The 72089-nt window shown below is 44.4% G+C and overlaps 1 protein-coding gene across 2 annotated transcripts; it reads right to left on the reverse strand.

Moving 5' to 3' along the window:
* Positions 1-3953: 3953 nt before the first annotated feature.
* Positions 3954-30499, reverse strand: CHMP4C (charged multivesicular body protein 4C). 2 transcript variants are annotated; one of them, XM_040433090.1, is made up of 5 exons: positions 30145-30499; positions 16948-17125; positions 8988-9102; positions 6697-6805; positions 3954-4566 (listed from the first exon to the last, which is right to left on the reverse strand). In XM_040433090.1, exons 1-5 carry the CDS (start codon positions 30338-30340, stop codon positions 4499-4501), a joined length of 666 nt encoding a protein of 221 aa, XP_040289024.1. In that variant the 5' UTR covers positions 30341-30499; the 3' UTR covers positions 3954-4498. The 2 variants fall into 2 exon arrangements, with proteins under 2 accessions (XP_040289024.1, XP_040289025.1); XM_040433091.1 differs by having other exon boundaries at positions 3954-4563; positions 30145-30497.
* Between the last annotated feature and the right edge of the window lie 41590 nt (positions 30500-72089).

The following is a 72089-nucleotide window of genomic DNA, read 5'->3' on the forward strand; positions in this document are numbered from 1 at the left end:
TTCTGCATCATTTGTACACAAACAGTCTTGCCGAAATCCTGCAGAGAATAAATTGGTTAATCTGCTCCATCTGCAGCTGGAGACTCACAGAGGGGATAAGGCTTAAAGGGATTCTCCAAAAATGAAGACAATGAAAATACATAAATATTACTTTATTATAAATATATTCCCAGATACCTTTAATTAGTTATAATGGCTCATTTTGTCTAGGGAGCAATCATTAGGAGAAATAAAATGGCCGCCATCCTATTTGTACACACAAAACCTGTCCTAATCACACAGCAGGACAAGTTGCTTCACAACACTATGGTAAGGAGCTGCCTCATCCTCCTCTCTACCTGTCAGGGAATTATGATCCTGAATACAGATGATAAGATCTTCAGCTGAATCTCTGTGGAATAGAGTTTATGAGGAGACATGAAGTACAGAGAGGAGGGTGAGGTGTGGCTGATGAGCAGCAGCTCTTGTATGCAGTCTCTATTCCCACATTCTGTCCTGCTCATCCTCTCTGTACTTCATGTCTCCTCATGAACTCGTTTCCTACAGAGATTCAGCTGAAGATCTGTATTCAGGATCATAATCTCTGACAAGCAGAGCAGAGAGGAGGATAAGGCAGCCCTTTAGCTCAGTGTTCTTAAGTTACTTGTCCTGCTGTGGGATGAGGACAGGTTTTGTACGTACTAATAGGACGGCGGCCATTTTATTTCCCCTGATGATTGCTCCCCAGACAAAACGATCCATTATAACTAATGAAAGGTATTTGGGAATATATTTATAATAAAGACAGTGTGGAAGGGGTGGCTCACCTAGTGTTGCAATATGAGAGGTGCTCTGGATCTGGTCTAACTCACCCAGTCAGAAGGAGTATAATGCAAATGAAAGTATAGACCGGCACTCAAATATTGGAAAAAGCAGGATTTATTAATACAAAAAATAGTTGATAAAAAAGACCTAGTGAGGGTCAGTCCAAAGTGTCAAATGAGAACTGAAAATCTCTCAGAATTATAGAGGTGAAGGGATAATCTAATAGAAAATGTATTATATAGTAATAAAAATTGTATTATATAATAAAAATAAAATAAGGGTAAGGTGACCCTATGTGGGTGTTCTCGGCTCTGTAGCAACCGTGATGAGTGACTCAAAATACTGATATACTGTAGATGACAGTTAATAATGTTCTTAAAGATCACAGGATAAAGCGGTTGGTGTGTAGCGCTTTCCTGGCTACTTTGTTGCAGTCACTGTTATTAGCCAGAGGCTCCTCCCAGTGGGTTCGTTCAACAGACAGCTACACAGTAAGGTGAATGGTGCTGCGGTCTAGAGCAGATAGTGCTAGCCGGTCACGGATGAAAAAAATTAACAAAATACACAGACCATCATGTTGTACAAAAAATTGGGGTATAGATGACAGGCCAGGATTGGGCGGCGTCCCACCCGAATTCGATGTACTGGCCTGTGTTACCTTTCTCGATGTCTACTCTGTGTCTTGTTTCTCACTGGTCTCCATTCTCTTTGAAGAGACTGTTGCTGATGCTGGAGTGGATGTTCCCGTGTGTTCTCCTGAGTTGGGCGGGCCTTTCTCTGGACGGCGTCCCACGTGTATGGCGCTGGATGTGTGGAAGAGCTTCCAACCAAGAAGGATCTCCCGGGAGCACCCACTCTACCGCGAACGCCACAAGCCCGCGCAATACCGGTGCACATCCAGCACCATATACGTGGGACGCCATCCAGAGAAAGGCCCGCCCGACTCAGGAGAACACATGGGAACATCCACTCCAGCATCAACCTGTCATCTATACCCCAATTTTTTGTACAACACGATGGTCTGTCTTGATCTTTAAGAACATTATTAACTGTCATCTACAGTATATCAGTATTTTGAGCCACTCCTCACGGTTGCTACAGAGCCGAGAACACCCACATAGGGTCACCTTACCCTTATTTTATTTTTATTATATAATACAATTTTTATTACTATATAATACATTTTCTATTATATTATCCCTTCACCTCTATCATTCTGTGAGATTTTCAGTTCCCATTGGACACTTTGGACTGACCCTCACTAGGTCTTTTTTATCAACTATTTTTAGTATTAATAAATCCTGCTTTTTCCTATATTTGAGTGCCGGTCTATACTTTCATTTATATTTATAATAAAGTAATATTTACGGTAAGTATTTTCATTTTCTTAATTCCCGGAGAACCCCTTTAACAGTCTTCTCTTGTACTGCAGACAGTAGGGAGGCTCCTGCTGCAACCACCCTGTCTTACAGCTCCTCACAGGACTGTGAGGAGGAGGGAGGACGTGTCTGATATTCTGGGAAACAGAAAATATTTATTTATAATACATATTTGTCTCAGTTTTAGGCCTCATGCACACGACTGTGGTTTGGCTTCGCTTCCGAGCCCCATTTTTTGCATATATGAAAACATCATTATTCTCAGCAATGTGGGCACATATGAACATGGGACCAACACAGATGCCTTCAGCTGCCAAGCGCACATGTAACAGGTCAGCCAGTGTCATAGGGACAAATCTACTGACAGATGCCCTTTAATACATATATATTTATTGGAATAATTTCCTTTACAACTGCGAATGTGGGGGGAAAAAGTAGTAAACTCACTCTAGTATTAAAAAAATCTGAGAAGCAAAACTGTTAGGCCCCTTTCACACGAGCGAGTATTCCGCGCGGATGCGATGCGGGAGGTGAACGCATTGCACCCGCACTGAATACTGACCCATTCATTTCTATGGGGCTGTGCACACGAGCGGTGATTTTCACGCATCACTTTTGCGTTGCGTGAAAATCGCAGCATGCTCCTCTTTGTGCGTTTTTCACGTAACGCAGGAGCCATAGAAATGAATGGCGTTGCGTGAAAATCGCAAGCATCCGCAAGCAAGTGCGGATGCGGTGCGATTTTCACGCACGGTTGCTAGGAGACGATCGGGATGGAGACCCGAACCTTATTATTTTCCCTTATAACATGGTTATAAGGGAAAATAATAGCATTCTGAATACAGAATGCATAGTAAAACAGGGCTGGAGGGGTTAAAAAAAAAATAAAAAGTCATTTAACTCAACTTTATCCACTTGCTCGCGTAGCCGGCATCTCCGTCTGACTCTTTTACTGTCTAGGACCTGTGGAGAGCATTAACTATAGTTTAAGGACCTGGGATGACGTCACTCCGGTCATCACATGGTACGTCACATGATCTTTTACCATGGTGATTCACCATGGTAAAAGATCATGTGACGTACCATGTGATGACCAGAGTGACGTCATCCCAGGTCCTTAAACTATAGTTAGCATATGCCAGAGACTTTTGTAAATCTTTAGCTGACACTCTAGGATTTTTCTTCACCTCATTGAGCAGTCTGCGCTGTGCTCCTGCAGTCCTCTTTACAGGACGGCCACTCCTAGGGAGAGTAGCAGCAGTGCTGAACTTTCTCCATTTATAGACAATTTGTCTTACCGTGGACTGATGAACAGCAAGGCTTTTGGAAATACTTTTATAACCCTTTCCATCTTTATGCAAGTCAACAATTCTTAATCGTAGGTCTTCTGAGAGCTCTTTTGTGCGAGGCATCATTCACATCAGGCAATGCTTCTTGTGAAAAGCAAACCCAGAACTGGTGTGTGTTTTTTATAGGGCAGGGCAGCTGTAACCAACACCTCCAATCTCATCTCATGGATTGGACTCCAGTTGGCTCTTGAAGATGTCATTAGTCTAGGGGTTCACATACTTTTTCCACCTGCACTGTGAATGTTTACATGGTGTTCAATAAAAACATGGTAACATTTAATTCTTTGTGTGTTATTAGTTTAAGCAGACTGTGATTGTCTATTGTTGTGACTTAGATGAAGATCAGATCACATTTTATGACCAATTTGTGCAGAAATCCATATCATTCCAAAGGGTTCACATACTTTTTCTTGCAACTGTACAACGATATATGAGTGTATTTCAGGACAGATCTCACATTTGCTATCCCTGATCTGCAGTACAAGAGCACACGTATGGATATAGGCAATATAAATCATACAATTTACACATCTGTACAAATCTGTATAGAGCAGAGGTCCCCATCCTGTACTATCATGAGAGCCGCCGTCCAAACATTGAGCTGTATTTGACTCAGGTCAAACACATGTAAAAAAAAAAAAAAGGTGACATTTGAATAATGAAGGAGAACTTGTCGCTGCGAAAAATGCCACATGGCAGTGATGCTTTGTTAATGTTCAGTTTGTCAGTCCACATTATAGTGCCAGATGTCTCCATAATATCATCCTGACCCAGAAGCCAAGTGACAATGATGAGGTCCTTAGCCTGGTACCACGTTTCATCATTGCTGTGACATCCCATGTGTCATTGATCCACAAAAAGCATCTGCAGCTGTCACCTGTTGGAAAGTCAAATGCGGGGGGGGGGGGGGGGGGGGGTGGCACATATAGGCACTGGTTGGGGAATGCCGGCTGATATAGTTCCTGATTAGGTAGCCCAGGCCGCCAGCATCTGCATGTCATCATCATCTTCCACCCTCTTCCTTGTCGACACTGCTGACACAAAAGGAGTATATTATTAACAGAGGAATTCTTTGGGTACATCCACATGGTCAGGTTTCCGCATGCAGTTTTGGAAGCCAAAGCCGGAAGTAAATTGAAAAAAGAGAAGTTGTATCTGTCCACTTCTGATGCTGACTTCCAAAACTGCATGCAGAAACCTGCCTGTGTGGCCGTACCCTTACCATCTGCTTTGTAGTGCTTCTTAAAAGAGGTTGTCCCATGTGACGCCTTCCACGGCGCTCCTTAGCCCCAGTGCACTGCAATGGGAGTTACGGAAACATAGGAGCGACGTTCTCATCTTGCCGTGGAACTGGTGAGATAGGACTAACCCTTTATGATAAATTAATCTGGTCCTTGTCAAGGAGACTATGTTTGCACTAAAATGTAATGGCAGTGGTCACGCATGCACACAGGGGACTCATAATCACTGGGAGTCCTAGCAGTTGCACCCCCCCCATGATCATACACTTATCACCTATCCACAGGATCGGTGATAAATGTAGTTTGGACAATCTCTTTAACCCTTTCCAACTACTTAGGGTAAATATACGTTGGGAGTCAGGTATTTAAAGATGGTGCCCAATCGTGAGCGCAACTATTGCCCATTGTTTGTCACTTTGCCTCCCCCAAAAAATGGAATAAAAAGTGATTAAAAAGTCTTACACACTCCAAACTGGTATTAATAAAAACATTAATTGTCCTGCAAAAAATGAGCCCTTACATAGCTCCAAATTTGCGGAACGGATGCGTATCCATTTAAACGGTCGTGTGAATGCACCCTTAAAACGCTAGAAAAACTTTATTGAAGTGGTATCATTGTAATTGTACTGACCTGGAGAATGAAAGTAACAGGTCAATTTTACCACATAGAAACCGCTGTAAAAACCAAACCCATAAAACTGTGGAGTAATTGTGTTTTTATTTTATAATTCCACCCCAATAGTGCCATTAGAAAGTACAACTTGTCCTGCAAAACACAATCGGTTATATGAATGGAAAAATAAAGTTATGGCCCTGGGAAGGCTAGGAGTAGAAAATGAAAAAAAAAAACGGAAAATGGCCCTGTCCTGCAGGGGTTAAGGCCCCTCTCACACACATACATTTTTGTGTTCTAAATCACTGCAGGTTTGTGACTCTTTGAACGTCATTGCGTCTAAATTTAGGCACAAGTGACGTTTCTACTCCGCCCTTGCCATTTTCTGAAAAGGGAGCCTGGCGATGATATTGTGTGGGCTGGGCTATCGGTCCTGGCACATTCACCATCATTTCTGCCAGTTTTCTGTCCCCGACACTGCTCACCCCCACAACGCTGCGTATGTACTTTCCAATATTTGGCTATTCTAAAGTTACATTTGGCCAAAGCGTTTTTTAACTAAAAATTGTGCGAATCAGTGAAAAATGCCACTGAAAATACCACAAAAAGAAAGTGACAGGGCCTGATCTCTATCCTCCAGGCGGTCTGATGATGTGCCACCGGTGCTTCCTGACGTTTGGCTCCTGAGGAGGTAGAGGGCCTTTGTCCCCTAGCACCAGACCAATAACCAGAAAATATAGGGGAGATTTAGCAAAAACGATGTAAAGGAAAACAGATTCCAGCTTTCAATTTTCAAGGCTCCTATGGTACGGACGACTAAGCCAGTTTTCCTTTGCAACCGTTTAGATAAATCTCCACAATCGATCCTAAGTGCAATTTTTGGGGGGTTTCAACTCGAGCCCATGATACAATTCAGCAAAATCCAGTGAAATGAGAAGAGTTACTCACGCTCTTTGTGCCTCCACTTTTCCCACTCCTTTCTATGTCTGGGAAATGGAGTAACATTTCATCTAGATGACCAGAAAGAGCCCCAGGAGGACATACCGTATAACACAGGTCAATATAATACTGTACCATTGTGTAGATTGTGGCACATGGAGCAGCTCCATGGGAACACCACATTAACTCATGTGCCAGTCTAAAACAATACAAAGTGGTACCCGACTAAAGATGGATGGAGGTAAAGACTGGTGGGGACACCACTCACAGGTGGGTATTTAGGGAGATTTGTTGGTGCCAATACCTTGCTCATACATCTACGTAAATTCCTTCTTTACTAATTCCATCTCGGGCATTAAAGAGCTGCTTACCTGGTCTGGATGGTAGTTTTGAGGATGGCACGCTTGGTAACCTGACATTGGCCATATGTTTGTTGAGATCTTCTTGTTCTAGTTCTTCTAATTCTGCCAGTAACTCATCCTGCAAAAAAAATCTAAGTCTTTACTGGCATAGTGCGAACTCACTTGCATACAGTTTTTGGACCTGCAGACAGCGCAATAAAATGTACCATTTGTGAACTGTTTTTGAGGTCTACAATGTGATTTGAGCAGTTTTACATGAGTAAAATAGATGAAACACTCCCTATAACATATAATTATATATCAAAAAAATGGGCAGCACTCCATGAAATAAAAAAGTACAAAAAAATCTTTATTTACCCAAGCAGGACATGCATGTCCTGCTTGGGTAAATAAAGATTTTTTGTACTTTTTTATTTCATGGAGTGCTGCCCATTTTTTTGATCTCTATCCATTGGATTTGCTTATATCCACATTGGGCCAGCTGCACCCTCTTGTCTGCATCAGATACAGTGGCGGAAATAATTATTTGACCCCTCACTGATTTTGTAAGTTTGTCCAATGACAAAGAAATGAAAAGTCTCAGAACAGTATCATTTCAATGGTAGGTTTATTGTAACAGTGGCAGATAGCACATCAAAAGGAAAATAACTTTAAATAAAAGATAGCAACTGATTTGCATTTCATTGAGTGAAATAAGTATTTGAACCAATACCAACCATTAAGAGTTCTGGCTCCCACAGAGTGGTTAGACACTTCTACTCAATTAGTCACCCTCATTAAGGACACCTGTCTTAACTAGTCACCTGTATAAAAGACACCTGTCCACAGAATCAATCAATCAAGCAGACTCCAAACTCTCCAACATGGGAAAGACCAAAGAGCTGTCCAAGGATGTCAGAGACAAAATTGTAGACCTGCACAAGGCTGGAATGGGCTACAAAACCATTAGCAAGAAGCTGGGAGAGAAGGTGACAACTGTTGGTGCGATTGTTCGAAAATGGAAGGAGCACAAAATGACCATCAATCGACCTCGCTCTGGGGCTCCACGCAAGATCTCACCTCGTGGGGTGTCAATGGTTCTGAGAAAGGTGAAAAAGCATCCTAGAACTACACGGGAGGAGTTAGTTAATGACCTCAAATTAGCAGGGACCACAGTCACCAAGAAAACCATTGGAAACACATTACACCGCAATGGATTAAAATCCTGCAGGGCTCGCAAGGTCCCCCTGCTCAGGAAGGCACATGTGCAGGCCCGTCTGAAGTTTGCCAATGAACACCTGAATGATTCAGAGAGTGACTGGGAGAAGGTGCTGTGGTCTGATGAGACCAAAATAGAGCTCTTTGGCATTAACTCAACTCGCTGTGTTTGGAGGAAGAAAAATGCTGCCTATGACCCCCAAAACACCGTCCCCACCGTCAAGCATGGGGGTGGAAACATTTTGCTTTGGGGGTGTTTTTCTGCTAAGGGCACAGGACAACTTATTCGCATAAACGGGAAAATGGACGGAGCCATGTATCGTGAAATCCTGAGCGACAACCTCCTTCCCTCTGCCAGGAAACTGAAAATGGGTCGTGGATGGGTGTTCCAGCACGACAATGACCCAAAACATACAGCAAAGGCAACAAAGGAGTGGCTCAAGAAGAAGCACATTAAGGTCATGGAGTGGCCTAGTCAGTCTCCGGACCTTAATCCAATCGAAAACCTATGGAGGGAGCTCAAGCTCAGAGTTGCACAGAGACAGCCTCGAAACCTTAGGGATTTAGAGATGATCTGCAAAGAGGAGTGGACCAACATTCCTCCTAAAATGTGCGCAAACTTGGTCATCAATTACAAGAAACGTTTGACCTCTGTGCTTGCAAACAAGGGTTTTTCCACCAAGTATTAAGTCTTTTTTTGTTAGAGGGTTCAAATACTTATTTCACTCAATGAAATGCAAATCAGTTGCTATCTTTTATTTAAAGTTATTTTTTCGATTTTCCTTTTGATGTGCTATCTGCCACTGTTACAATAAACCTACCATTGAAATGATACTGTTCTGAGACTTTTCATTTCTTTGTCATTGGACAAACTTACAAAATCAGTGAGGGGTCAAATAATTATTTCCGCCACTGTATATATATATATATATATATATATATATATATATATATATCACCAATGATAACCCAATTGCATGGAGGTAATGATCTGACTGTGTGGTTTACTCCACCTGCTGGGACACAGTTGTATGGAGGAATCTAGAAAGGGAATATTTCTGATAGCAGACAGTTACATATCTCAGAACATCACCAGCCTTTACCTCATCAAACTCCTCACCAAAACCAGAGGGGCGAGAAATGGCTTCAGAAATTTCTTGTGCTACGTCCTGCTGTTCGTTGATGTCCTGCATCAATTCATCGATCTTATCCAGATCCCTGCAGGTAACAACATTTCACGTATTATAAAGAAATATCATGCTATAAAATGTATAAAAAGAGAAAACTTCAAGTCACAGTTAGAGCCTCCATTGAGAATGGACATGTCCTTAATTAAACCGCGAAATCTGTCGTCGGCCGGTTCGGTGAATGATATCCTCTTTACGGGTAAGAGCACAAGAGAGAGCTTTTACTTCTCACACATGAATCATTATTTTACGCTCGCCGTGAGTTCTGTGTTATCTGTATTCTGCAGAACGATCAAGAAGAACAATGAACGAGCAAGTTGAGAGATATTTTATTGGATGACTCCGAGTACATACCGGATATCACTATGCGGCGTACAGTTCATAGCGTACACAAAGCAAATACATCACAATTGCAGCCCTAGTCTGGGATGATTGAAAGCGCAGCTAACAGGCGAGAATTTCCACAAAATGCTGAAGAATTGCCACAGTTGCTCTGGCGGGGTTATTGAATATCAGGGTCACAAAAGCAATTATGATACTTTTATGTCAAGGTTGCTGTAAATGAGCTAAAAAGTCAGGATACAAATAAATTCCTTTGGTAAACGACTTACCTTGTGAACTGCTGGATGTTAAATCTTTGGGGAAAACACAAATCGGACCCCCCCTCCCCCTCTCCTCTATTGTGTGCTTTTGAAAGGGTGGTCGGCCGGACACCAGTTTGGGGGGTACTTTTGGTTGGCTCTGTTCACATTTAGCTCCGTTCAAGGCATTGCGCTCTGCCAGCCAGCATCCTTTTCTATACTGATGAGAGGCAAACACCCCAAGATAGCTTTTTACGGATGGATATTTCATTTGGCTGTTTTCCATTGTCAAGTTCCAAGGGTTGTTAAAAAGTTGGACTCTGACTGCAATTGCTGTAATGTTATATATTTTCATGTGTTTGGGCCATTTATTCCAGCTAGAGAATGTATGGTTGGCAATGGTTGGCAGGAACAAGGCTAGCCACCCTGTTCCTCTCATCTTGGTAGGAGTGGGCTCAGGGCTGTAGCTATAGGGGGTGCAAAGGTATCAGTCGCTACAAGGCTTAGGAGCCTGAGGGGGCCCAAAGACCCTTGTGCCTCATAAGAAGACACCGGTATTATAGAAATTGCACGCTGGGAGGGCTGTTATAGATTTTGCACTAGAACTCAGAATCTTCAAATTACATATCTGGCTGGAGGAAAGGGGTTAGGTCAAGAATCTGGCAATGGGGGGGGGGGTTTACATTTTTGCCTCAGACAGCAGGAGGGCTATGTGCTTTATGTTCCTTGCCACAAATCATTGAGGGAAGGGGGGCCCAAGCTGAAGTCTTGCAACAGGGCCCATGTGTCACGGCTGTATGTGAGCAACAATAGTTATACACAGTACAGAGCAACTGACTGGACCCAGAACTAGGGAGGATGAAGGGTGACCCCTGTCCGACCCTCAACGCTTTCCCTATTCTGCTAAAGCACATGCCCGGATCCAAATGGCGGAACGAGGCATGCCCACGTGCCTAAGACTAATGACCACTGTAACCCCTACAATAGTGGAAGGGGCACGGCCACCAGTGCCCTACTCAGTATATGGAGGGAACCGTGGCCACCTCAGATCCAGTCAGAAAACAAACAGGAATACAACAATGTCTGCAGACTTAGCTGAAGGTGTTGCAGCCGCAGAGAAGACGGATCCAAGGACAGGCTGGCAATATCCGGAGTGCTAGCTGCAGCAGAACACAGGTCCAGTGAACTGATAGCTACAAGTGAAGAAACTAAAGCAAGAGCTACAACTGAAGTGAGAACTATAATCCACATCCTATCATAGGAGGAGGGGTGATATAAAGAGAGGGAAATCAAACACATGAAGAACAACTGTGGTGAAAGAAACCAAAAGTAAACAGAGTAGTGAGAACTCCTCCCAGCTCTAGTAGTGACATCATCACAGGGGTGGAGAAACAGAGCTGTGAGAACGTCCTAAAGCTCTGGTAGTGACACCATGAGCCTTTAGCTACAACCCCGAGTGGGCTGGTACTGCTTCCTGCTGGGAAGGGGAAATAGGAAGCACATGCTAGAGCTCCTACTCCTAGGGACCGTATCCATTCTCTTGTAAGACCATCACTCCAGAGAGATCATCAGAATCAAGAACACCTCATCCGAGAAGCTTCAGTGTGCCTAAATAGCAGGGTGATCAGCAAAAACACAGCTTCACAGACCCGGTGAGGGAAAACAGGTCACGCACCCATTGCCTAGAACCACCAGGCCAGACAAACATCAAGCCTATATCATACAGTGGACACATATATCCACAAGTGCCTTCTAGTGCCAATCTAGTGCCAACCACCCACCCACCATATCTTCTCATCTGGTGCCAGAAACTGCACGTTGTACTTAATACTGCTGGAGGGGCCACAAGTTTTATTTTGCACTAAGTAAAGAAAGACATTTATATGTTTACTTCTGGCCTGATTCTTCAAACCACCAACGGGAGTACACGGTGAGACAACACCTCCTCAGGGCCACTCCCATCCTCTGCACTAGTGTAGTGTACGGGAACTGTAATACCCGTCACTACCAAAGTGTCACTTGGTGTGCTGTCGTCCCTCCTAATTATGGGGAAGTTGTTATATGTCAGTTTTATAAAATGTCATGTAATGTATGTATTTTTCTGTTACTGAAACTTGCATGTACAGGCCTGCTAGGGGTGTCATTCCAGCTTCTAGTCAATAGAGGGAGCTAGGGAGCCCTAGTTTATATAAGACCCAGTCAGGGAAGTGCAAGGGAGACGGAGTCTAGTGTCTGTAATCGACAGTTGGAGATTAGACAATGTCTGAGACAAGTCCAGGCCTGAAGCCTGCTGTCCAGGAGAAGATTCCCTCCTGAATTCCCATATGCAGAAACAGGAATATGTTAGATCAAGAACCTGAGGAAGTGTCCAGAAGCTGAGAGAGACAGAGGCAAAGATCAGGAAAGCCAGAGGTACTCAGAAAGACAGAGGAGGTACTTATAAAAGCCATAGCCAAGGATATAAAGCCAGAATTAGGTTAATGGGCCTTGGTGAAGAATTGCTGTATTCCAGGATCAGACAGAATTAGAGTGCAAGCTCCTGTGCTGCAAGTCCTGTGTTCAACACTCTGTAATTACCCTGCTTTAACTGAATTGCCTGCATCGACCGAATTGCAAAATCGACTGTATGCTTAGGAACTGCATTTCCAATATTGTCTCTGCTTGCAAAACTACTAAAGTTGGAGTTCTGTTTTAAGACCACGTTTCCTCGATTTATTCCTGTATCCGCAAACGGCGTGCCACCGTTTACTTGGCACTGGCGTCACGAACTATCTTTACCTATACCTGCCCTTGCAGAGAGTCAGCTGTACCAGGTTAGTGTCTATTGCACTACATCACCCAGAAACACCTACTACACACAACTTGAGTACGCTGCACCTCTCTTTTGGCGTCACGAACAGGATACGCACGCTTTATAGTGCAAGAAGCGTGAACTTTGTGCCTTATACAGTTGCCCTGTGACCAAAGTGACAAATTACCTGTTTATTGAAAGTGGACTTTGTGGACTGAAAATCATACCCAAAGTGTACCAAAAAACTCTAAAAAGCGCTGTGCAGTGTTGCGCTACCAAGAGGAAGAAAATCGCCGCATTGGAGTGTGGTTTTGTGGACTTTTTGCAATCCTGCTTGCTGTCAGTGAATAGACAGCGTTTATACCCAAAGATGGCTGCCGGGCTTGCTGAATTTACTGCTGCGTCACCTTCATCCCGAAAAGGCGGGAAAAACTGGCGCCTTTCTGAGGAAAAAGCGGGAAGAAGGTCAAGGGCAGGCGCCACGGCTTATCTGGACATTTGCATGTCTGCCAGCATGGACACCGCCTTCCATATACTGGAATACCTGGGGGGCGGCTCCCCAGTGCAGTGGGAGGAGCTGGCTACTCTGATTGACGCGACCCTATCGCTCTCCTCAGAAGGATCGAGCATGTTGGAAAGTGAACAGAGCGTTGCTGCAATGTCCGCACCTGAAATTGCAAAGATGTCCAGTGTTGGTGTAGAGCCAGAGGAGGCTCCACCGGCCTACGCTCCGGGACCGGAGCAACCCGCCTGCCGCCCAAGGGAGAAAGAACCCGAGCCCTACTATGGCTCGTGGAGGGACTTTTTCCAACCATCTTTCAAATGGTCCTCCCTGATGGCGGAGATCCGAAAGGCCGCTATCAAGCGGAATACAAAGACCAAAATCATCTATGAGGAACTAACCAAGACCATACATGAGAAGCATACGCACACCCAACCCCGCCTGGAAAGGAGAAAGGGAGTGGTGCTGTCATTTGACAAACCCCGTGGCTACGGGTTTATTCAGGACTATCTAACTGGCAGAGACCTCTATGTTAATCGAAGGTCTGTCAAAAGAGACTACCTCCCTTCGTACCAGCACAGCCTCCGCGAGGGAGAGGAAGTGGAGTACACCCCTGCCGAGAGCCTACGAGGCCCTTATGCAACTGCCGTGACCCGTCCCAAGCGAGCTCCTGAGGACTGGGAGGCAGAAGAAGGAGAAGACTACTCTGGCTGCGAGCGGGAACCTGAACGCTCTCCAGAGCCGGCCCATCACGCCTTTCAGGAGCGGAGCTCCTTCATTGGGCCTAATGTCTTCTGGCAGCCAACCGTGTTGGAGAAATGGGTGAGCCCCTATCCTTCCCCCGAGCTGCCTCGTCGGGAGAAGACAATATCGGAGCTGGAGCAGTTAAAAGGACTTAGTGCTACCTTTCAGAACATCCGGATGGGACGGAGACCAGACGCATCGCCAGAACCTGCAGAGGCCGAGTCCGCACCATCGGTGACTGTACCTGCGCCGGCGGCGCCAGCAGAGGACAGCGACTCCGACACAGAGAGCATCGGTGAGCAGATCGTCCGGCTGGAGGAGAAGTTGCGGGAGTTGCGCAAGACATACACCGCCAGGATCGAGACACCGCCGAGGAAGGATGAGGTAAGGGTGCCTGTCACCACCCGTAGACCACCTTCTGTTGCCACCGCTCCGTCAGTGCCCCAGACCGGACCCGCGATTGCCGTAAACTGCTGCACCCAGAGCACCGGACCGCTTGCTGCGGCGGTGCCAAGCACGTTACACCCTGCAGTGATCATGCAAGGACCGGCACGGTCCACCAGAGGGTTCACCCCTAGGCCTAACGGGCCAATACCTATTAGGGGCCCCTTTACTCTACAGCTGCCCCCTGACACTGTTATGTGGGCCCATCTTCCTGTAGAGGACTACTACAGACGATACTTGCCAGCGGAGCCGGGTGGTTATGAGATGCCACTGTAATCAGCCTGCTAGGCCTTTGATTTATGTTATTGCAGAAGTTTGATAATAACCCTTCCAGGACAGGAGTCCTACGTTTCTGGTCCTTTGTTGCGGCTGCCAGTTTGTCCACGGCTCAGTGGTAGGTGTTGACCACTGAAATCACAAAGTCAGCAAGGCCACGTTTGTTTCCAGGACCTCCTGCCTGCTTTTGTACCCCACACCAAGTTGTGCCTGTTCCTTTAGTTGCACCTTTTACCCTTCACCCCCTTTTCAGGTTGATCAGGGGTATTACAGCACTTGTCTTTGCTGTCTTTTTATTGTGCAACTTTATACTAAGGAACCGTGCCCGGAGACAGACTCAAAAGTACCTGAGCCTCTGAGATTCTTATTCTTTTAAAAGTAATGTGCCCAGAGATGGACTCCACCGCATGAGAGCCTCTGTGATTTAATAAGAAATAACCTGGGTACGGACTCATGTTTGTTCTTTGAGCCTCCAAGAACTTTTATACTGTTTTATCCATTTTGCTGTTCTATCATGGACTTATTCATTGTCATGGACTATCCTGGTTATAATGTTACACTGTGCCAGGTCAGCGCCCCCGTTCCATTCACTATCCTGAGAGAAGAGAACGACGCCCCTTGTCACTACCCTTCACTTTTGCCAATTGGACCTGATGTAAATGTAAATGCAGATGAATTACATGTATGTATGCCTGCATGTCTCTATTTTCTATTTCAGGTAGAGATTCCAGTTGGGCGACCCATGATAGAGTACGAGGTCGTACTCAGCTTAAAGCAGTGGGGTATGTAGTGTACGGGAACTGTAATACCCGTCACTACCAAAGTGTCACTTGGTGTGCTGTCGTCCCTCCTAATTATGGGGAAGTTGTTATATGTCAGTTTTATAAAATGTCATGTAATGTATGTATTTTTCTGTTACTGAAACTTGCATGTACAGGCCTGCTAGGGGTGTCATTCCAGCTTCTAGTCAATAGAGGGAGCTAGGGAGCCCTAGTTTATATAAGACCCAGTCAGGGAAGTGCAAGGGAGACGGAGTCTAGTGTCTGTAATCTACAGTTGGAGATTAGACAATGTCTGAGACAAGTCCAGGCCTGAAGCCTGCTGTCCAGGAGAAGATTCCCTCCTGAATTCCCATATGCAGAAACAGGAATATGTTAGATCAAGAACCTGAGGAAGTGTCCAGAAGCTGAGAGAGACAGAGGCAAAGATCAGGAAAGCCAGAGGTACTCAGAAAGACAGAGGAGGTACTTATAAAAGCCATAGCCAAGGATATAAAGCCAGAATTAGGTTAATGGGCCTTGGTGAAGAATTGCTGTATTCCAGGATCAGACAGAATTAGAGTGCAAGCTCCTGTGCTGCAAGTCCTGTGTTCAACACTCTGTAATTACCCTGCTTTAACTGAATTGCCTGCATCGACCGAATTGCAAAATCGACTGTATGCTTAGGAACTGCATTTCCAATATTGTCTCTGCTTGCAAAACTACTAAAGTTGGAGTTCTGTTTTAAGACCACGTTTCCTCGATTTATTCCTGTATCCGCAAACGGCGTGCCACCGTTTACTTGGCACTGGCGTCACGAACTATCTTTACCTATACCTGCCCTTGCAGATAGTCAGCTGTACCAGGTTAGTGTCTATTGCACTACATCACCCAGAAACACCTACTACACACAACTTGAGTACGCTGCACTAGCTCCTTAGGGCCTCACTGCTGATGGTTCACTTTTCCAGGGAGACATCTCTTTGCATATTTCTTTCTCCCATGGAGCATTGCCAATAAGTCTCCATACACAGCTGGTCTCTTTAAGGAGAGCCAGTAGCATGGGTTAAAATATACAGAGTTTTTTTTCTGGTTGTTTTTCGCTTTGTCTTCTGTACATATTCTGCCAGTTTTATTACTGATATGTGACACTTTTTTGGTGCACAGTACTGATCTTAATTATACCACCCAAGAGGTAAGAAAAAGTAGGGAATGTGTATGTTTTTCCGCCAAAGATGTGCCAAATCTGTCAAACAGCTTGCTCCACAGTGGTAGATTTGGCATATCTTCTGACTGCTCCTTTTATGCTTAATACATGATTAACAACATTAGTACATCTGCCCCATTGTACCAAAAAACTAAAAAAAAAACACTTATAGCAAAACACAGATCAACAATACTGCCATGTAAACAAAGAATGTACTGTATGTGTGCACTTGTAGAGGTCTTGGCTGAATGTGACATGAAACCCTAATCAGTGGATTATTTGGAGAGCATGCTTCCTATAACATTATGATATTTCAGGCTGTTTCCTCTAATATGGGACAATTGGCGACCACCTCATATGGGTTTTTACTTGTGATTGGCACATTCGGATTATAGGTTGGACTGGTGTCTTTTTTTTCAACCTGTTGTACCTACAATCTGCTTTTGATCCTAAAAATACAAAGAAATACCTAGCATTCATCTTAATGTCCATATAGTCCTTTCTCTTATGTTGGAATTGGATGAACTGGCATGTTTCCGGATCATACATGATTAAGGGTAGTGATGTACTTACATGTTTTGGTGGACTGTTTTCATAGCTTTGGCAGCATAACCCATGTTTTTCAAAACCTCTGTGTTGGTGTGGGAATTCTCAAGAGCTTCTCTCTGGAACTCAATGGTGGACAGTGTCCCATCTATCTGTGTTAACTGCTTCTCCAGTCTCTTCTTTTTTTTCAGTGCTTGTAATGCAGCTGAAGAGAGAAATACATTGACATATCGGATAAGGCTTGACAAATATGCAGTAAGACATGTGGACATTAGGAACAGGGCAAATACATGGTATATGACTTTGTAATCTGGTTATCATCCAGATGACATTTTTTCACAATGCATCCTGCCCTTGCAGTGTTCCACTACAGAGTACAGGCACACTGCAAAGGGCAACAGACTGTATTTCCATGTAAAATATTCCATTACTGTAAATAAATGCACATGGTATTAAAAGGCCATATTCACCCCCCCCCCCCCAGCCCACTAGATGGAGCTGATGTCTCTCTCTCTCTCTCTATATATATATATATATATATATATATATATATATATAAAGCAAGATCCTAGACTGGACACTGAGTTTGTGTAGTCTAGTCTGAGACACAAGATAGAGCAGATGCAAAAATGTAGAGCTAACAGTTTAGCCTGTCCTGGAACAGGTACCAGCAAAGGCAAGGCCAGCAAGAACATAAAACCTACAAAAGCAGGCCAAATGAAAAGAGAGGTGTAGTGAAAGTCCAGTAGAGATAAACTGTCTGTAAAGGATGTATTGGCCTTACAGCACGTGTTCAGGAGTTTTCCTCCAGTACCTGAAGACATATTTAAGCAGCCTGATCACCTGTGTGAGAAGTACCCACATCTTACAGAAAATTGCAGACGTGTACTGTAAGTACAGCAACGTGTTCGCAAAAGGGGCAGAACTTAGCCTGCCTTTAAGTGTCCGTCCTGTTGGTTGCATGAAAAAAGCAGTGTGACATTCCATGCTTGGATTCTTATACTAAAGTCAACTAGAGAAGACTGCTAACAAACACTTTGACCTAATAAATTACCTGTGCAGCCATGTTTTCTGTGAAATTTGTGTGAAGTGCATTTTGCGTACCAACTGCCAGTCCACTGCATGCCAAGAACTGTCCCGAGGTGTTTGCATTTGAATTATTCAGTAAAGAACTGTTCTGCTGCACAAGTACCTCAACTGCTACACCGCACAATTTTGGCATCACGAACCAGGACTCTCATTTGCACCTAAAAACCATCAACATCAAGGGCACCTCAATCATCATCAGGAAGGAGAACCCCAGAATCAGAGCATGCCCAAAGGGAAACATCACTGCATGAACCAAATGAGCATTAGAACCATGAGTACTGCCACTTCCATCTGGCCACACACTCACTCATACCCCTGCGGTATGGCAGGTGGACAGAATTTTGGCATGTATAAAGTCCATGTACTTTCACTACCTCCAGTTGATGTAAGGGTGGAGAAAAAACACTCATGCATGGCACCAGTATTAGCTGAATGGACAGAGCAGACAGACTGTCATGATGTGTCGATGGACATCAAGAACATAAATCACAGCAATGGTTTCTTTCAAGGGTGTTTATTTTTCAATGGGTATGCGGCAGAAGATTTTTATATTGTGCAAACGTTTTCGGCCGTATCTGGCCTTCGTCAGGCACTGTGCCGCTGGAGGTAAACAGGGGAAGATGCTGTTATATGAGGAGCCTATGGCCGCCGAAATGTGCATATAGACGCATGCATATAGACCCATGCGTCTATATGCACATTTCGGCGGCCATAGGCTCCTCATATAACAGCATCTTCCCCTGTTTACCTCCAGCGGCACAGTGCCTGACGAAGGCCAGATACGGCCGAAAACGTTTGCACAATATAAAAATCTTCTGCCGCATACCCATTGAAAAATAAACACCCTTGAAAGAAACCATTGCTGTGATTTATGTTCTTGATGACTACGGGGTTGGGAACCCTATCTACAGCAGCAATTAGCAGAATAGCCACAAAGTTTGGTACAAAAGTGTCGATGGACATGACACCTCCTCTTGCTGATGATCCTTACTACCTATCTCATATTTTATTCTAAGAAAAAAGATATGGCAAATGTTAGCAATTTGCATATTGAGAATGAATAGTATGGATTACCATGGGTGCCTATACCATTTTTAAAACATGCAGAAAGACTTTGGTTCTCTGGTTACAAGCAGCTGATCAGCTTCTGGCCCACAGCTTCCTACAGTTTTAAATTGAAAAAGACAACAAAGTACACTCCAATGTTACTGCAACCAACAGTAGAAGTCTTTTTATTATCCATATATAAAACATGACTTTTGTACTCGGATACAAAACAGTCATTTTCCTTTAACTAATCTTGGACGTGTGTTTTTTTTTTCTTTTTTTAAAGTAGACCGACTGGTTGTGCCCATGATTTACTGACTCAGGGTGTGACTGCTGAGCTATAATATCTCAGGCCTTCTGCAAGGAGGTTAAGGCCAAGTCTCTGAGCAACATTCCAGGTTGTTGTCTTTTAAAATAGAAAAAAAGAAATGCATTTTCAGTTCTCAATCAATTCTTGTCTCAAAGGTTGTGCGAAGTATATTAGGGATGAGCTCTATGGTCCATTTCTCTGACTGCCACCAAAATTTGACTTCAAGAAGTGCAGCTCTTTCTAGTTGACTAATTACTTTTTGATCTGTGGCCACATAGTATAGCTTGAAGATAGCTAACATCTTTTCACAGAAGTCTCCTAGGGTATGGGGTTCCACATGTACCGTGGGAGCCATGGTGCCACAAAATAGTACAACATAGTAAGTGCCATTATGCATGGAGTTGCAGCAGTTGTTGCAGGATTGTTGCAGCTTGGCTTAACGATGTTCTCGCTGTCAGACTTGGTTAGGGATGTGCTCTGGATTATTCAGGTCAGTGGGAGGTAAATTGTGCAATGTTGTGGCAAGTTGCTAGAAGCAACAGGAGCATATTTGGTGTGTAACCCCTTTAAGAGTTGCAGCTACAGCACAATTGATATAGTAGAAGTATGTAGCAATTTTAGCAACATCCCCTAGACACAGTTTTTTATGGTTACTAGTGCCAGTGGTACTGACTCAAATCAGTTGGCACTCAGTTTTTGGCTCCTGTACTGCAGTATCTGTGCAGTGGCTCCATGTGCCTGTTTCCAAGATGGCGGCGGCCTTGAACTTCCAGCAGGGCAAGTTGCTTTCTCTGTCCCCCAGGAATTAGTTGTGCCTCTTTAGTTCCGCTTGTTGGGCTGTAGTTTCCTTTGGGTAGGTGGGCCATTGCTTTTCCCGTTCCTTGCAAGGTGCACTCTCTCCCGTTCCCTGCGCTTGAGTAAGTGGAGTTTCAGCGCTGATGGCACGGATCTATAATGGGCCAATTAACTCCTTGTGGGCTGGCGTGCAGTGACGTGATTCCTTGACAGCAAGCAGGGTAAGTAATAACACCCAGGATGAGTCTTTGCAGCACAGTGTGGCTGTAATATTCACAAGACACAAATATTCTTTAGGGCTTCCAACCCAGTAGTAATGCCACTTGCTTGATAGGACACAGAGATTTGTATCCTGTTTATGACACCAGAATATAATATGCAAGTCCAGGAAAATTGGAACAGAGGATGGGAGTAGGAGTAGTAGTGTCTCTGATAGGGCAGTGATAGGAGGGTGCACTCTTTCATCCCTTGAGGCACAACCTGATGTTGGGGCTCCTGCCTAATGGTAGTTGAGGTGCTCTTGGTGTTGTGGGTTTGGCGCGGGTATAAGGCAGGCGATGTAGGTGCAGTGGCCGCCGTATGGAGTCAGTAACCAGGTCAGTTTTAGAAAATAGATAAGTCTTTCTTTACTAAAGTGCACCAATGGTTGTTGTAGTACAAACCGGATTCCAAAAAAGTTGGGACACTAAACAAATTGTGAATAAAAACTTAATGCAATGATGTGGAGATGGCAAATGTCAATATTTTATTTGTAATAGAATGTAGATGACAGATCAAACGTTTAATCCGAGTAAATGTATCATTTTAAAGGAAAAATACGTTGATTCCAATTTTCACGGTGTCAACAAATCCCAAAAAGTTGGGACAAGTAGCAATAAGAGGCTGGAAAAAGTAAATTTGAGCATAACGAAGAGCTGGAAGACCAATTAACACTAATTAGGTCAATTGGCAACATTATTGGGTATAAAAAGAGCTTCTCAGAGTGGCAGTGTCTCTCAGAAGCCAAGATGGGTAGAGGATCACCAATTCCCACAATGTTGCGCAGAAAGATAGTGGAGCAATATCAGAAAGGTGTTACCCAGTGAAAAATTGCAAAGACTTTGCATCTATCAACATCAACTGTGCATAACATCATCCGAAGATTCAAAGAATCTGGAACAATCTCTGTGCGTAAGGGTCAAGGCCGTAAAACCATACTGGATGCCCGTGATCTCCGGGCTCTTAAACGACACTGCATCACAAACAGGAATGCTACTGTAAAGGAAATCACAGAATGGGCTCAGGAATACTTCCAAAAACCATTGTCAGTGAACACAATCCACCGTGCCATCCGCCGTTGCCAGCTGAAACTCTACAGTGCAAAGAAGAAGCCATTTCTAAGCAAGATCCACAAGCTCAGGCGTTTTCACTGGGCCAGGGATCATTTAAAATGCAGTGTGGCAAAATGGAAGACTGTTCTGTGGTCAGACGAGTCACGATTCGAAGTTCTTTTTGGAAATCTGGGACGCCATGTCATCCGGACCAAAGAGGACAAGGACAACCCAAGTTGTTATCAATGCTCAGTTCAGAAGCCTGCATCTCTGATGGTATGGGGTTGCATGAGTGCGTGTGGCATGGGCAGCTTGCATGTCTGGAAAGGCACCATCAATGCAGAAAAATATATTCAGGTTCTAGAACAACATATGCTCCCATCCAGACGTCATCTCTTTCAGGGAAGACCCTGCATTTTTCAACAAGATAATGCCAGACCACATTCTGCATTAATCACAACATCATGGCTGCGTAAGAGAAGCATCCGGGTACTGAAATGGCCAGTCTGCAGTCCAGATCTTTCACCTATAGAGAACATTTGGCGCATCATAAAGAGGAAGGTGCAACAAAGAAGGCCCAAGACGATTGAACAGTTAGAGGCCTGTATTAGACAAGAATGGGAGAGCATTCCTATTTCTAAACTTGAGAAACTGTTCTCCTCGGTCCCCAGACGTCTGTTGAGTGTTGTAAGAAGAAGGGGAGATGCCACACAGTGGTGAAAATGGCCTTGTCCCAACTTTTTGGGGATTTGTTGACACCATGAAATTCTGATTCAACATATTTTTCCCTTAAAATGGTACATTTTCTCAGTTTAAACTTTTGTTCCATGATTTATGTTCTATTCTGAATAAAATATTAGAAGTTGGCACCTCCACATCATTGCATTCAGTTTTTATTCACGATTTGTATAGTGTCCCAACTTTTTTGGAATCCGGTTTGTACATCCAACGGTGTTAAAACACAGTTCCAAACAATTCTCAGTACAAATCTTACCAGTTGACAATGTGTGGATATAGGCCAGAATGGGGATTGTACTACTCCTTCCCTTTTGCTCTCCAAAGTCTCTTACTGCAGAATCTAAGGTTGGCAGTAAGGTTCTTGCAAACTGAACTGTAATTTCCAGATTAAGATACGGTTGGCCAGTCCTGTTTGCAAGTGTGAAGGGTGTCTTAGCAATGTCTCTTTCACTGCAGTAAAGTGCCATTAGCTTTAAACAGCAAATACCTTATTGACTGACTACAATGCTTGGCCATGCAGATTCTGGACCTTCTTGCTTCTTACTTTCTCTTCCTCTGTAAAGAGATGGGCTTCATTCTGTGGATCTCACAGCGATAGTAATTTCTCGTAAATTCAGGCCTAGTACACTGGAAATGAGAACATGTATCTTCCTATCACTTCCTCAGCTCACACTACTCATGGAGCTAGGGACAGATCTAAGTCTCTCCTCTAACTTTCTAAAGGGGCACAGTCAGGATTATTAACCCTGACTGATCCATACAGAGATATGCTGTCTCCCATTGACTTCCATTGTACAAAATAAACATTTGGTCACACACATGCCTTGCCAGAATAGAAAAATGTAGTCAACTATGCTTTAAATACAGTAAAAAATAGAAAGTGCACACTCTTTTGCATACATGAGGGACATAGAAATCTAGGTATATGCTTGATAAATACCTTACATCAGAAGAATTTCCAGAGGTACACACTAAGAGCGTATTGCTGACACACCGTTCACAGATCCTAAATATGATGAATAAATTATCCAAAAAAGTCTTTTAAATTTAGTGATGTTAGCCTTTTTGGAGAGTTTAGTTGTTTTAGAGAGCCTTAAACAACAATACTGGATATTATCTACCGTAAGACAAGTGTTAAGCAAATTATCTGGGAGCTGGGAGTAAATAATTTTATAACATAGGCGAAGAGGAAATTAGAAGGCAGCAGTGAAAACACTTGTAACGGATCTCCTGGCACCCCGACTGGGTACCTCCGTTGATGTATGCTCCTAGTGCTTCCCGAGAACTCCAAGCACTCAACTTGACACTATAACCACCACAGACCCCACGAACTGCCGCAGCTTGGTTGGGGTCTCACCGTCCTCCACTCACGCTGGACCCAAGACCGGGCTTCAGTTTCCAGTGGGTGAACCTCTCCTAAATCCAGAGAGCAGGAACCATGAACAAGCTCTTACAAGAGCTTATACTCAGGGGAGTATTGTGATATAGCAATCCCCAAGAGTGTAGTTATCCCATCCCCCAAACATGAGCCAAAACTTCTTGAAGTGGTAAAGCAGGTCTCTTTATTGAACACACAAGCATTGACTTATATACACATTTTCCAACAAGGGTACCACCCCCGTGGACCTGGTTGGGAACTGAGGACATAAAATAGCAGCCAATCCTTTACAGTTTAAACACAAAAACTATACATTCAACAAACACAATGGCATTGTCTGTGACGCAATTAACAAACACAATGGCATTGCCTGTGACGCACTCAATAACAGAATAGGCATTGTCTTTGACGCAATCAACAAAATACAATTACCAAAACACAATGGGCTCTGCCTGTGATACAATTGCCAAACATAATGGGCTAACTTAATCACTCAAAGGCAGAAAACACACATTTTTCCCCAAAACACAGAAAACACCTCAAAACCCCATATATCCCCATAATTTATACATCCATGGATAGCTCTGATCTGGGTGAACAACATATCCAAAAATCACCCACATCCGATCAGGGGTTCCCGAACTCCATGGATGTCACATTTGGCCGACTGCAAGCATGGCTTTCATGCCCAAAACAGTTCCACAGATTTAGGCTTTATGGCCGGTCTACCTTCTCCTTCAAAGTTAGCATATGGGCCATAATCCTGAGGCAAGAGGCTGGCAAACAGGCCCCTCCAAAACCCAGTGGAGAGGTTATTTTCGCCACACATCTCCCCCTCCCAGGGAAGACTAACCAGATACCTGACCTCACGCCGGTCGGTACCTGAGTTAGTCTGGCAGCCCACACCACAACCAAATACTGGACCTGTTGAATTTGGTAGCCTGTCTCTGTCCAGTGAGTCCACTAAGGTTGTGTTGGTAACTGGTACTCCCGGTCTCTGTGTTTCTCCCTGGCTTGGAGTGGAGGTTGCTTTGTGGGCAGGGATCAGCGATACTCTGCCCTGGTGCCAGTGCATCAGCTAAGCTAGTCTGTGGGGAGTCAGCCTCTGGACAAGAGGATAGGCGAGGGCAGAGGCCAACTGTGCTCTGCCCAGATGCCAGCTCTTCCGCTGGGGTAGCCTGTGGGGAGTCAGCCTCTGGACAGGAGGATAGAGGAGGGCAGAGGCCAACTGCACTCTGCCCAGATGCCAGCTCTTCTGCTGGGATGGGGTCAGGCAATCCTACCCCCAGGACCTTGTTGCGGATCGGCTGTGGAGAGGCGGGATTGCTTAAATCCTCCTCCTGGCATTCCTGCGGGGTTGGTGGGAGATCTGTACCGGCTGTCCAGCATCCCTGTAGGTCTGTTGCACAGACTGCGGTCCCATCTGCACCATCGGAGCTAGGGGTGCTGTCCCCCTGTGGTTGGGGAGAGAGAGACGATGCTCTCCTCTCCCTGCAAAACATACTGCCGCTGGGGAGCAGGACCGACCGCCCAGCATCCCTGTAGGGCCGGTGGAGAGATCTCAGGCAGAAAACACACATTTTTCCCCAAAACACAGAAAACACCAAAAAAAACCACATATCCTCATAATTTATACATCCATGGATAGCTCTGATCTGGGTGAACAACATATCCAAAAATCACCCAGATCCGAGCAGGGGTTACCGAATTTCATGGAAGTCACATTTGGCCAACCGCAAGCATGGCTTTTCTGCCCAAAACAGTTCCACAGATTTAGGCTGTGCGCCTGGACTTCTCCTTCAAAGTTAGTATATGGGCCATAATCCTGAGGCAAGAGGCTGGCAAACAGGCCCCTCCAAAACCCAGTGGTTGTTCTGGTGGTTATTATTATATGGCTATGGTCGGAAAAATAAACAGTCACAAGAATTTTAGAGAATGTCTGGAGCAGTGGGAGAGGTGACGGAAATAAAGGGTTGCTGCAATAATGATTCCAAGTTGCTGCACTTCAGGTTTGCCCATTTAAAAAGAGGCAGTGAAAAATGAGAACTGGGAGCTGAATGGTTTTCCTTTGCACCAGTCATAATCAATTGGCAGCATTATTGAAGTAAGACTGGAATCTGCATGGATTTATAGTCATTTGTGATCACTCAAATCTTATTGAAGTGATATTTGATATTCTAAACATAAGAAATAGATAGATAGATAGATAGATAGATAGATAGATAGATAGATAGAGTAAAAGAAGGCAGCACTCCAAAAATTCAGTGAGAAAAGTGAATGGTTTATTAACCCATTTAGCAGCAATGCTTCAGCTCTACTCAATGGAGCCCTGTCACGCTGTAATGACATGTGCAAAGTGCAATACATACCGTATATAGCCAACCTAATTACAACATTGTGATTACATCATTGATCCAAAAATTAATGATTATACAAAGAATCTTCAAATATAAAAGTGCACAATTTCATTGCATAAGTCATCATCTTGATTCCAGGATTTATAAAAATGTCTGTGATAAAAAAAATCCTCATAAAATCCATATTGTGTCCATAATTTGTGAAAGGGTGTGATAATGATATAAAAAAAGCAATCAGGTGTACATGATGTGTAAATTAAAAACGTATTAAAAACGTTGAGCAGTCTCACATGGTGCCGGAGATACACAGGACCCAGTCGGCGTCAGGAAATGCAGTCTGCGCAACGGCCGCGAAGTCCGTCCTCTCGCAAGAGACGGGATTAGCAATATGAGCATAGGAGACCACAACAAAGATGGCCGCGGCTTCAGGAAAACCCAACGCGCATCCACCTGCCTAAACCGTGTAGGTACGCCCACTGGAAAAACCTAAAGCCATGAATATATATATTAATAAATCAAATCAGCCCAAAATTGTCAATGCCTGAATATATATTACACAGAGGCTCAGTTGAAGGAAATAAGGTAAACTTATGGGCCACCATAGTCTCCTATATTCCAGGTTCAGGAAGGAATCGCCGTCCACATGGTTATGCCAGCGGCGACAACACCGTCACCATGACAACCATAAAAAGCCTAAAAAAATAAACGTCCTGTATTGAAGCAGGGGGTGGAGTGTCCTCTCAGGGGTAAACCCCAAAGTAAGGGCACACCACCCAATTAGGAGAGGGAATCTGGTGTCACATTACAGACCCTAAAACCTAGAGGTCTGAATGTGGAATTCAAAGCTTTCTAATTGAGAATTTTTTTGTCACATCTTCCTACATTTCTGATTCTTTCTGATTTCCATTTGTCTAGTTTCAGACATGTGCTGTACTCTAATTTGTAGTTTGTTGTTCCCATATAGGAATTTATTGAAGAGATGAATTTGATGGACAGTCACACTGGAGTTTTCTATGTTTATATATATAGGAGACCACAGGAATTGTGTCTTATTGCTTAATAGTTGCTGGACACAGTGTCCCGACTTGGTCCCTCACATGCCCCCTATGGGACATGGGAGGTTCCGACTCACGATACGATGATCCAGTAGTTAGATACTCTTCATTCTATGCCCAATATCTGCCTTAGGTAATCAATCACATGTGATTCTTACAGGACTTGGATTAGGGTCTGTAATGTGACACCAGATTCCCTCTCCTAATTGGGTGGTGTGCCTTTCCTTTGGGGTTACCCCTGATAGGACACTCCACACCCTGGCTTCAATATAGGACGTTTTCTTTAAGGTTTGTCATGGTGACGGTGGTGTCGCCGCTGGTATAACCATGTGGACGGCGATTCCTTCCTGAACCTGGAATATAGAGACTATGGTGGCCCATAAGTTTACCTTATTTCCTTCAACTGAGCCTCTGTGTAATATATATTCAGGCATTGACAATTTTGGGCTGATTTGATTTATTAATATATATTCATGGCTTTAGGTTTTTCCAGTGGGCGTACCTACACGGTTTGGGCAGGTGCATGCGCTGTTGTAAAACTACAACTCCCAGCATACTCAGACAGCCTACAGCTATCATCCTACAGTAGGGAATTGTGGGAGTTGTAGTTTTACAACAGCTGGAGGGCCGCAGGTTGAGCATGCCTGCTCTAGGTGTAACGTCAGGAGGTGGAAAATGCAAAGACATAAATGTATAAATTACAGGTTTTACTGGGGGGTAATATTTTCCTACAAAACTATACATCAATCTGCTCAGATCCTCCTGCTCTATAACATGGTGCTCTAAGATTGCATTGCATTTTGTGATGACAGGTCCTCTTTAAGATCCCTTGGACTGTCCTGCTGTCTCCGTTTATACATCATGGCCGTCTTAGGGGTGTTACAACCTGTCTGGTTGCACTGGGAACCTCATCTGTCACCATGATGTGGGCTCCAATAGCCTGGCTGATTTGAGCCCCTTGAGGTTGAGCCTACCATATTACACCTCATGCTTGAAACTTTGAAAAGGCAGCTATATTATTTCATTTTAGATTGGAAAGTGTTATTGTATGCAGAACCATCTATTTGATGCACTATAAACCATAAAATGTGACATGCCAAAAAGATGGTTCTGCATATGACACCAACCTAAGGTGAACCTTTTAGACATGTCTTTATATCAGTTTCAGGACTTTTAGTTAAATAAGGGCTCATGCACATGGCACCACACAACCTTGTACAGGACTATGATATGGCACCAAAAACTTCTATGGGTCTGTACGGTACCTCATTCTGTATGTATCCAACAGATAGATGTGTGACCTTCTCCATCAGAAGCCACAGTACAGATATATTCTCTCCTAGAACCACTTTTGTCATATACTATGGTATGTGTTACGGAGCCGCATAGAGTACATGTGCCCCCCCCCCCCCTCTGCTTTCTGTACATAGCCTTGTCATGTGGGTAAAACTAATGAACCCCCTTTTGAAACTCTTGCAGAAAACCAGCCAACAGATGTTTCTTCAAAAGTAGTTGCTTAACGGGGTTGTCCACTTTCTAGTAATTGCTGATCAATGTGTTCGTGAGATGAATATATCGCACTTACCAATATAGTCCTTGTTGAAATTCTGCACCATTTTCTATATTTTAGCAGGTATGCTCCCTTGTTTACAAAGTCGTTTGAGCTGTCCACACAGAGGTCCTGTCCATAAGATGGCCGCTGATGGAGGGTCATGTCCAGAGAAATCACGTCCATTTGATGGCTCCTCCATTCAAACACACTGTACCTGCACTAGACTCCGAACAGAACAAGTACAGACGGCAGGTGCAGTGGCTTTGAATGGACGAGACATCAAATGGAGATGATTATCCTGGTCACATGACCCTCCATCAGTGGCCATCTTATGGACAGGACCTCTGTGTGGACAGCTTTGTAAACAAGGGAGCAAAATGGTGCAGAATTTCAACAAGGACTATATTAGTAAGTGCCATATAATCGCCTCACAAACAAATTGGTCAACAGTAGCCAGAAAGTGGACAACCCCTTTAAGGAATTGTGTAGGCCTAGACATTACTTTTCCTGGTGATAATTGTGGATTACAGGATTCCTTTTAAATAGGGATTGTTTTTGAGATATATAGAAAATGCGCTAGTGACTACCTGCAGTCCACAATATCAGTTCTCCAGACTCAAGGACGTCTTACAGAGCACTGCAGGGTGATGACCCTACATAGTGTGTAGACCACATCTGTTTCTTGGACCCATAGACACATGACTTATAGGAAGGAGGGGGCAATAGATTACACTTAATGGTAAATTTTCAGGTTTGACTGGTGGTGTACTTTACATCAGTGATAGAGATACTCTTTCCTGTATCTTTCAGTGGTATAGAGTTTCGACCAGCCAAGACAAAACATCAGTTCTCTTACTCCAAGATACTATTTCACTTCCCAATTCTCCCATTAATAATTCATTATAAGACATTCACAGACTGAACGACATTACCATGGAAGGTTTCTCCCAGCATGCACGGCAGTGTACTGTAGTATAATGTCTATAATCACATAGCTGTAATAGAAGGAAAACAAGGCACACCTTTCCTGCTGGGGCCTAAGAATAGACCCGACTGCTGTTTTCTGAGAAATCTCCTGTTTTACTTAACCCGCTGTAGTCAACACTACAATTTCTGATATTTTTTTTCTATCTGGAAATAACGTCTATTATATAAAAAGTTTAAAAATCTTATAATAAAAAAAACCTGTAAAAATACTTAAGTGACAACTACGGAGGAGTGTACCCAGCTTTCCTAGATCCCTGAGGGGTAACTGTCCATAGTTATGCAGTGATACATTTTACAGCACTTCTGCCTAACTAGCGACCATACTGGTTGTCATCAAAAACAACTGAATAGATCTCAAGCAGAAGAAAGTAGAAGACATCTCAAGAACTCATATTTAGTTGATGGGTTTTGAAGTTCAGATACTGTGTTAGTAGACACTGGTATGGACATGAGATAAAATATGGGATATTATAATGTAGAATTTGGGTTGTTGAGAAGTGGAGTTGAATTTAAGGTGAAACAAACAGCTTTATAATATAAGTGTGTAATAATTTACTAGAAGAGGAGGTCCCTCAGGCGGGTCAGGCTTCAGCCATGTCCACTTACCCCTCTTGTTCTTGGTCCCGTGCTTCCTTGCTGTAGCCAGCTCCTGTTCAATTTTCTTTTCCAAGTACTCCTGTTTTTTGGTTAACATTTCTTCTGTTTCCCGGAGTCTGAAGAGAGCTTCCTGAGCACTTGGACCCCCCTTGCGACCTCTTGAAGAGGATCCAGAGGGCTTGAAAAGCTTGGTGATCTTACTCATCGTTGTATCTGATTTACTGACCAGCCTCAGTTAACAAAATCCATCCAGTGCTAAATGATATCCTCTAGAAAGGGCTCTGAAGGCAGAGAAAAAAAACACACAGCTCTGATCCTGTAGTCAGACACCTGTCATTTCCTGTCAAGCAAAACTCGTAAGGCAACTTCCAGCAGTACAACCTGGTGTAATGGGTGGGGCGAGCAAGAACACAGTCAAGTGACTTCTTACGTAGCCGAATACCTGCAGGTAATCTCACACCTTACTAATAGCTCATAATGACTTACATATCAGAGTTTCCTTGGCTCCCTGGAACAAAGAGGGCTCTTTGTTATAGTATCGAAAGCAAAAAAATATAATATTTGACATTGGTTTCATAGTCTTCTAAAATCTGACACTGGGAAAGCTGGGTAATAACTTGCGATCTACACTGAATTATTACTAGTGTTGAGCGCGAATATTCGAATTACGAATATTTATCGTGAATATCGCAACTTTGAGAATTCGCAAATATTTCTAATATAGTCATCTTTTTTTTTCTTTACTCGAGCAACTCAAGCAACTTAAGCAGGAAGGTATCATAACTTCAGATGGAAAAAAAATGACGAAAAATAAAATAAAAAAAGAATATATAGAATTATATCGAATATAGTGCTATATATTCCTTTTTGACCCACGCCTGTATTGATCGCGTAATATTCGCATATTACGTGATGATTACATTGCTGATTTTTCAAGTAAAATAATGTAGAATATAACAAATATTCGAATTCGCGAATATTCGCTGAATATTCTACAAAATCGCGAATTCGAATATGACCCCTGCCGCTCATCTCTAGTTATTGCCCAGCTTTTCCAGTGTCAGATATTATCACTGGCTTACTACATAATTATTACATAATATTCGCTATATTGCTAGATATTCGTTTTTTTGAATATTATGAATATTCAAAAAAACAAATATAGAGCAACATAGCTAGTCTCCTAGTGCACAAGGCTGCCATTGTAAGGTATGCTGGCTGTTATCTGTCTCATGGATAGATTGATGGCTTGTACATACCTGGCTTTTGGCATATAGCTTTTGTGTGGTTGTCTATTGTATGTCATACATAATAGGAGTCTAAGACACATCCAGCTATCCTCTTAATGCTGTTGCCAAACCATTTTGATGGGGTTTCCATCAATTTCTAACCTTTTTTTTTTATGAACCAGACACCCTCTTCTCTTCCAAGCAGGGGATGCCTGGGGTTCTCCCATTGACTTCCATTGTATTAAATTGTATTCGAGCACCTGAATTATTTGGCCGAGCACTCGGATCTGCCAAGCATAGCGATGCTCGAGCTGAACAGCAGTTCAGCCGAGCATGCTCGCTCAACACTAATGCTAACCCTGCCGCTCTGTTAATTTGGAGGGGCTCTGTGGGGTAAAATAGCTCATGTTCTGTTCTCATAATTGGTGGGGATCTCAGCGGTAGGACTCCCACCAATCTAATACTTATCCCCTATCCTGTGGGCTAAGCTGTTCTCAAAGTTCAACACTTTGGGCAATTCATACTATAGTGAAATAATGCACAAGTTCCATGGGATACAGGAGGGTGGGAATGAGGGGTGGATCTGCTGAACTAGCACTACTCACTGATGTCCAGGTCAAACTGCTTAGATGTTGCCTTGATGGCTCAGGTTGCCAACCCTCAAACCCTTCTTTTTACAGGGGTCTTATAGCTGGCATGGCTACTAAGGAACTATCACAGTTATTGAGGGGTATTTAATGGCGCTCAAAAAAAAGCCAATGAAAAACTGTTGCAAGAATGTCTACCTCTGACATCAGTCATCAGAAGGACATGTGATGTGTTGGACACAGTTATTATATTTGTTTAAATCACTGAAGAGCATGAAAACCACAGATTTCTGTGCATATTTATCGCTTAAAGGGGTATTCTCATCTGAGACAATAGGGGCTTATCGTTAGGATATGTCCCCATTGTCTGATAGATGCAGGACCCGCACCTATATTGAGAAGGGAGCGGGGAAAGTGATGGCTGGAGGACCCTGGGTTTCCCTGGGTCCGGCCACAATCAAGCGCTCACCCCATAGAAGTAAATGGGAGCGCACCGCGCTTGTGCTACCACCGCTCCCATTCATCTCTATAGGGCAGACGGAAATAGCCAAGCCCCCAACGGAAATTTGGCGGCCCCATAGAAATGAATGAAGGGCAGCCGCATATGCGCGGTGCGCCCTCTGGGACTTTGTCTGCTACTTTTGCAAGATAGGTGTGGGTCCGACCTCTCGGATACCTAGCGATATATATATCCCGTATTGTCTGAGATGGGAAAACGCGTTTAATATGACCTACAAGGTTTACAGAGATGTATGTGGCCCTACTGTGCTTTTATGTGCATCTCATATGGAGGTATATGAGGGTAGAGATGAGCGAATCGAAGTTGACGAAGTGGAATTTGATCCGAATTTCGGGAAAAATTCGATTAGCACCGAATCTGAATTTCCATTTTTTCCTAAAATGGCTGCTGCACGTGTTAGGACATAGAGCAAGGAAGTCTGGGAACGAGGGATCACCCACAATGACATGCATGCAGCCAATCAGCAGCCAGCCAGCCCTGTGATGTCACAGCCCTATAAATAGCCTCAGCCATCTTGGATTCAGCCAATTTCCAGTGTACTTAGTGCAGGGAGAGACGTCAGCAGGCGCTAGGGACAGTGGTAGAAAAAACTTTAAAACATTTATTTTGCTATATAGAAGTTCAGGGAAAGGATAGGGAGGAATCATTCCACAGTATTGAAGCAGAACAGGGTTCAGTAGGGGAGTTTACAGCCTGGGTAATGGGAACAATCCTATTACACCTTGCTGCACTGACTGCAGATCCAAATTGCCATTATACAGCTCTGTAATTCCAGTAAACCGTTCTTGTTATTGGGGTGCAAGTGTTGTTTGATACAGCAATTAACAGGGTTTATTACAAGGAAATATTTCTACGTCCTCTTTACCCTTGTGCGGTGCAGTTATAGGTTCTAAAGCATTTTTTGGCTTATATTAGTGGGAAAAAAGGGCTTATTAGCCATTGTGTGGTGAAGTGAGAAAATTACAGCCCTTTTTGGCTTGTATTAGTGGCAAAAAAATATATATTATTTGCCGTTCATCGGTGCAGTTATATATTCTAAAGCCCTTTTTAGCGTTGTGAGGGGTTATGCTTGGGATCGCCTTTGCTAGGGTCAAAGGACAGTTGTCTGTTTCATCCAATTCAGATCAAACACCGGGGTATAAGTTTTAAGCTGACTTGTAGCCAGGTTTATTAATAAGGTTGCAGATAAAAATAACAAAACAGCAAAAGAAAACCTTGCCTGTCCGGCACTTACTATACATAAGACGTCCCTGTCTCCTTGCTGGAGGGCTTCTCCCTGTCAGCTCACAAAACAAGGCTTTCAGCAACCTTTTACTCACGTTTGGCTCATTCACACAGACAGACTCTGTGTCCACAGGCAGAGAGAGACTGACCTCCTGGATCTGTTATATCCCCACCCTCAGTGCTGCTTCATTAATTATCTCACAGGTGAGAGTCTTCCACCTGCTACTTCACATAGGAGAGCAATCTTGGGGAAATATACCTCCCTTCCACCTCCCTTCTCCCAATCCTGCATTGGTGTCACATATCCACCCCCCACCCCTCCTCTACTCAGGCAAGTGGGACTGAGCAACTGAAACCAACAGGTTCATCCACTTCAGAGGGGCATGATCAGTGACTAACCGATACTTCCAACCCAACAAGTAATATTTGAGTGATTCTAAAGCCCACTTGATGGCCAAACACTCAAGTTCTTTTCATGCTTATTTAGTTTCCCACTCGAGTAAAGTACGGGATGCTCCTCTCCATTAATATTCTGTGACAACACTTCCCCTATTCCTGAGTTAGAAGCATCTGTCTGTACCACAAATTCTTTTTTAAAGTCAGGGGTTATCAATACTGGTTGGGAACAAAGCCTGTTTTAGAGTCTGAAACACCTCCTTTGCTTCATAATTCCACTTTATCATCACTGACCCACTTCCCTTGGTGAGATTGGTTAAGGGAACTGCTATAGCTGCAAAATTGGGTATGAACCACCTATAATAGCCCGTAATCCCCAGGAATGCCTTCACTTGTTTCTTATTTACAGGCTGGGGCCAATTCTGTATGGCTTCAATCTTGGCAATTTGGGGCTTGACTACACCTCTCCCAATAATGTAACCCAAGTACTTAGCTTCTTCTAGACCAATGCTACATTTCTTGGGGTTTGCAGTCAACCTTGCTCTCCTCAAATCATCAATCACTTCCTGTACTTTGAGTAGGTATGTCTCCCCATCCGCACTTTGTTTTACTATGTCATCAAGATAAGCAGACGCGTACTGTCTATGTTGCCTCAAAACTATGTCCATTAGCCGCTGAAATGTTGCAGGAGCCCCATGTAGTCCAAAAGGCATAGTTACACATTGGAATAGGCCACCAGATGTGGAAAATGCTGTCTTTTCTTTTGCAGCGTCCGTCAGGGGTATTTGCCAATAACCCTTTGTCAGGTCTAAGGTCGTAATGTAACTGGCTGTACCAAGTCGGTCTAAAAGTTTGTCCACTCGTGGCATAGGGTATGCATCGAACTTACACAGCATTCAACCTCCTAAAATCATTACAGAACCTTATAGTATCATCAGGCTTTGGAATTAATACAATAGGGCTTGACCATTCAGTATGAGACTCCTCAATTACTCCCAACTCCAGCATATATTTTATTTCTTTTGAGACTGCCTCTCGTCTGGCCTCAGGAATCCAATAAGGTTTTACATGGATCCTAACCCCAGGTTCAGTTATGATATTGTGTTTTATGATTGGTGTCTGCCCTGGCTTTTCAGAAAAAAACTCTCTGTTCTGGGCAACCAACTTTCTAGCTTCCTTCTTTTGGACATAGAGTCTCGTCTATTCTGACAGCAGGCATTGCTATTAATCCCTAGGCCTTTCCCTAACTCCTGCCAGTATGAGCAGATCCTGATGGTGGAAATGCTCATACGCTGGATACCTATGCCTTGCTAAAACTGATGAGCCCTAGGATAGGTAGCAGGAGACGAGACAGCTGGTTCCTTCCTAGATGAAGAAACCCGCGTCTCCCTGAGGCCTAGAACCAAAACACACCAGAGAACAACAAACAGAACAGGCAACTAGTGCTTAGCTTAGAGATGAATGGAGAAGCAGGAGATCCAAGGCAAACAAGCTCTAGCAACTCCCAGAGGAAATATCAACCGCATGGTCAGCAGTGTGAGGCGGACCTAAATAGAGTCTCATCACAGATAAAAAGCAGAACCTGAGGAGAGGTGAGATCCTGCCAAACAACCTGTCACGAGGGTATCAAGAGCCACGTCTGACTCCGTTATACCCGGGGTCAGGAGGTCGCAGCGGGTGGCTGCGCGCTCTATATCTAAAGATCACGTTGTTTCTTAGTTATTGTTTTCTGTGTTTGCCTTGCTATCCTTTTTGTCTCAATCAGGGATCCATAGCTTCTCCTCCTCAGCTGTTTCTTGTCTGCCACTCCCAACCTCCTTATATTCTCCCCTCACTCTTCTCTAGTTGCCAGTTATAGAGCTTCCTGCCTGGACATCTATACTGACCCACTGGAGTTGTGAATCCTGGTTGTCGTTCCAGAGTGCTACCCTCCGGATCCCTGTTGGGCCTCTTGTTGTCTCCTGTTGTCGCCCACCTGGGATTATATGTAGAGTTTGTATTGTCTGTCCTTCCCTTGGTGTTTTCCTTTAGAGCTAGTGGTGCGGACTAGTGTTCCCACCGCCCTGTTCACTATCTAGGGCTCAGCTTAGGGAAAGCCAGGGCTTTAGGCACGTGATCGGCGTATGGGTGAGGAACCCGTCTAGGGACGTCAGGGCAGCCAGGTGCCAGCCGCTAGGTGAGTCAGGGGTCACCACCTTCCCTCTCACTTGGGCAGGGCCTTCCTTGTTCCCTCCCTCTGCGTCACGTATGTGATAGTCACGCCGACCGTGATATTATAACTGGCCTTTACTTTTTGAGAAAAAATATTAAAAAAAAAAATTTTTTGTTGTTTTTTTTTTTTTTTTCTCTACTTAGAATCCAATATGGATCCTATTGCTGCCTTGGCAAAACAGCTTCAAGGCCTGTCTTTGGAGGTGGCAGGATTGAAGTCGTCTGTCCTCCAACAACAGCAGCAAATGCAGCAGACCGCACCCCCAGCGGTTGCTATGGGTAACCAGGTAGTTACAGAACCCAAGGTTGTTCTTCCTGACAGATTTTCTGGGGGAAGGGACAAATTTGCGACGTTCCGTGAGGCCTGCAAATTATACTTTAAATTGCGCCCTTACTCCTCAGGTAATGAAGAACAGCGGGTAGGGATTGTCATTTCCCTGCTTCAGGGGGACCCACAATCCTGGGCGTTCTCGTTACCCCCTGGTTCCCAGGCTCTCCGGTCAGTGGAGGGATTTTTTGGGGCTTTGGGTCTCATATATGATGACCCTGACCGAGTCGCCCTGGCTGAGTCGAAGTTACGGAGACTCCTACAGGGAGATCGGTCAGCAGAGGAATATTGCTCAGAGTTCCGTAGGTGGGCTACGGATACTCAGTGGAACGACCCGGCTCTCAGGAGTCAGTTCTGCTCTGGGTTATCTGAAAGGGTTAAGGATGCACTGGCGCTGTATGAGACCCCCCTTTCCCTTGATGCTGTTATGTCCCTCTCTATCAGAATAGATAGGCGTCTTAGGGAGAGATCGAAAATTCCTGAGCAATTGGTTACCTCTCCCAAGCAACAATTAGTCTGTACTGACTTAGATGAGCCTATGCAGCTAGGCGGAACTTCTCGTCAGGTCCGTCCTCCTGAGGTTCGCCGTAGGGTGGGGGGCTTGTTTTTTCTGTGGGGGGAAGGGTCATTTCATTAATGTCTGTCCCTCCTTTCTCAAAAACAAAAGACCGTCGGAAAACTACTAACCCCAGGCTGTGCGGAGGATGTCAGCCGGGGGGTATACGTTTCCTCCATACGAACATCTCAATTTGTGTTACCAGCCGTTATTGTTTTTGGTGTTAAGACGGAGTCTATTTCTTTTTTTCTAGACAGTGGAGCAGGGGTAAATTTGATAGATGCCCATTTTGCCCGCACTATGGGTTTGTCTCTCTGTACGCTGCAGAGACCTATTCCCGTATTCGCTATAGATTCGGCTCCTCTGTCTCAGAGAAACCTCACCCACATTGTTCATAATTTACACCTTCGGGTAGGGGACCACCATAATGAGTGTCTTTCATGTTACGTTCTGGAGGGCCTTCCCTCTCCTGTGGTATTGGGTCTTCCCTGGTTGGTAGCGCACAATCCAGTGGTGGATTGGCAGGCCAGGGAGATATTGGAGTGGAGTGAGCATTGCAGAGAGAATTGCTTAAATAACAATTGCTTAATCGCCTCCATAGCTTCCCTACCTACATTTATTTCAGACTTTGAGGACGTTTTTTCTGAAAAGGGTTGTCAGAAGCTACCACCTCATCGTCCTTATGATTGCCCGGTTAACCTGATTCCCGGTGCAAAATTACCCAAGTCCAGGTTGTATAATCTTTCGGGTCCCGAGAGACAAGCTATGAAAGATTATATCTCCGAGAGTCTGGCTAAGGGACACATCAAACCCTCTTCTTCACCCGTGGCTGCAGGGTTTTTCTTTGTTAAAAAGAAAGATGGGGGCCTGCGTCCTTGCCTAGATTTCCGTGAGCTAAACCAGATAACCATCCGAGACCCATACCCTCTTCCTCTCATTCCTGACCTTTTTAATCAGATTGCGGGTGCTAGATGGTTCTCCAAACTTGATCTTAGGGGGGCCTACAATCTGATTCGTATCAGGGAAGGGGATGAGTGGAAGACAGCTTTTAACACCCCTGAGGGGCATTATGAAAATCTAGTTATGCCTTTCGGTCTGACCAATGCCCCCGCTGTCTTCCAACATTTCGTTAATGATATTTTTAGTCATCTCATCGGCAGGTTTGTAGTCATATACCTAGATGATATCTTAATTTATTCGGCTGATCTGAAAACACATGAGGTGCATGTCAGGCAAGTACTGCAGGTCCTACGGACGAATAAATTATATGCAAAAATTGAAAAATGTGTCTTCGCCGTTCAGGAAATACAGTTCCTGGGATATCTATTATCTGCTTCAGGTTTCCGTATGGATCCTGGGAAGGTCCAGGCAATTTTAGATTGGGATCTTCCTGAGAACCTTAAAGCCCTACAACGGTTTTTGGGTTTCGCAAATTTCTATAGAAAGTTCATTAAAAATTATTCAGTGATCGTTAAACCCCTTACCGACATGACTAGGAAGGGGACTGATTTTTCTAAATGGTCTGACGCCGCTAAAAATGCATTTTCCTCTCTAAAAGAGAGGTTTACCTCGGCACCTGTTCTAATTCAACCTGATGTCTCCCAGCCTTTTATTGTTGAGGTAGATGCGTCAGAGGTGGGAGTGGGGGCTGTATTGTCTCAGGGTCCGTCTCCTGGCAAATGGCGCCCTTGCGCTTTCTTTTCCAAAAAATTATCTTCTGCAGAGAAGAACTATGATGTTGGAAATAGGGAACTGTTGGCGATTAAGCTGGCGCTTGAAGAGTGGCGTCACTTCTTAGAGGGAGCAATCCACCCCGTCACGGTGATTACGGATCACAAAAACCTTCTGTACCTAGAATCGGCTAAGCGTCTCACCCCTAGACAAGCTAGGTGGTCGCTATTCTTTACCAGATTTAACTTTGTAATCACCTATCGTCCTGGGGCAAAAAATACCAAGGCAGACGCGTTATCTCGTAGTTTCCCTGGAGGGGGTAATGCTAGTGATCCGGTACCTATTTTACAAAAAGGAGTGGTTGTCTCTGCTGTACACTCTGTTATAGAGGGAAAGGTGTTAGAGGCCCAGGGGGACGCCCCGGCCTCTTGCCCCTCAGAGAAATTGTTTGTACCGTTAAACCTGCGTCTTGAATTATTAAAAGAACATCATAATTCGGCACTTGCTGGGCACCCGGGTAGTAAAGCAACCTTGGAGCTATTATCTCGTCGTTTTTGGTGGCCAAGGTTGCGTCAGGATGTAATGGATTTCGTGTCTACTTGCTCTACTTGTGCACGCGCGAAAGTCTCTCATACACGTCCAGCAGGGTCTTTATTGCCTCTTTTTATCCCCAATAGGCCATGGACACATCTGTCAATGGATTTCATCACTGACTTACCGTTGTCTGCGGGTAAAACAGTTATTCTGGTAGTAGTAGACAGGTTTAGCAAGATGGTACACTTTATTGCGCTACCCGCACTTCCTAATGCTAAAACTCTTGCTCAGGTGTTTATCAGTGAAATCGTGAAGCTTCACGGGGTCCCTTCCGATGTGGTTTCGGATCGGGGAACCCAGTTTATTTCGAAGTTTTGGAAAGCTTTTTGTTCCCGTTTGGGGGTACACTTGTCCTTTTCCTCAGCTTTCCATCCTCAGTCGAATGGACAGACTGAGCGTACCAACCAAAACCTAGAAACATATTTAAGGTGTTTTGTGTCTGAAAACCAAGAGTTGTGGTCATCATATTTACCGTTAGCTGAGTTTGCCATAAATAATCATTATCAGGAGTCCACTGGCAAGTCACCATTCCTTGGTGCATACGGTTTTCATCCCCAATTTTGTACTTTCAAAGAGGGGGGGTCTTCTGGGGTTCCCGAAGAGGAAAGGTTTTCTTCATCTCTTTCTTCGGTATGGCAGAAGGTGCAAGTTAACTTGAAAAAGATGAGTGGTAAATATAAATGCATGGCCGATAAGAAACGGTCGCCAGGTCCGGACCTAGGGGTGAATGACTATGTGTGGTTGTCTACTAGGAATATTAAGTTGAAGGTTCCCTCTTGGAAACTGGGCCCTAGGTTCATTGGTCCTTATAAAATAGTAGCCGTCATTAACCCTGTGGCTTTTCGCCTGGAGCTACCTCAGACTTTTAAGATCCATAACGTCTTCCATAAATCGTTACTCAAGAAGTATGTTCCACCTCTAGAACCATCACCGCTGCCACCTCCTCCTGTTATTGTGGATGGTAATCTGGAGTATCAAATAGCCAGAATTGTTGATTCTCGTCGGGTCCGCCGCTCTCTTCAGTATCTGGTGCATTGGAGGGGTTACGGTCCCGAGGAAAGAATGTGGGTTCCAGCGTCAGAGGTAAACGCCAACAGGTTAATTCAGGCTTTCCATGCCTCTCATCCGGAGAGACCTGGTCCTGAGTGTCTGGAGGCCCCTCGTGAAAGGGGGGGTACTGTCACGAGGGTATCAAGAGCCACGTCTGACTCCGTTATACCCGGGGTCAGGAGGTCGCAGCGGGTGGCTGCGCGCTCTATATCTAAAGATCACGTTGTTTCTTAGTGATTGTTTTCTGTGTTTGCCTTGCTATCCTTTTTGTCTCAATCAGGGATCCATAGCTTCTCCTCCTCAGCTGTTTCTTGTCTGCCACTCCCAACCTCCTTATATTCTCCCCTCACACTTCTCTAGTTGCCAGTTATAGAGCTTCCTGCCTGGACATCTATACTGACCCACTGGAGTTGTGAATCCTGGTTGTCGTTCCAGAGTGCTACCCTCCGGATCCCTGTTGGGCCTCTTGTTGTCTCCTGTTGTCGCCCACCTGGGATTATATGTAGAGTTTGTATTGTCTGTCCTTCCCTTGGTGTTTTCCTTTAGAGCTAGCGGTGCGGACTAGTGTTCCCACTGCCCTGTTCACTATCTAGGGCTCAGCTTAGGGAAAGCCAGGGCTTTAGGCACGTGATCGGCGTACGGGTGAGGAACCCGTCTAGGGACGTCAGGGCAGCCAGGTGCCAGCCGCTAGGTGAGTCAGGGGTCACCACCTTCCCTCTCACTTGGGCAGGGCCTTCCTTGTTCCCTCCCTCTGCGTCACGTATGTGATAGTCACGCCGACCGTGATACAACCACATACAAAGAGGAAAACAGAGAGACCTGTTAGATAGCCTCATGTTTAGCAAGTATATCTGATCTTTTCACCTCTGTCACGGGAGGGACCGTGACATCTATCCCCTGGCGCAAATGTTCAGATCTTGGCCCCCCCATCATAAATCATTTTCTGTACTCCTTGAGCCTGTTCCATATGTTCCTTAACAGTTGGCATGACTGCTGAAATCCTGTCCTGCATCTGTGACACATGCTCGATTACACTTTTGTACGGTGTGACCTGTCCTTCGCACGTTTCTTTTGCCACATCTAATAAACCACGTGGATGTATACAGTATACAAGCTCAAAAGGTAAAAACCCCAGATATGGGAGCAAAAAGTCCCAATTTTTGCCATCTTTATCTACCACCTTTTTCAGCATTTGTTTCAGAGTCTTATTAAACCTTTCAACCAATCCGTCTGTTTGGGGGTGATAGACTGATGTAGCGTAGTTGTGTAACTTTAAAAAGCCTGCAAAGTTCCTTCATGACATTAGACATGGTCTGTGAGTATTTCTTTTGGAATACCAACCCGACTAAACACATGGACCAGTTCTTTTGCGATGGTCTTTGATGAGGTATTGCGCAAAGGTATGGCTTCGGGGTAACAGGTAGCATAATCCATTATGACTAAAATATGCTGGTGACCACAAGCTGACTTTATTAGAGGACCAACCAAATCCATCCCAATGCATTCAAAGGGTATTTCAATAATCGGCAAGGGCATCAAAGGGCTGCGGAAATGGGGCATAGCGATATAATCTGACACTGAGGGCAGGATTCGCAATATGCTTTAATATCTCCATGCATTCTAGGCCAGAAAAATCTTTCAGTAGTTTTCTGAATCCCTAAATGGCCACCCATAATGTGCCCATGTGCCTGTTCCAGAACGGCTCTCCTGTAGGGCTTTGGAACCACTAACTAGTGTACCACCTCCTCTCCCTTCTTGTCTATCTGATACAACAATTCATTCTCTAGAGGCATGCAGGGAAAAGCCAGCCTAGCACCGGACTCCACAGGATTCCCATTTACCACTTTTTTATTCTCTCTGGCTTGCGTAAGGGTAAGGTTGCTCACTTTGAAAGTCGTCTCTCCTAACGTCTATGTCAGGCATACCCTGAAGTGTTACCCCTTCAGTCTCAGTCTCTGATGTGGACTCATCTAGGTCCCCTGCTATAACAGAGAATGGGAAAGGGGTGGAGCCATCTGCCGATACCTCAACTACATTCCCTAGTGGGGAATCCTCTAATGGTTCTGGGCCTATATCAGATGCTGTTAATATCTGCGGTGCACCTCTTTTTGTTTCCAACTTGGACTCCCATAATTTCCAAAAATTTGGAAAATCTCTCCCAATAATAACCTCATGCAGTAGTGCGCGGACTAATTCAACTTTATGACACACAGACCCATAGGGAGTTGTAACATAAGCAAGGGTTGTCTGGCATTCACATGTATCCCCATGCACACAAGTCACAGTGAACGTGTCTGATTGACTGTCAGGGGGACCCATAAGGCCTGCTTTCACCAGAGTTACTACACTCCCTGAGTCTAGAAGCGCAGTCACACTTTGAACATTCACTTTCAATTCACACAAATGTTTTTCTGCGCTGTCTGAACCTGCAGCAGTACACACCACTTGGGCAGACATAGACATGCGTTTTTTCATAAAGGCAACATCACATTGCAAAGGTTCAGTAGTCATAGGACAGTTCACTGCAATGTGTCCCAATCCATTACACCGAAAGCATCTTATGGGCCCTCTGTTTATACACCTTGGGCTTTCCTGAGCCCACAGTCTCATTATCTTCGTCACTGAGAAGTCTTCACATTTCTTCCAGCTCCCTTAAACCCCAAAACAGTCTTACCAGGGGTTGAGGGCTAAAAGTTGTTTAGAAGATCCTCAGCCGCAGAGTATCGTTCCACCAGGTCAACCAATTGGTCTGCTGTCTTGGAGTCCCTATGGCTCACCCAATTCTTTAGGGCTGGGGTTAGCGATCTCAGGAACTTGTCGAGGACCATGTGCTGCACTTCGTCAGGTGCTGATAACATCTCTGGTTGTAGCCATTTCTTGGTCAAATGGATAAGATCGAACATCTGCGAACATGGTGGTTTATCCATTTTATATGTCCACTGATATACTCTCTGTGCTCTGACTGCTAGGGTAACACCTAACCGAGCCAAGATCTCTGACTTAAGTTTATCAAAGTCCTGGGCAGCCTCAGGTTCCAGGTCATAATAAGCCTTTTGCGCTTTGCCTGCAAGAATCGGGGCGAGCAGTCCTGCCCACCGTGCCTTTGGCCATGCTTCCTGCACTGCAGTCCTCTCAAATGTTGCCAGGTAAGCTTCCACATCATCCTCTACTGTTATCTTTTGCAAAAAATGATCCACATGGATAGTTGTCTGCTCATTTCCTGGCTGTATCACTGGAAGACTTACCACACGCTGCACCACTTCCTGCAAGACTTGGCGGTCTTTATTTGCGGCCTCTATCAGGGTGGTTAACTGTGCAGACAGTAAGCAGTTTGCTTCTTGCTGAGTTGCATTTGTGCGCTGTTGTTCTCTGGTTGCCTCCTGCTGGGCTGCTGCAGACTGTATCAGGGCCTTTACCACGCCATCCATTTTCAGACTTTTAATGTGTTGGCCTCATCCTCCTCCACTTGTGAGGGGTTATGCTCAGGATCGCCTTTGCTGGTGTCAAAGGATACTTGTCTGTTTCATCCAATTCAGATCAAACACCGGGGTATAAGTTTTAAGCCGACTTGTAGCCAGGTTTATTAACCCATAGAGGACCAGCGCCGTACATGTACAGCGCTACCGGACGTGACTTAAGGACTTAAGGCTCTGGGTGAAAATCGTGGGGGGACCGGAGTGCGATGGCTGCTCTTACCGATAGGCAGCCATGCCGGGTAAGGGCAGCATCTGCTATTTCAGCCCCCCTGCAGCTCTGTGTACTGCGATTGGCCGATCAGTGAAGACGGCACATCGCAAGGCTGTAAGCTGTAAGCTGCTGGGCGGGTCGGGGGGAGGTGGCCGGTGCTGAACTGGTCCGCACGGGTCACCTCTGAGGTGAGGCAGGGGACACCAGTGTTTTGGGTCCCCTGGCAACGCTTCGATTGGCTGGAACAACGCAGTGTTATAGCTGCACAGTAAAAGGGCAGAACCTCCCTGCATGCAGCCATTCTAGCTGGTGACTGCATGCTGAGAGGTTCTGTGCTTCTCTGTACTAGATCTGCTGGAATTTGTGGTTCTACCACAGCTTTCACTGCCTTTACTGCTCCTGTATAGAAGAAGAAGATCTGGCACATCTGCTGCAGTGATTTTATTTTTTTTCTGCAGCAGAAGTTCCAGATCACTAATCCACCCCCCTTCCCAATCTCTGTCCCTCTCCCTCCTACCCCCTCTTCCCCCCTCTTCCCTCCCACCCCTCCCGTTTGATTTTGCCTATGGCGAAGAAATTTTGAATTTGTCACTTTTATAAAAAAAAAAATCTTGCTCTGCACCACTTTTTCTGTGTGCGAGCTATGAACGCCAAGTGCTGATCAGTCCATACTTCACTGCTCAGCACCTGGGCTCTTTTTTTTGGCACAGATATATATTTTTTTCACGTGTCTATCTGATACAACAATTCATTCTCTTTTTTTCTTAAGAAGTAATAGTTAGAATCATACATATATAAGTTCATTTTAGCTAGTGTTCTTTTTTTGTATTTGCAGTAAATTTGCGTGCGTTCTGCAGCCCTGAGCACCAATAAGTACCATTTTTTTTACTGGTCGCTTTTGTGCTCAGTTTTTCATTATTTTTTTTGAGTAAAAAGTACTTTTAGTGTTATATAGAAATCAATTTTAGTTAGGTAGTGTTAGTGTAGATTTTTGCACGCACATAATATCTGTGTACGTGCGTTCTGCACCTGCTGAGCGCTGATCAGAAACATACATTTTTCTGACCGGTCTGCTCAGTTTACTGTGCATATTATCTATATATATATAAATATACATATACAGTACAGACCAAAAGTTTGGACACACCTTCTCATTCAAAGAGTTTTCTTTATTTTCATGACTATGAAAATTGTAGATTCACACTGAAGGCATCAAAACTATGAATTAACACATGTGGAATTATATACATAACAAACAAGTGTGAAACAACTGAAAATATGTCATATTCTAGGTTCTTCAAAGTAGCCACCTTTTGCTTTGATTACTGCTTTGCACACTCTTGGCATTCTCTTGATGAGCTTTAAGAGGTAGTCCCCTGAAATGGTTTTCACTTCACAGGTGTGCCCTGTCAGGTTTAATAAGTGGGATTTCTTGCCTTATAAATGGGGTTGGGACCATCAGTTGCGTTGAGGAGAAGTCAGGTGGATACACAGCTGATAGTCCTACTGAATAGACTATTAGAATTTGTATTATGGCAAGAAAAAAGCACCTAAGTAAAGAAAAACGAGTGGCCATCATTACTTTAAGAAATGAAGGTCAGTCAGTCAGCTGAAAAATTGGGAAAACTTTGAAAGTAAGGGCTATTTGACAATGAAGGAGAGTGATGAGGTGCTGCGCCAGATGACCTGGCCTCCACAGTCACCGGACCTGAACCCAATCGAGATGGTTTGGGGTGAGCTGGACCGCAGAGTGAAGGCAAAAGGGCCAACAAGTGCTAAGCATCTTTGGGAACTCCTTCAAGACTGTTGGAAGACCATTTCAGGGGACTACCTCTTGAAGCTCATCAAGAGAATGCCAAGAGTGTGCAAAGCAGTAATCAAAGCAAAAGGTGGCTACTTTGAAGAACCTAGAATATGACATATTTTCAGTTGTTTCACACTTGTTTGTTATGTATATAATTCCACATGTGTTAATTCATAGTTTTGATGCCTTCATAGTCATGAAAATAAAGAAAACTCTTTGAATGAGAAGGTGTGTCCAAAATTTAGGTCTGTACTGTACGTTTAAAACTATAAGAAAAAGTTCATTTTGTATACGGTCCCTTTAAATGCGGAGCGCTAGCATAAAAATAAAAATACAAAAATAGCAGCTAGTTTATAGTCTGGGGGTGTGGTTTCAAGTACTGTTGGTTTCTCACTTATCAATATTATTCAGTGGTCTAAATGGATAATAGACTTCTAAGGGTACTTTCACACTTGTTAGCAGAGGATTCCGGCAAAACGTATGCAAACTGATTGCATTTGTCAGACGGATCCGGATTCGTCTCACAAATGCATTGAAATACTGGATCCATCGCTCCGGTGTCATCCGGGAAAAAAAATACATTTTTTCGGTCTGCGCAGAGCGGAATGCCGGATCCGTTTTGCCAGAACACTTAATGACGGATCCGGCACTAATACACTTCAATGTAAATTAATGCCGGATCTGGAATTCCGGCAAGTGTTCAGTCTTTTTGGCCGGAGAGAAAACTGCAGCATGCTGCAGTATTATCTCCATCCTGAAATGGCAAAAAGACTGAACTGAAGACCTCTTGATGCATCCTGAACGGATTGCTCTCCATTCAGAATGCATTAGGATAAAACTGATCAGTTCTTTTCCAGTATTGAGCCCCTAGGACGGAACTCAATGCCGGAAAAGAATAACGCTAGTGTGAAAGTACCCTTATACACTGTTAGCTGTTTAAATGTATCCACCTTCATAGACAGCTACAGCAATCTAGATATATTGTTGCTACATATGCACATGCTTTGTTAGACAGTTAGTGCTTTGTTAGTTAAACAGTCATTCCGCGACTGATTTAGCCACTGTTACTCACGTTCGCAACCAGTATGCTCGCTCTCTCCGTGGCTCGTCTCCCGAGTTGTTACTTTAGTTGTGCCGATCTTTCTTGCGCGTCTCTCAGCGCATGTGCACTCAAACGGTCGGGATGCCAGCAGCTTGTTGAAGTCATTTTTTTTTTGCCTTGGTACTATATGTCTCTATCCACATCGCCCGTTCGATAGCTGCCAAACCAGACGCGTTTCGGAGCTTTACAGTTCCTTCCTCACTGGTATAGAAAAAATGCATGAATTCTAGGACCCAACCTTCAGTTTTTTATACTCATTTCAGTAAAAGCTAATATCTGGACTGGATCGTCGTCTTTAGAACTTTCTTATAGGTACTAATGGTATCATTTGCTAGATACATAAACCTCAATTCTCATTAGGCGTTTTCTTGCTGTGTTATAATGGACTATATCATTTTCTAGTATTCTCCTCCATATCAACATTATTGAGAAGAGAAAAACATTGATGCCAGAAGATAATCAAATTATCTCATTGTAAAAATAAATAAGAATAAAAATAAAATGAAAATAAAATGAATAAAAGTGCTAGAAGTGAGGGGAGAGGGGAAAGTCGCAGTAGACGTCGGTGCGCTGGTAAACAGCCTGCCATCGACGTCTCGTGCGTACTGTCCCCCCAACCTGACTACAAGAACCCGAAGATCTCCAGTTTAGCATTGAGTCCCCCTGGCATCAACGACCCAAATTCATATATTTTCTTTGATTCATACCTACGGTTTCAATCGCCATAAACTTCAAAGCAATTGGTTTACTGGTATAGAATGTTTTAAAATGGTTGGATAATGTATGCATTTCATACCCTTTTTTTATATTATGTTCTGAAATTCTCGTTTTAAGGGGCCCCTTTTTTCTCCCTATATACTGCTTTTGACAATGGCATTCTATAAAATAAATGACTGATTTGCTGTTACATGTAAGCATTTCCATTATTTCCCATTTGTAATTATTTACTATAGATTACACTAGTTTTTTTTTCAGAAAATGGGTTTGTTTACAATTTTGACATCGACCGCATCTGTAGAAGCCAGTCAAAGACATCCAGTTTAAAGAAATTTCTTTATTACATCTCACTGTTGGTGCCATTTTTAAACCTAGGTTGGGTGCCCGAGTGTACACTATTGGGGGTTGTATAGGGATAACGGGCCCCAATACTTTGTCTTCTTTTAACAAATGCCAGTGTTTTTGGATAACTACTCATTTATATTTTACGTTAAATGGTAATACAATCTTGCAGGACTATCATCTTTCGATTTTCCCCTCATTGTTTTGGGGTAAAGAACATTGTCCTGTCCAACCCCCTCACTTGATTGAGGGATTTGTCGAGTACTTCCAAATATTGTTTTTCAAAAAATTGAGCCTTCAGTAGCTCTGCTTCCTTTTCAAATTGTTCTGTTTGTGTACAATTTCTCTTAACCACTTAAGGACCACAGGTTTATACCCCCCTACTGACCAGGCCCTTTTTTCCAAATCGGCACTCCACAACTTTAGCGGTTTATTGCTCGGTTATGCAACTTACCACCCAAATGAATTTTACCTCCTTTTCTTCTCACTAATAGAGCTTTCATTTGGTGGTATTTCATTGCTGCTAACATTTTTACTTTTTTTGTTATTAATCGAAATTTAACGATTTTTTTTAGCAAAAAAATGACATTTTTCACTTTCAGTTGTAAAATTTTGCAAAAAAAAACGACATCCATATATAAATTTTTCTCTAAATTTATTGTTCTACATGTCTTTGATAAAAAAAAAAATGTTTGGGTAAAAAAAATAATGGTTTGGGTAAAAGTTATAGCATTTACAAACTATGGTACAAAAATGTGAATTTCCGCTTTTTGAAGCAGCTCTGACTTTCTGAGCACCTGTCATGTTTCCTGAGGTTCTACAATGGCCAGACAGTACAAACACCCCCCAAATGACCCCATTTCGGAAAGTAGACACCCTAAGGTATTCGCTGATGGGCATAGACCTTTTTATTTTTTGTCACAAGTTAGCGGAAAATGATGATTTTTTTTTTTCTTACAAAGTCTCATATTCCACTAACTTGTGACAAAAAATAAAAACTTCCATGAACTCACTATGCCCATCACGAAATACCTTGTGGTGTCTTCTTTCCAAAATGGGGTCACTTGTGGGGTAGTTATACTGCCCTGGCATTTTAGGGGCCCAAATGTGTGCAAAGTAGTTTGAAATCAAAATCTGTAAAAAATGGCCGGTGAAATCCGAAAGGTGCTCTTTGGAATGTGGGCCCCTTTGCCCACCTAGGCTGCAAAAAAGTGTCACACATGTGGTATTGCCGTACTCAGAAGAAGTTGGGCAATGTGTTTTCGGGTGTCATATTACATATACCCATGCTGGGTGAGAGAAATATCTTGGCAAAAGACAACTTTTCCCATTTTTTTATACAAAGTTGGCATTTGACCAAGATATTTATCTCACCCAGCATGGGTATATGTAAAATGACACCCCAAAACACATTGCCCAACTTCTCCTGAGTACGGCGATACCACATGTGTGACACTTTTTTGCAGCCTAGGTGGGCAAAGGGGCCCACATTCCAAAGAGCACCTTTAGGATTTCACCGGCCATTTTTTACAGATTCTGATTTCAAACTACTTACCACACATTAGGGCCCCTAGAATGCCAGGGCAGTATAACTACCCCACAAGTGACCCCATTTTGGAAAGAAGACACCCCAAGGTATTCCGTTAAGGGGCATGGCAAGTTCCTAGAATTTTTATTTTTTGTCACAAGTTAGCGGAAAATGATGATTTTTTTTTTTTTTTTTCTTACAAAGTCTCATATTCCACTAACTTGTGACAAAATATAAAAACTTCCATGAACTCACTATGCCCATCACGAAATACCTGGGGGTGTCTTCTTTCCAAAATGGGGTCACTTGTGGGGTAGTTATGCTGCCCTGGCATTTTAGGGGCCCGAATGCGTGAGAAGTAGTTTGAAATCAAAATCTGTAAAAAATGGCCGGTGAAATCTGAAAGGTGCTCTTTGGAATGTGGGCCCCTTTGCCCACCTAGGCTGCAAAAAGGTGTCACACATCTGGTATCCCCGTACTCAGGAGAAGTTGGGAAATGTGTTTTGGGGTGTCCTTTTACATATACCCATGCTGGGTGAGATAAATATCTTGGTCAAAGACAACTTTTCCCATTTTTTTTATACAAAGTTGGCATTTGACCAAGATATTTATCTCACCCAGCATGGGTATATGTAAAATGACACCCCAAAACACATTGCCCAACTTCTCCTGAGTACGGCGATACCACATGTGTGACACTTTTTTGCAGCCTAGGTGGGCAAAGGGGCCCACATTCCAAAGAGCACCTTTAGGATTTCACCGGCCATTTTTTACAGATTCTGATTTCAAACTACTTACCACACATTAGGGCCCCTAGAATGCCAGGGCAGTATAACTACCCCACAAGTGACCCCATTTTGGAAAGAAGACACCCCAAGGTATTCCGTTAAGGGGCATGGCAAGTTCCTAGAATTTTTTATTTTTTGTCACAAGTTAGCGGAAAATGATGATTTTTTTTTTTTTTTTTCTTACAAAGTCTCATATTCCACTAACTTGTGACAAAATATAAAAACTTCCATAAACTCACTATGCCCATCACGAAATACCTGGGGGTGTCTTCTTTCCAAAATGGGGTCACTTGTGGGGTAGTTATGCTGCCCTGGCATTTTAGGGGCCCGAATGCGTGAGAAGTAGTTTGAAATCAAAATCTGTAAAAAATGGCCGGTGAAATCTGAAAGGTGCTCTTTGGAATGTGGGCCCCTTTGCCCACCTAGGCTGCAAAAAATTGTCACACATCTGGTATCCCCGTACTCAGGAGAAGTTGGGAAATGTGTTTTGGGGTGTCATTTTACATATACCCATGCTGGGTGAGATAAATATCTTGGTCAAATGCCATCTCACCCAGCATGGGTATATGTAAAATGACACCCCAAAACACATTGCCCAACTTCTCCTGAGTACGGCGATACCAGATGTGTGACACTTTTTTGCAGCCTAGATGCGCAAAGGGGCCCACATTCCTTTTATGAGGGCATTTTTAGACATTTGTATCCCAGACTTCTTCTCATGCTTTAGGGCCCCTAAAATGCCAGGGCAGTATAAATACCCCACATGTGACCCCATTTTGGAAAGAAGACACCCCAAGGTATTCAATGAGGGGCATGGCGAGTTCATAGAAATTTATTTTTTTTGGCACAAGTTAGCGGAAGTCTCCCTTTCCGCTAACTTGGGACAAAAATTTCAATCTTTCATGGACTCAATATGCCCCTCACGAAATATCAATTTCCGCTAACTTGTGCCAAAAAAAAAAAAATTCTATGAACTCGCCATGCCCCTCATTGAATACCTTGGGGTGTCTTCTTTCCAAAATAGGGTCACATGTGGGGTATTTATACTGCCCTGGCATTCTAGGGGCCCTAAAGCGTGAGAAGAAGTCTGGAATATAAATGTCTAAAATTTTTTACGCATTTGGATTCCGTGAGGGGTATAGTGAGTTCATGTGAATTTTATTTTTTGACACAAGTTAGTGGAATATGAGACTTTGTAAGAAAAAAAAAAAAAATTCCGCTAACTTGGGCCAAAAAAATGTGTGAATGGAGCCTTACAGGGGGGTGATCAATGACAGGGGGGTGATCAGAGAGTCTATATGGGGTGATCACCCCCCTGTCATTGATCACCCCCCTATAAGGCTCCATTCAGATGTCCGTATGTGTTTTGCGGATCCGATCCATGTATCCGTGGATCCGTAAAAAACATACGGACATCTGAATGGAGCCTTACAGGGGGGTGATCAATGACAGGGGGGTGATCAGGGAGTCTATATGGAGTGATCACCCCCCCTGTCATTGATCACCCCCCTATAAGGCTCCATTCAGATGTCCGTATGTGTTTTGCGGATCCGATCCATGTATCCGTGGATCCGTAAAAAACATACGGACATCTGAATGCAGCCTTACAGGGGGGTGATCAATGACAGGGGGGTGATCAGGGAGTCTATATGGGGTGATCACCCCCCTGTCATTGATCACCCCCCTATAAGGCTCCATTCAGATGTCCGTATGTGTTTTGCGGATCCGATCCATGTATCCGTGGATCCGTAAAAAACATACGGACATCTGAATGGAGCCTTACAGGGGGGTGATCAATGACAGGGGGGTGATCAGGGAGTCTATATGGGGTGATCACCCCCATCATTGATCACCCCCTGTAAGGCTCCATTCAGACGTCCGTATGTGTTTTGCGGATCCAATCCATGTATCAGTGGATCCGTAAAAATCATGCGGACGTCTGAATGGAGCCTTACAGGGGGGTGATCAATGACAGGGGGGTGATTAATGACAGGGGGGTGATCAGGGAGTCTATATGGGGTGATCAGGGGTGAATAAGGGGTTAATAAGTGACAGGGGGGTGTAGTGTAGTGTGGTGTTTGGTGCTACATATTACTGAGCTACCTGTGTCCTCTGGTGGTCGATCCAAACAAAAGGGACCACCAGAGGACCAGGTAGCAGGTATATTAGAAGCTGTTATCAAAACAGCGTCTAAGATACCTGTTAGGGGTTAAAAAAAAATCGCATCTCCAGCCTGCCAGCGAACGATCGCCGCTGGCAGGCTGGAGATCCACACGCTTACCTTCCGATCCTGTGATCCACCATTTTAAAACTGATATTGGGGGTAAACCTTAAATGGAGTTTGTTAGTATTAATCAAATCAACAAATTCCAGTAGTGACTGATGTGGGCCTCCCCATATTAATAATATATCATCGATATTTCTTTGCCAGAGCATCAGGTTCAACCCCAGCTTGGGAAGGATGGTATCCTGTGCCCATGCTGCCATAAATAAATTTGCACAGCTGGGGGCATGAGTGTCACCTAAAAATGTTAAATTGATAAATATATCATGCCTGGGTGTCCAACTTGATGGGACACACAACGATTGCAAGAACAGTAGTCTCTGAATCCATTGCGTGAATGGAGAAGTGGTGCACATGTGTGACCGTGACCACCGCTTCATTCACGTCTATGCAATGGTTTTTGTCCAGCACTCATGCTGGAAAGCAGCTGGATCCCATTATAGTCTATGGAGTCCAGTGGGTCCGGTGAACGCCAGCGGGTTGTTCTCTGCCAGAACATTCTGCTGGATCAGGTTACCGGTGATGTGAACGTAGCCTTAGCCAGGTGTTATACGCATGCAACCCCTGCTACATTCATACTGGGCACTTGGAGACCCCTGTTCTTGTCATCAGTGGAGTTCCAAGTGGTCTGATGCCCAGAGACCATACATTTTTTTTTTTACCTCTGTTGTAAACGGATCTAAACACTGATAAACCCTATTGATGATGAGGTCTGTAGGGGCTCCAGTATTGTTCCTGGCAAGAGAAACCATGCTATTTATGCCACCCAATATGCCAGAATATCCAACAGAGCCATCAAGAAAGGTTTATAATGAACGAAGTGTGAACAAAGCCTTACAATGAATTATTGAGATGGGATGAATTATTTATAAAAAAAGGTACATAAAAATATCAGAATACATTGAAAGCATTATGCAACCGCATTTGCATAGTGTCATGGAGATTCATCGGTGTCTTCCTTTCATCATTTATTCCGAGCTGAGAGACAAAACCGAGCGAGCTGCATTCCAAAAGCTGTAATTCGGGCACAATGATGTAACATCTATTCACTGTCTCAGAATACATTGTATCAGTGCGGCTGAACCTTCACTGCCAGTTAAAATGCATGCTCTTCTGTATCAGCATGAAGCCCCTCGTGTTCATTATACCACATAATTTGCAGCAATTGTAATTTGATTCAGAAGGCATTTGTCTTTGGAGACAGTAATTTGATTTTCGAGTTGTTTTTATCCTCCTGCTCCCACTAAGTGCCTTATCTTCCTTTTGACAGCCCTTAGGAATTTTACACTATGTGAAACCCAATCCCCTGAGACGGTGACACTGCCAATGTTTTCTAGTAGGTTATTCATCCGATAGCCGCTAACTTGAAACAAATACGATTTTGTTCATAAGCGTTAAATCGTATGGCATGAATTGCCACAGAGGAGAGAATAAAAAAAACTGGAAGGATGAATGCAAATGATAATACTTTGTATGAAATCAACAAAGAATTCAACAGAAATGCAATTTACTGATAGGTAAAGCCTCATTTACTCAAAGTGATTGCCACTGAGCGACCACCAGGTAGCGATATTTTATTTAGATCATTGTTGTTCTATTGCAGGTGCATCTTATGAGCAGAATGATAAACTTCCATACACGTACAGAAGATGGTTCACATTATGTACGAACAACAGATCTCTGCAACGAGGGACAATATTTAAAGGGTTTTCCGAGAGTAAGATATCCTCAGGATCGCTCCTCAATATCTGAAAAGGTGGGGGCCTGACTGCCGGGGCCCCCAGTTGTTTGAAGAGGTCACATCGCTCCGGTGAGGACTGCAGTTTCTTCCTAAGCCAGCGATGCCACGTCCATTGGTCACATGGCCGAGGCTCAGCTCCGTTTCATTCAAATGAATGGGCCTGGGCTGCAATACCAAACACAGCCGCTATGCAGTAAATGATGCAGTGTTTGGTAAGGGCTTGTTCACATCACCGTTATGCAGTCCGTTCTGACTTTCCGTTAGAAGTAGATCAGTCTGGTTTCCATTATGCTGGACGGAAAACAAAGTCCTGTTGACAGGACTTTGTTTTTCGTCCAGCATAACGGAAACCAGACGGATCCGTTAGGCTTTCCCATAGGCTTCTATTATGACGGATCAAAACAGAATGCCTCTTAAAGGCTTCGGTTTTGATTTCCATCTTATGGATTCCGTTATGCATAAAGGTGATGTGGACAAGCCTTAAACTGCAAGGAGGACACAATGCGCCCTGAAGTTGCATTAGTTGTTTCTATTAATGATAAATTTGATAACACAGTCCTATGGCTTCCAATTCCACCTCTATGCTGACGACACTCAAATCTACCTTTCTGGGCCAGATGTCACTTCCCTGCTATCCAGAAACCCAGGGTGTCTCTCAGGTATATCTTCATTCTTCTCCATCTTCTTAAAACTCAACATGGAGAAAATAGAATATATTATTATCTTTCCCCCATGTCACTTTCCCCTGACCTGTCCATTACAGTTAACAGCACAACGCTTTCTCCAGTCTCACAGGTCCGCCGTCTGGGGATAACATTTGATTTTGCCCTGTCCATCCAAACCCTCCCCTCCAACTGCCCGTTCATCTCTCATATTCACTCCTTCCTCCCCTCTGAGTCAACTAAAATGCTAGTGCACACCCTCATCGTCTCCCGCCTAGACTACTGCAACATTCTCTTCTATGGCCTCCCATATAGCCCCCTTGCACCCCTCCAATCTATTCTCAACTCTGCTGCCCGGTTAATCCACCTCTCCCCTCGCTTCTCCTCTGCCCCCTCCCTCTGCCAATCCCTTCAGTGGCTCCCCATGGTCCAGTGAATTCAGTACAAAATACTAACAACTACATATAAGGCTGTCCACAACCTGTCCACTCCTTACACCTCTGCCTGCTTTCCCGATACATCCCCACACATAATCTCTGTTCCTTAAGGGACCTCCTTCTCTGTTCTGCTCTTGTCTGTTCATGGCACACTCGTCTACAAGATTTCTATTAACTACATTAAAAACAATACATGTAAAGTGCCTTTATGTTCAGCCGCTTTCCTCTGGTGGAGTCGAGAAGTCATGGTCAATCCAGGCCTTGTTCATTTTTATATGAGTCAACCTGTCAGCATTTTCACTTGACAGGCGGATACGCTTATCTGTTATAATGCCACCAGCAGCACTAAATACAAAGCCGCCACCAATTTACTATTATCAGACACAACCATGCCTGATTATAGGTTGAGTGGCGAGAGCCACAGCTCTGCGGCGGTGTGCTGTTTGTCCCCTAAGCAGATCAGCTTCAGCACGGCCTGTTGACGCTTACCCACAGCAGTGCTACACTGCTTCCAGCTAGCGACTGATGGCTGACTGCTGCTGGAGGTGGAAGTGGAGGAGGATGAGGCAGAAGAGGAGAAGTGGGGGTTGGAGCCAGTAACATAGCTGCTGGCGGAGACCCTGATGGACGTAGGGCCCGCAATCCTGGGCGTGGGTAGCACCTGTGCCATCCCAGGGTATGACTCACTCCCGGCCTCCACAACATTCACCCAGTGTGCAGTCAGGGAAATGTAGCATCCCTGGCCACCAGCACTAGTCCATGTGTCCGTGGTTAAGTGGACCTTCCCAGTAACTGCGTTGGTCAGGGCACGGGTGATGTTCTGGTACACATGCTGGTGTAAGGCGGGCACCGCACACCGTGAAAAATAGTGATGGCTGGGGACTGCGTACCGAGGGACGGCCACCGACAGCAGGCTGTGGAAGGCCTCAGTGTCCACAAGCCTAAATGGCAACATTTCAAGGGCCAGTAATTTTAAAAGTTGCGCATTTAGTGCTATGGCCTGTGGTTAGGTGGGTATTTGCGCTTGCATTCAAATGACTGTGTTATGGACATTTGGACGCTGTGCTGGGACAGAGAAGTGGATGTTGTTGCTGATGGTTCATGCGAAGGTCCTGGTGCTGGACGAGGGGCATCCGGGCCTTCGACAGGGGATTGGCCAGTAGTGCGTAACACAGGGGAAGAGGAGGCAGTGGTGTGACCCGCAGACCAAGATTGTGGACCCAGGCGTTTGGCCCACTTATTAGGGTGCTTGGATGCCATGTGGCGGATCATGCTGGTGGTGGCGAGGTTGCTAGTGTTCACGCCCCGGCTCATTTTGTCATCTGCATTTTTATCAAAAAAGCGCCATACTGTGGAACACCTACTCCTTGGCAAGGTAGATTTACACATAGGGGTGCTCGGTGTAACGGTTGCGAGCCTGTTTCGTGTGGGCCGACTTCTCCCTTTTGCAACCCCACTGCCTCTTCCAGCCTGTTGCGGTGCTGCGGATCCCTCCCCCTCTGTACTGCTGTCCTCGCTCGGCTTTTCACCTTCCCATGTTGGTCAGTGACCTCATCGTCAACCACCTCCTCTTCCGCTTCCTCACTCTGCTCATCCTCCTGACTTGACCTAACCACAACCTCAGTGATTGACAACCGTCTCATCATCATCCACCTAGTGAACGAATGATTGCCATTCACCACCGTCATCTTCTTAAGACTGTGAAGGCACAAGAGGTTGGGAATCAGGGCACAATATCTCAGGTCCCTCTTCAAGCGGGCTGGGCGCGAGGGCCAAATGTAATAGTGGCGCTGGAAAGAGCTCCTGGGAATATCCGAGTGTGGGATCACTCGTTTGGCAAGCCTCTCCATGGTGGGAGGAAGGATGATCAGAGGGAAGGATGAGCAGAGTGAGGATTCAGTTGACCAGACTCTTAGCTACAGAGACTGGACTTGAAACACAAAACAACTGCCAATCCGGATAGGAAATAATAAATATATATCTTTATTAGTACATGATACATAAAATATTAGTTAAAATCAGTTGGAGGTGCAAATATACATGAGGCTAAAATTGCCACAAAAGGGATTACAGACAGTATAAACGCCAGAGTGTAATTCAATCATACAAAAATAGGGGTATGAGATCACCGCATGGAGTACATAGGATCATTGCATAAAGTGCCAAATACCAAACTACAGGTGGATAATCAACCTCAAAATTCCCCACAAAACAATGAATATACCTGCAAGAGGATCTGTGTCTCCCACGTCCCGACGCACGTTTTGCCTAATGAGTCATCAGGGAGTAGTGCTAGTTGGACTATGTCCCTCCTTATCCTTATATATCTACCCTCATCAAAATATATATATCCCACCTGAGACAACTAGACCCAAACGGCATCTTGCCGCCAGTCCGGACCGGAAGTGATGCGCGTGCACTGCAGCCTGGAACGCACACATAGTCACATGGGACCGGAAGTGTGTGCGGCCAGCGACGGATACCTAGGCTCCTCCTACCGCATCGTCAGCATGCGCTGCGCTCCAAACCGTGAAACGCAGCATATGCCGATAGTTAGAAGGATCCATCTAGGGGCATTGATTTCTAAGCATGTATACCACCCAGGTGTAATAAGTCTCACAAAATAATAGAAATTGCATGACATTCTGGTAAAGACTGTACCTGAAGCTGTATGAGAATAAGGCTACTTTCACACTTGCGGCAGGACGGATCCGACAGGCTGTTCACCATGTCGGATCCGTCCTTCCGCTATTTTGCCGTGCCGCCGCTCCGTCCCTATTGACTATAATGGGGATGGGGGCGGAGCTCTGGCGCAGTACGGCGGTGCACGGCGAAAGCCGCCGGACTAAAAAGTCCTGCATGTCCGACTTTTTAGTCCGGCGGCTTTCGCCGTGCACCGCCATGCTGCGCCGGAGCTCCGCCCCGTCCCCATTATAGTCAATGGGGACGGAGCGGCGGTCCGGCGGCACGGCGAAATAGCGGAAAGACGGATCCGACATGGTGAACAGCCTGTCGGATCCGTCCTGCCGCAAGTGTGAAAGTAGCCTAAGACCAGCAATAAGAGCTCCATTTACTAAGTTTCTGTGAAGCGGGACCCCGCTTGTATATTCAGTGTAGCGGGACGCCGCTCACTCATACGAACAGTTTCCAGAATCTCCATTACACCAATAACTATACGGGTCCAAGACGAACTATATTTGTATGTATGGCCACATATGAATAATTGCTTAAGGCCTCATGCACACGGACGTTTTTTTTCACGGTCAGCAAAAACGGGGTCCGTAGGTCCGTGATCCGTGACCGTTTTTTCGTCCGTGGGTCTTCCTTGATTTTTGGAGGATCCACGGACATGAAAAAAAAGTCGTTTTGGTGTCCGCCTGGCCGTGCGGAGCCAAACGGATCCGTCCTGAATTACAATGCAAGTCAATGGGGACGGATCCGTTTGACGTTGACACAATATGGTGCCATTTCAAACGGATCCGTCCCCATTGACTTTCAATGTAAAGTCTGGAGTCCCTTTTATACCATCGGATCTGAGTTTTCTCCAATCCGATGGTATATTTTAACTTGAAGCGTCCCCATCACCATGGGAACGCCTCTATGTTAGAATATACTGTCGGATATGAGTTAGATCGTGAAACCTCATTTCCGACAGTATATTCTAACACAGAGGCGTTCCCATGGTGATGGGGACGCTTCTAGTTAGGATATACTACAAACTGTTTACATGACTGCCCCCTGCTGCCTAGCAGCATCCGATCTCTTACAGGGGGCCGTGATCAGCACAATTAACCCCTCAGGTGCCGCACCTGAAGGGGTTAATTGTACTATTATATCCCCCTGTAAGAGATCAGGGCTGCCAGGCAGCAGGGGGCAGACCCCCCTCCCCAGTTTGAATATCATTGGTGGCCAGTGCGGCCCCCCCCCCCCTCTATTGTAATAATTCGTTGGTGGCACAGTGTGCGCCCCCCCGCCCCCCCTTCCTCCCTCTATTGTAATAAATCGTTGGTGGCACAGTGTGCGCCCCCCCCTTCCTCCCTCTATTGTAATAAATCGTTGGTGGCACAGTGTGCGCCCCCCCCCCCTTCCTCCCTCTATTGTAATAAATCGTTGGTGGCACAGTGTGCGCCCCCATCGACCCCCCCTCCCTCTATAGCATTAACAACATTGGTGGCCAGTGTGCGGCCTCCCATCTCCCCCCCCCCCCCCGATCATTGGTGGCAGCGGGTTACTAGCAATAGTACAATAGTAAAAGATTCATACTTACCTGGGAGCTGCGATGTCTGTGTCCGGCCGGGAGCTCCTCCTACTGGTAAGTGACAGTTCATTTAGCAATGCGCCGCACAGACCTGTCACTTACCAGTAGGTGGAGCTCGGACACGAACATCGCAGCAGCCAGCAGCAGGTAAGTATGAATCTTCTACTATTGTACTATTGCTAAGTAACCATGGCAACCAGGAGCGTCCTGGTTGCCATGGTTACCGATCGGAGCCCCAGCGATTAAACTGGGACTCCGATCGGAACTCCGCTGCCACCAATGATGGGGGGGGGGGGGGGGGGAAGATGGGAGGCCGCACACTGGCCACCAATGTTGTTAATGCTATAGAGGGAGGGGGGGGCCGATGGGGGGCGCACACTGTGCCACCAACGAATTATTACAATAGAGGGAGGGGGGGGCCGCACTGGCCACCAACCTATTATTACAATAGAGGGGGGGGGGCCGCACTGGCCACCAATGATATTCAAACTGGGGAGGGGGGGTCTGCCCCCCTGCTGCCTGGCAGTGTCAACGTCAAACGGATCCGTCCCCATTGACTTGCATTGTAATTCAGGACGGATCCGTTTGGCACCGCACGGCCAGGCGGACACCAAAACGACTTTTTTTTCATGTCCGTGGATCCTCCAAAAATCAAGGAAGACCCACGGATCACGGACCTACGGACCCCGTTTTTGCGGACCGTGAAAAAAAACGTCCGTGTGCATGAGGCCTTACTCTTATCTCTTGAGGACTGCCTCCATGTACGTTTGGAGAAGTTTTTTAATATAGTGCATACAATCTTATGCATTTAGTGATATACTGTATGGTTTGGAATGACCCTTGTTCCTGACCACTGCAGGATTGCTGCTACCTTTTTTAATTGTGCATAGCTTCGAACTGCCTTTATATACTTTGAGGAATTTTTTTAATATAGGACATTCGATCTTATGCATTTAGTGATACACTTTATGGTTTGTTAAGACCTCTTTTTCCTGACCATTGGAGGTTTTACAGTATAGGATTGCTGCTACCTCTAGTACCAATTGCACATATTATCTTTATTGTATCTATTATATTTGCATCAATAAATTGCTTTCAATTGACACATTTGTCAGTGAGTGCCCAGATGTTACTTTTATATGCAATTTTTATGTACATTGGTGCAGCTTCACGCATTATATTTTTTTACATCTCCAAAAATAGTTGTAATTATTAACACATGATTAATAGTACATTTCATCAACTCTAATAGATCCTAGGTGTATTGTCAAATTTACATAATTGATAATAAAATGACACAATTTAGTACACATGATAAAAACTATAACCATACATCCCCCAATTTAATAATACATGATTTATACTACATTTCATAAACTATAATAAGTCCAGGTATAACCATATTGTGATTCATTGCATAGTATTAAATAAAGTGCATCATAGAGTTTGCTTAGATAATCCCATACAGTACATGTATACAATAGAGGAGAATATTTGTACACGTTTTGATGTATCTAGCGATGTCCCCAATCTGTCCAGTGGCCAATGATATCAGCAACACTTCAGTGTTCTAAAGGGAGGAAGCCATAGAATAACGTTAGTAGGTGAGTATACTCAGAACACAACTTAAAACAATTAAAACCAGAAGAGTACCAAGGGACCAATAGTCCCATATGTACAAGCCACAACCCAGAGCAGAAACTAAGTATCCGTTTTTACAAGTATGGAGTAAAACTCAACCCTTCATTAAGTCCATGTAGAGTCACTGTGTTCAGTATAAATATCCACCTTGTTTCCAGTTGTGCCAGAAGGCGCTTCCAATTGCCCTCCCTAAGATTGAAGTGTACTCTATCAATCCTTCTCACCTGCAATAGACAACCATTGCTGTTATGGTGCTGCTTGAAATGCCTAGGAATAGTTTTCAACATGGAGACATCCTGTTCCTCCTTTGCTGCTTGTATATCCAACACATGTTCCCGTACCCTTCTTTTTCATTTCTCGTGTCATTAAGCCCACATAAAGAAGGCCACATGGGCAACTTGCTACATAAATCACCCAGATGGTATTGCATGTAATTGACTGTGTAATTGCATACTGTTTGACTCCTCCTGAATTTGTGAAGACCGTAGTTCTGACTACATTGGGACATCCCACACATTCTCCACACAGCTGACACCCCCACTTAGGTCCCTTGGATTCAAAAGCTCTTTCATGTTTCAATCCCGTATAATGACTCTTGGCAAGTAAATCCTTTAGACTTTTGTTTTTCCTAAATGTGATCCTAAGTGTCTTTGATAGATAACACTGGAGAGTAGTGTCCATATTTAGAACATTCCAGTATTTCGCCAGGGCCCTCCTTACATCTTGATGTCCATGGGAAAAGGTCGTAATGAATCTCACAAGTTCTTTTCTCCCCTTAATGGCTGTTTACCCGGGGTAGAGATCAGGTGTTCCCATTTGGTATTATTGGCCCTCGAATATCCTTGTCTAATGGAGTGTTCATGATATCCTCTACTTCTAAATCGGTTACCCAAGTCCCTTGCTTGTACTTGGAAGTCTCCCTCCCAAGAGCAGATCCTGCGTGCATGCAGAAACTGCCCAATGGGAATGCTCAAAATTAATTTTTTAGGTTGTGCCGACCGTGCTTGTAATACGCTGTTAACGGAAGTCTTCTTCCGATGTCGTCAATGTCCAAAAGAAGATCAAGAAAATCCATACCAGTCCTACCCATCTTGTATGTCAATCTGATGTTCAGATCGTTGGAGTTTAGGATGTCCATAAATGTTTTCAACTTGCCCACGGTACCCTGCCAGATAATTAAAATATCGTAAACGTAACAATACCATGATTGAACTCGTTCACCCAATTGTATAAAGTCCGTCAGGAAGATCCTTCTTTCCCACAGCCCCAGGAACAAATTAGCATATGAGGGCGCGCAGGCCGCCCCCATAACTGTTCCCTGGAGCTGCAGGTAGAAGGTCTCCTTGAAAATAAAAAAGTTGTGATGTAGGACAAATTGTAATAGCTCCGCTATCAAGTCCCCAAACTCACAATTCCATCTTGAGGTTGATATGAAGAAGCGTACTACCTCCAGTCCATCTTGATGGCGAATAGACGTGTAGAGGGATTCAACGTCGCATGTTACTAACATCATGTCAGCCTCCAATTGGATGCCATCAATCTTCCTTAAAACATCACCCGTGTCCTTCAAGTATGAGGGAAGGCTATTAACCAGAGAACTTAGGACATCATCAGTTTACACACAGGTGCACACAGACTGGACTTGGAGGAAGAGAAGGTGGTGCTTAACCGACTGGAAGCATTATCTTCAGCAATCCAACCGACCAACTATTCGCACTAGTCCGACTTGGACAGTGTTGTCCAGCGCCGCCCAGCTAAGTTAGACATGAAGCTGGGTACAGTGGATTATTATTATTTTTTTCTGGTGCACTGGCAGCAGGCAGTTTCATTGCACCCAGGGCCACGGCCTCTGCGTGCACCATCAGCATCACGCCCACTTCCCCGTCCCTTAGTGCTCGCCTTCTTCATATTAATGGTTGTGTCACTAGATGTGGCGCAGATTTTTTTACTGTACGCTAAAGATACAGTTTCTGGATGCAGGATAGTATATGTCACAGAAACCCACAGAATATGGACACTATATTAGGGCCAGATCATTGGAATCTGCAGTACAGACACTGTTTTCTGATGTAGTTTATATTTATATTTTTCACTATATCTGGGCCTGACAACCACACAAGGTGTTGAAGTGCAGATCACACAATTCACGGATTGCACTATTCACTAATATTCTTCCTATCTCTGCCCCTGACACACAGAAGGTATTGCTGCACAGATGTCACATATCACTGCAGACACCTTCTATATAGCAAAAGAAAGTAGAAAAAAATTTAAAAATAAATCGGAGTACTACTTTGCAAAATTCAATTGCTGCCACCACACACAATAGTCCTTAAAAGGACTTTTGGGTCTTTGAAACGTTATTCACTGGAATATATTGCGATCACAATCTCCCTACACTATCTGTCCTTTCCTAAGCGCAGCTTTCCCTGACTCGCAATGAGCTGAACCCGCGTCATCGGATGCTATATAGCACCTGATGACGTGTTCTGGCCAGCCAATCACTGTAATGCCAGTATCCAACATGGCTACTGGAATTACAGTGATGGCAGTACTTACCTGCACGTTTATTGCCTGCTTAGCAGCCGCGAAACGTGCTGGAAGGAGACTCGAGCATGGCGCTCGAGCACATGCAGTACTCAGCCGAACACCGCGATGCTCGAGCTGAACAGGTATTCGTCTGAGCATGCTCGCTCAACACTATAAGGCAGCGCTCATACAAAAAAGCGGACAACCCCTTTAACCACCTCAGCCCCCAGTGCTTAAACACCCTGAAAGACCAGGCCACTTTTTACACTTCTGACCTACACTACTTTCACCGTTTATTGCTCGGTCATGCAACTTACCACCCAAATGAATTTTACCTCCTTTTCTTCTCACTAATAGAGCTTTCATTTGGTGGTATTTCATTGCTGCTGACATTTTTACTTTTTTTGTTATTAATCGAAATTTAACGATTTTTTTGCAAAAAAATGACATTTTTCACTTTCAGTTGTAAAATTTTGCAAAAAAAAACGAGATCCATATATAAATTGTGCTCTGAATTTATTGTTCTACATGTCTTTGATAAAAAAAAATGTTTGGGTAAAAAAAAAATGGTTTGGGTAAAAGTTATAGCGTTTACAAACTATGGTACAAAAATGTGAATTTCCGCTTTTTGAAGCAGCTCTGACTTTCTGAGCACCTGTCATGTTTCCTGAGGTTCTACAATGCCCAGACAGTACAAACACCCCACAAATGACCCCATTTCGGAAAGTACACACCCTAAGGTATTCGCTGATGGGCATAGTGAGTTCATAGAACTTTTTATTTTTTGTCACAAGTTAGCGGAAAATGATGATTTTTTTTCTTACAAAGTCTCATATTCCACTAACTTGTGACAAAAAATAAAAAGTTCTATGAACTCACTATGCCCATCACGAAATACCTTGGGGTCTCTTCTTTCCAAAATGGGGTCACTTGTGGGGTAGTTATACTGCCCTGGCATTCTAGGGGCCCAAATGTGTGGTAAGGAGTTTGAAATCAAATTCTGTAAAAAATGACCAGTGAAATCCGAAAGGTGCTCTTTGGAATATGGGCCCCTTTGCCCACCTAGGCTGCAAAAAAGTGTCACACATCTGGTATCTCTGTATTCAGGAGAAGTTGAGGAATGTGTTTTGGGGTGTCTTTTTACATATACCCATGCTGGGTGAGAGAAATATCTTGGTCAAATGCCAACTTTGTATAAAAAAATGGGAAAAGTTGTCTTTTGCCAAGATATTTCTGTCACCCAGCATGGGTATATGTAAAATGACACCCCAAAACACATTCCCCAACTTCTCCTGAGTACGGAGATACCAGATGTGTGACACTTTTTTGCAGCCTAGGTGGGCAAAGGGGCCCATATTCCAAAGAGCACCTTTCGGATTTCACAGGTCATTTACCTACTTACCACACATTAGGGCCCCTGGAAAATGCCAGGGCAGTATAACTACCCCACAAGTGACCCCATTTTGGAAAGAAGAGACCCCAAGGTATTCGCTGATGGGCATAGTGAGTTCATGGAAGTTTTTATTTTTTGGTCACAAGTTAGTGGAATATGAGACTTTGTATGAAAAAAAAAAAAAAAAAAAAAAAATCAGCATTTTCCACTAACTTGTGACAAAAAATATAAAATTCTAGGAACTCGCCATGCCCCTCACGGAATACCTTGGGGTGTCTTCTTTCCAAAATGGGGTCACTTGTGGGGTAGTTATACTGCCCTGGCATTTTCCAGGGGCCCTAATGTGTGGTAAGTAGGTAAATGACCTGTGAAATCCGAAAGGTGCTCTTTGGAATATGGGCCCCTTTGCCCACCTAGGCTGCAAAAAAGTGTCACACATCTGGTATCTCCGTATTCAGGAGACGTTGGGGAATGTGTTTTGGGGTGTCATTTTACATATACCCATGCTGGGTGAGAGAAATATCTTGGCAAAAGACAACTTTTCCCATTTTTTTATACAAAGTTGGCATTTGACCAAGATGTTTATCTCACCCAGCATGGGTATATGTAAAATGACACCTCAAAACACATTCCCCAACTTCTCCTGAGTACGGCGATACCAGATGTGTGACACTTTTTTGCAGCCTAGGTGCGCAAAGGTGCCCAAATTCCTTTTAGGAGGGTATTTTTAGACATTTGGATACCAGACTTCTTCTCACGCTTTGGGGCCCCTAGAATGCCAGGGCAGTATAAATACCCCACATGTGACCCCATTTTGGAAAGAAGACACCCCAAGGTATTCAATGAGGGGCATGGCGAGTTCATAGAAATTTTTTTTTTTGGCACAAGTTAGCGGAGGATAGCGGAAATGATATTTTTTATTTTTTTCTCACAAAGTCTCCCTTTCCGCTAACTTGGGACAAAAATTTCAATCTTTCATGGACTCAATATGCCCCTCACGGAATACCTGGGGGTGTCTTCTTTCCGAAATGGGGTCACATGTGGGGTATTTATACTGCCCTGGCATTCTAGGGGCCCTAAAGCGTGAGAAGAAGTCTGGAATATAAATGTCTAAAATTTTTTACGCATTTGGATTCCGTGAGGGGTATGGTGAGTTCATGTGAGATTTTATTTTTTGACACAAGTTAGTGGAATATGAGACTTTGTAAGAAAAAAAAAAAAATAATTCCGCTAACTTGGGCCAAAAAAAATGTCTGAATGGAGCCTTACAGAGGGTGATCAATGACAGGGGGGGTGATCAATGACAGGGGGGGGTGATCAATGACAGGGGGGGGGTGATCAATGGGGGGGGGGGTGATCAATGACAGGGGTGGTGATCAATGACAGGGGTGGTGATCAATGACAGGGGGGTGATCAATGACAGGGGTGGTGATCAATGACAGGGGGGTGATCAGAGAGTCTATATGGGGTGATCACCCCCCTGTCATTGATCACCCCCCTGTAAGGCTCCATTCAGATGTCCGTATGTGTTTTGCGGATCCGATCCATGTATCCGTAAAAATCATACGGACATCTGAATGGAGCTTTACAGGGGGTTGATCAATGACAGGGGTGTAATCAATGACAGGGGGGTGATCAGGGAGTCTATATAGGGTGATAACCACAGTCATTGATCACGCCCCTGTAAGGCTTCATTCAGACGTCCGTATGCGTTTTGCGGATCCGATCCATCTATCAGTGGATCCGTAAAAATCATGCGGACATCTGAATGGAGCTTTACAGGGGGTTGATCAATGACAGGGGGGTAATCAATGACAGGGGGGTGATCAGGGAGTCTATATGGGGTGATCAGGGGTGATCAAGGGTGAATAAGGGGTTAATAAGTGACAGGGGGGGGGGGTGTAGTGTAGTGGTGTTTGGTGCAACATATTTACTGAGCTACCTGTGTCCTCTGGTGGTCGATCCAAACAAAGGGGACCACCAGAGGACCAGGTAGCAGGTATATTAGACGCTGTTATCAAAACAGCGTCTAATATACCTGTTAGGGGTTAAAAAAAACACATCTCCAGCCTGCCAGCGAACGATCGCCGCTGGCAGGCTGGAGATCCACTCTCTTACCTTCCGTTCCTGTGAACGCGCGCGCCTGTGTGCGCGCGTTCACAGGAAATCTCGCGTCTCCAGAAGAGCAGGGCCGCCGCAAAGACGCAATCCTGCGTACGGCGGTCCTGAGGAGGTTAAAGACATACTTGGAAAACATTACATACAGCGCTACAGAACATACAGGGTCATACAGTGCCACATATGTATCTCTTACATCCAGTGACTTCTCTTCTCTGATGTAGATATTCTCTTTCCTCTTCTTCTCCTGTCAGACCAGACCGCCATGGTGACTTCTTTCAGCCGTGTCTCGTCTCTGCTGAGTTTAACAAACAGACATCTTACTTTCCTACTTTTCCAACATCCTCCCACCTGCTCAACACCCCATCCTGCTACCCCCAATACTGTGTCCACTGTACTCCCCAATACTTTCCTGCAAAAACAGTCACCCTGAAAATACTGGTACCAAACAGTACAAAAACACTCCGTGTGTCAGTACAAAAACACTCCTTTATATTGTGCGCTAGTAATAAAAAAAAAAACACAACACCTTTCTTTCAGATCAGACCCCCATATAAAACCCTAAGGCCCCTTTCACACGAGCGAGTTTTCCGCGCGGGTGCAATGCGTGACGTGAACGCATTGCACCCGCACCGAATCCTGACCCATTCATTTCAATGGGTCTGTGTACATGAGCGTTTTTTTTCATGCATCAGTTCTGCGTTGTGTGAGACTCGCAGCATGTTCTATATTCTGCGTTTTTCACGCAGCCCTGGCCCCGTAGAAGTGAATAGGGCTTCAGTGAATTATGGAAGCGCTCACTAGTATTCCCTTTATAAGATGCACTGCATCTTATAAAGGGAAAACCAATGAGCGCTTCCATCTGTATTGATGGAAGCGCTCATTGCTTCTGTTCTGGAACCCCCCTGAGACGTCACGCCACTGCAGTTTACTCACTGGCTAGTAGGCCTAATAGGCAGAAAATTGCAGGGCCGATCTAAATGACTGGTCCTGTCAGTCAAATGGCCTGCAGGAGGGTGCTTGACATTTCCGGGGGCCCCAAGCACAGTTATGTCGGAGACCCTATTCAAGACAGCCAGCTATCACTTCTCCTGGCAGCAGTTCCCGATGTGTCCAAAACTGTATCTGCATCCTTAGAACTCAGATACAGTTCAAAGTTTTGGCCAGGGCCATATCTAGTGCTTAAATCCAGTGAAGCCTCCTGTGATGTAGACGTTCTCTTTCCTCATCTTCTACATTCAGACCAGACCGTTGTGATGACTTATTTTAGCCACATCTCCTCTCGGCACAGATAAGCACACAGACATCTTAGTTTCCCATCATCCTCCCCTCCTGGTGCCCCAACAGTATCATCCTGTTGCTACCCCCAATACTGTACCCGCTGTGCTTCCCAATACCCCCATATACTATACTTATGAAATAGCAGTGCCCTACAGATATTCCCCAAAGGGCCCCCGAAAGTCCCATCAATAGTATTAATTCTCTCCCAGAGTGCCCTCATCAGTAATAGTGCCCAATAATATAATGCCCGTAATAATAATGCCCCCAGTATTTATGCAGGATGCAGTAATAATGCCCTCCGTAATGCTTCCTTTAGTGGTCCCAGTATTATAATTATATCTGTACAGTTGGTATAAGTTATACATCTTCTTGTATATAGTGATATGTACCATGCTGGTATAACCTGGGTATCTCCTGTATATAAATTATACATGTACAGCTGGTATAAGTTATACATCTTCTTATATATGGTGACATGGAGCATGCTGGTGTATCCTGATTCAGAATATGCCTAGTGTATAACAGCATGATCCAGGTCACCATATATAAGAAAATTGGTCCATTTATCACTTTACATAATAGAAAGTATATACAGTACCAGCTGTATTATATATATATATATATATATATATATATATATACATACATACATACATACATACCAAAAAAAGCCAAATATACCAAACAATTTAATAAATATCAATATGAATGCTGATAGCACTATGCTGCTGCCTGCCTCTATGCCCCAGTAAATATCAGTATTATAATTCTAATTGGGGCACAGGGGCAGTGTGCAGCAGACTAGTACCTGCAGTCCTGCAGCCTTATATTTGCACAGGGGGCAGTGTGCAGCAGACTAGTACCTGCAGTCCTGCAGCCTTATATTTGCACAGGGGGCAGTGTGCAGCAGACTAGTACCTGCAGTCTTATATTTGCACAGGGGGCAGTGTGCAGCAGACTAGTACTTGCAGTCTTATATTTGCACAGGGGGCAGTGTGCAGCAGACTAGTACCTGCAGTCTTATATTTGCACAAGGGGCAGTGTGCAGCAGACTAGTACCTGCAGTCTTATATTTGCACAGGGGGCAGTGTGCAGCAGACTAGTACTTGCATTTGGACTGCACAGCTCCACTAAAGCCTCTGCTGCAGAGCCGTCCGACCAGCTAACTACTACTATCCGGGGCCAGGCCTGCAGAACGCTCCCTAGCTCTGCTCCTCCTGCACTCTTACTACTGCCCTCTGTACTCCCATGCTCCCGCCCGCCTGGACGTCCTGCACAGTGTGTCAAGGCCCTGAAGATTTTTAAAGGGACTGTCAGCAATACTGTCCGGCGGTTCCCTAGTTTCCACAACTGTATCTGTGTCTTTACAACTGTATCTGTGTCTTATCTGACAGGCAGGGCCCCCCACGCAATCGCATGGTGGTAAAGATCGCCACTGACGGCAGGTGGACGCTTCTTCCCCTGTGGGGACAGCCCTTTACAGGTGAGGAGCTCCTTCTAAAGAGACCAACTGATTTTGTTACAATCTTTTTGCTCATCTCTGATCTGAACACAGAAAAAAGTATTCAAATGTATACCGCAAAGGTTCCATTCACTTCAGTTTGGACTCTGTTTGACCTGCTTTCTGTTTGGACTCAGTTTGCCTCATTAAAGTAAATGGATCAATCACTATATATGACTGAATACTGTTTTCCAGTGTTCATATGTATACAACCAACAGAAACCCAGCGGAGGGCTAAAGCTCAGTGTGAACCCAGGCTAACCGTCAACCACGGCACACAACATTTTTATCACTCTTTAAAAGGTTATACCTAGATTTTTAAAAACTTAGGTCAGAGCAGGGACCTGTATAAAACATACGAAAACCCCCTTACTCACCTTTTGCCACAACACTTTAGCGCCACGCTCCAGTTCCTGCCACTCCAGTCTTCGCTGGCCCCACAGCCATCATTCATGGGACCACTGCTCTGCTCCATGCTCTGGGCCAAGTTATTAAAAATCACAGAAAACCCCTTCAATTATTCAGACCTTAGACCAGACCCCAAAAATAATCAGACCCCAGACAAAGTAGAAATAATATAAATAAAAATGCAGACCGGGGAAAGGGTTATAAGAGAGCACATTAAGTTTTGCTTTATTTGGTCCGGCCCTCGACATTCCCTTAGATTTGTAAATTACACCATTCAACATCTGATGGAAAATTAAAGCTTTACACACTATAATCTGAGGCTGGCCTGTACTAGTGCCCAGTTTGGCAGCTTCTAGAGCTGAAGAGGAACATAGGAGTGAGGAGGGTACGTATCCCAGGTTGATATTGGCCAAATAAGAATAAAAAACAAAAACAAAAAACATAACAGTCGTTTGGCCGATCCTCAAGATAGATCATCAATATCAAGTTGGTAGAGGTCCGTCTCCCAGCACCCCCCATTGATCAGCTTTTTATACCAAGTATTCCAAGCACAGCGCCATACATTGTGTAGTGGCTCTTCTTGGTACTGCAGCTCAATCCCATTCACTTGAATGAGACTGAGCTGCACAAAGGCCATGAGACCAGAGAACGTGACGTCACAGGCAGAGGTAGAGTATAGTGCCATAGCCACTTCCAAAAAGCTGATTGGAGGAGAGGCGCAAGTCAGACCCTATGGTTAGATACTGATGAACTATCCTGAAGATAGGTTATCAATATTTAAGTCTTGGAAAACCCCTTTAACAGTGTAACATCTCCAAGAGTATTGAATGGTGATCAGACCATCAACTCCAAATGTATTGAATATAATTCTTGAAATACAAGTATAAAGCTGCCCGTAGGCGCTTGCCTATGGTGTCTAATATAAAAACTCAGCTTTCACTATTAATGGGGTTGTCTCACATCAGCAAATGGCATTTATCATGTAGAGAAAGTTAATGCAAGGCACTTACTAATGTATTGTGATTGTCCATATTGCTTCCTTTGCTGGCTTGATTCCCCCCCCCCCCCCATCACATTTTACAGACGCTTTATTCCAGGGATTATGACTGTAGAGGGAAGGAGTATTAGGCAAATATATGTATATATGTCCTTTAATATACACATATATACAGTGGCGTGCCCAGGGTGTTTAGCACCCAGGGCGGGTCATTTCTCCCCCCCCCCCCCCCAATAATTGACCACATACCTCTTACATCCAGGGATCTCTCCTGTTATGTAGACCATCTCTTTCCTCTTCTCCTCCGTTTGACCCAGACCGCCATGACAAATTCTTTCAGCCTCATCTCGTCTCTACAGAGTTTTTAACA

The sequence above is a fragment of the Bufo bufo genome, chromosome 5 (genome assembly GCF_905171765.1).
Source record: "Bufo bufo chromosome 5, aBufBuf1.1, whole genome shotgun sequence".
NCBI classification, from domain to species: domain Eukaryota; kingdom Metazoa; phylum Chordata; class Amphibia; order Anura; family Bufonidae; genus Bufo; species Bufo bufo.

Bases quoted from the DNA above. Each gene is read 5' to 3' on its own strand.
- CHMP4C (XM_040433090.1), bottom strand. From the start codon at position 30,340: ATGAGTAAGATCACCAAGCTTTTCAAGCCCTCTGGATCCTCTTCAAGA. The intron at 17,126-30,144 runs GTAAGTGGACAT...TTCTCTCTTCAG, and splicing joins CGGGACCAAGAACAAGAGGG to CTGCATTACAAGCACTGAAA. The intron at 9,103-16,947 runs GTAAGTACATCA...TGTTACCTGCAG, and splicing joins AAAACAGTCCACCAAAACAT to GGATCTGGATAAGATCGATG.